General features: G+C 42.3%; 2 protein-coding genes and 1 non-coding gene across 4 annotated transcripts in view; 2 read left to right on the top strand and 1 right to left on the bottom strand.

The window, feature by feature from the left end:
* Positions 1-8,115, top strand: part of ARL13A (ARF like GTPase 13A) — a 9,792-nt gene extending 1,677 nt beyond the window's left edge. Inside the window, 8 exon segments of the mRNA XM_028096048.2 lie at positions 3,464-3,713; positions 4,424-4,529; positions 5,077-5,264; positions 5,900-5,921; positions 5,924-5,992; positions 6,092-6,266; positions 7,415-7,501; positions 7,700-8,115. Of these exon segments, the coding sequence (XP_027951849.2) occupies positions 3,464-3,713; positions 4,424-4,529; positions 5,077-5,264; positions 5,900-5,921; positions 5,924-5,992; positions 6,092-6,266; positions 7,415-7,501; positions 7,700-7,707 (905 nt within the window). The 3' untranslated portion in view covers positions 7,708-8,115.
* A 19,375-nt stretch (positions 8,116-27,490) lies between these two features.
* Positions 27,491-71,686, bottom strand: TRMT2B (tRNA methyltransferase 2B). Of its 2 annotated transcripts, XM_028095793.2 has the most exons (13): positions 71,462-71,686; positions 64,916-65,175; positions 64,164-64,218; positions 60,843-60,977; positions 59,905-60,004; positions 58,825-58,895; positions 40,912-41,058; positions 38,041-38,135; positions 37,297-37,511; positions 36,841-36,942; positions 35,928-36,047; positions 35,389-35,488; positions 27,491-28,854 (listed from the first exon to the last, which is right to left on the bottom strand). In XM_028095793.2, the coding sequence occupies exons 2-13, from the start codon at positions 65,134-65,136 to the stop codon at positions 28,728-28,730; spliced, it is 1,488 nt and encodes a 495-aa protein (XP_027951594.1). In that variant the 5' UTR covers positions 65,137-65,175; positions 71,462-71,686; the 3' UTR covers positions 27,491-28,727. The 2 variants fall into 2 exon arrangements, with proteins under 2 accessions (XP_027951594.1, XP_027951597.1); XM_028095796.2 differs by lacking the exons at positions 58,825-58,895; positions 59,905-60,004.
* LOC114202541 (U6 spliceosomal RNA) lies at positions 46,089-46,192 on the top strand. The gene has a single exon (XR_003607814.1). It is a non-coding gene; the product is annotated as a U6 spliceosomal RNA (small nuclear RNA).
* Positions 71,687-71,942: the final 256 nt, after the last annotated feature.

Raw genomic sequence — 71,942 nt, 5'->3', positions numbered from 1 at the left:
AAGCTTGACCCCAGCTCGACCTGGGCCATCCCTAACGCCCAGCGCCTCCTTCCTCAGCTCCCGCTCTATTTGGTGCCTCCCTCTATCTTGCACTTATCACAACATCACCGTACAATAGCAAGTACATCCCCTAGACTGTGAGCCCCTTGAGAAGTAATAGATCTTTTCAGCTCTGTATCTTCAGTCTCCATACTTTTAGTACCCTCAGGCAGGTACTCAACAAATATTTGTGGAATGACTATTCTCCTCCATTCTCCTCAGGCAACATACTGCCCCTTTACAACTTCTCCATCCCCCATCCTTTCCCCTTATAGGCAGCAAACTTGACTCCCTGCCTCTCCCAGTTCTCTGATAGGCAGAAATGGTAAAAAGGCAAGGAGTAGCAGGAAAATCAAGGAGCCAAGATAAATCACAGGATTACTGATGAAAGTGGGGATAATTTTCAGAGCCCCAACGCAGCCCCACCCCGAGATTCCCATCCACTCTGGGTGGGGCCTGAGAATCTTTTAAAAACTCTGCAGGTGTTTCTGATGGCCAGCCAGCTTTGGGAAGCCTTCATCTGCAATTTGCCATGTGCTATTTTGTCTATGAGAACAGTGCCTGGTTCTCATTCTAATCCCTAGAGGAGAGAGCCTCTCGTCTATTTAATGTGTTACTATATAACTTGCCTTGTGCTTGGTGACTAACCTGGGGCTGATTCATAAACCAATAGGTGTATGGTTGTGACTTCGTTCAGAGAATAATTTTGAATGGTCAAGAAGCAAAGTGCTGATGTCACAATCTGAAGGCTGTCTCATCTTTGGCCATGCAGGACAACCAGAGTCAATCTAGTAGGTGGCTTTGTACCCAAAATGCAATAGCTCGCCTCCCCTGCTCCTGCAGATGTTCATGATTGCCAAGAACAGACAATAACCTAGGAAGGAAATTCCCATCTACAAGTTCTAACTTGTGTGAACATTTGAAGATGCCATCTATAAAATAGTTTTGGGGACATTAGCCATTATTGTCAATGACACCATTCACTGTAATTGTTTTGCCTGTCATGGTCCCGTGGGGCAAACCCAAACATGAGCACGAGCAGCTGCCCTAAATGAGGGCATTTAGAGCAGTGCCTCTCAAATCCAGCTATACACTTCAGTTACCTAGGTAGGGAGCTTTAGAAGAAGAAGAAAAAAAAGATGCTTCAGCCCCACCCCAGATCTATGGCATCAAACCTTCAAAGAACGAGGCCTAGTGTCATAGGGTTTCAAAGCTCCACAGGTGATCCTCGAGCACAATGAGTACTGAGAGCCAAAACTCAGAATCACCTGGGGGGGATTTCACACCTACTGACCCAGGTGCCTGGAGGTTCAGATACTTTGGTCCGGGTGGGCCCACAGATTCAAAATCTTAAGTGCACCAGATGATGCTGAGGCGCAACAGGCATGAGTTTGATTGCTTTCTAAGGCAGTAAGTCTCAAGCTTAAAAGTGCAGAAAGATCACCTGGGGGTTTTCTTAACTAGGAGTTTGTTAAACATACGAATGCTTGGGTCCCAAACATAGAGGTTCTGATTCATTTGGTATAAAGTAGAACTTAACGATCACCTCCGTGTATCTCTGAGTCAGACAGTCCCCAGCCTGTGCTTTATGAAACACTCTGCTAGGCATGGAGAGATAAATTAGACTCAGTACCTGTCCTCAGGGAGTTTGTAAATTAATAACGGAGATAAGAGAAATGTAAATTATCAGGAAACAACTCATGGCTTCTAAGGTTCACCAACAATAGATTGCATTATTGAGGGGACTGGTAAGGTTTCAAGTACAAAGAAAAAAAAAAACAGGGAAAATGTTTTGCTCTGACAGGGAAAAAATAATATAAAGCTTACCTGGATGCAGGAAACAAGATTTAAAAAATTACCTATGGAGTTTCAACCTATTTACTCACTATTTTTAAGTTGTCCAATACAGACATAGCAAATATCACATCAAAGTTGTGACTGAAAATTATATGTTATCCGAAAACTACAATTAAAAAAGATCATTGACTAGCATGAAAACAGGAGTTATAAGATCACATTAAAATGTAATAATATATATACTGTACACACACATACATGTAAATGTGTGTATAATCATACATTTTCAAAGATTTGAAAGCATCTCACTAATTTCTCAACTAAATGACTCATTCTGGCAATCCCATGGAAAATGCCATAGGTAGATCTAAGGCTCTATATAAATAAGAAGCTATTGATTCTGGTGTTCAAACTCCCAGGTATGAGTGTAGAGAATCCATAAAATCATTTTGCTACTCTATTAATGGAGAGAGCCAGGCTAGGACTCTCAGTTCAAAAGACCGAAATGTGTATTAAGCTGCCATTTTGAACTGCATTTCTATGGGAGCTGAAAGAGGCATGGAATGCCCTATGGGATTCTACGCTCTGGCCATAGCCTTGAAATGGCAAACATATCTGAGTTTGGAATGGTTTCTTGGAGGAAATATGAGGAAGAGGACTTCATAATTTCATCCACAGTAACAGACACCATAAACATTTATTGAACACCTACTACACGTAAGGAGGTAATGCAGAGCCCCTCCCTGACAGAGCTTACAGTTTAGTTGGGAAGACAGGACATGCACAGAATGAGGTTAAGAACCAGTTCACTAGACCACGTGCTCAACGAGAGAGAGAACTGGACAGGTCAGAGAGGCTTCCTGAAAAAAAAAAAAAGTGGTACTTGAGCTGGGCCTTGAAGAAAGGGTGGGAGCGAAGGGCCTCTTGTTCATCATTCATTCATTCATTCCACAAATATTTGTTATGCCAGCTGTGTGCTCACAGATACAATGGTGACTAGAACTGAGAGGGTTCCTGTCCTGTTGTAGCTTATAACTCAGATAACAGAATCATAGAATTTATAACACTAATATGTGCTGTGAGTGGTAAGCCTGGAAAAAAGGCACCTTGTCCAGACCGGGGGATGGTGGTGTGAATTAGGGAAAACTTCCTAGAGGAAACAAGATCTAAACTGATACATTTTCCAGAAAGGCATTAAGCAAACAGAGTAGTGGCAGAGTGTTCTAAGCAGTGGGAAATAGCATCTTGTGAAGGCCCAGGGCAAGACAGAGCATGGCACTCCTGTGGCACGGGAGGAACACGAGCCAAGGAGCAGAGGGAGGAAGAAACTGGGTGTGTACCAGGAGCTCTGTGGACACCAGTCAGGTCTGGCAGGTTAGGAGGCAAAGGAGTCTGTATTTTATCCTGCAAGCAGTGGGCACTCACTGAGGGCTGCTGAGCCAGGAAAGGGTAGCATTGACAGAGCGCTGGTTGAGGAAGATGAATCCGTGAGTGTGAGCAGGATGGCAAGACGCCTCAGTTGGATTCCTCAGGGCAGGCTCTGGTCAAGGTTCAGACTGTTGTTCAACACATTCTTACGTCTAACCCCTGCTTTGTGGTTGCTTCTCCTCTCCTCCCCTATGCCCAGTACTTCCCAGTAGGATGGACAACTGTATGAAATCTGAACTGACTACGCTCTTGCTGGATGAGTATGAAGCTTCTATCTATGACCTGAATGGAGACATGAAGGGCCGAGAAATCTGGCCGAACTACTACGCACAGGCACACGGACTTGTTTTTGTCCTGGATTCCAGTGACTTAGGACGTATGCAGGAAGTGAAGATCATCTTGACACATCTGCTGTCTGATAAAAGAGTGGCAGGGAAACCTATCCTACTGTAAGCCTCTGCTTTTGTGCCCAATTGCCCCTTCCCATGTACCTTCAGAAGAGAAGTAGGCAGAGGAAGGGTGGCCCCTTTGTCACACCCAGCTTGACCTCCTCTTCCCTTCAGCTCAGGGAGGGGAAGTGGGCCAGTCCTCTGGGGGCGGTTTTCAAAAGCCACTTGCAGTCTCTGACTCTGAGTAGGTGGCAGGAAACAAGCCCTATTTTGTCTAACTGATGCCAGTGGACTCCTCCTTTGGCCAACCACCCAAGAGTCATGTAACTAGCGTTCATTCCAGGGTGAGAATTCCGGTGGCCCGCCAATCTTCATCCTTCCCCCACTCCCGATTTGCTTTTTTCATTCCTCATTAGTACCCCCAACTCAAGCCTGAACAGAGGTTGGGAGAGTGTGTAAAAATCTCCAAATCTGTTCATATCCTAGTTAGCAATTCTAATTCAAGTTTGATGGTACACAGTAGAGGAAGTGAGAAACGAGGCCTGGGGATTATCTTGAATTCAAAGTATCTGCCCTCTTCTTCCCTCCGCTGAGAGCTGGCTAGAAATATTTCTGCCTCATCCCATCGGTGATGTTTTCAAAGCTAGTTCCTGGGTATGGAGTAGTCATACTAGACTGGTCCTCTTTCCCTCCTCTGCCTGCCCTTGGCCTCTACTTCTGTTACACTCTTCCTCTTCCCTTCCCTCCCTCTCTCCTATGCCCTGCTCTAGCCTGGCAAACAAACAAGACAAGAAGGACGCCCTCCTACCTTGTGATATCATTGAATACCTACTCCTAGAAAGGCTAGTGAATGAGAACAAGTCCCTGTGCCGAGTGGTAAGTATCAAGCTCCCTTCCTCCCCTCCACCCTCACCCTCACCCTCTCGAGCCCAGCTGATGCAGCCCTTGGCCCATTCCATAATCAGCCCCATCTGCCGGGTCTCCGGCAAAGCCCCTCCCCCACAGGCAACATCTACAGTGATGATTTCTGACTCAACGCTGACAGTAAATAACACATTCTTATATAACACTTTCACATCGGTTTTCTCATTAGGCCTTCAAAATAGCTCTGTACAATTAGAAGTTTCAACATCCTCATTTTATGGATAAGAAAGCTAAGGCTCAGAGGCCACGAGTGACTTGCCCAAGGTCACACATCCGGGACACGACACCACAATCACTTTTTTAAAGGACCTTCACTTTTGTCTTTCCCCATCTTCCTTCTCAGGAGCGAGTGCTGGGTGTCTCCTGGGAAGTCTGAGAGCCTCTCTAGGCATAGCAGAGCTTCAGTGTACCTCTGCTCTTGGCCGAGAATAATTGGGACTTTGGGCTTCGGGGGTTCCAGTCCTGTGGGCTAGAGCCTTCTCTTCTCTTTTTGTCACAGGAACCCTGTTCAGCTATCAAGAACCTCCAAAGAAGGAACCATCAGCCCATAATCGAAGGGCTGCACTGGCTATTAGCTGCCACTGGGGATAAATACGAAGAGCTGTGTACTTGCCAACAGCCACTCACCTCGAGCGTCCCAACCTCCAAGGGCACCAGAGGCTCTAGGGAAAGATGCTCATCAGACAGGTACTGAGCTGCCTCTATTAGGTGTACTACAAAGAAGAGATGCAGGAGTCAATCTTCAACATATGCAGGGAGGTCTGGGTGGTGTTTGGATTCTGTGCAGTGCTGAGCAAGTGTCTCAAGATCAGCCGGCCCAAATGGGGCCAGGGCAACGACCATGAACATTCCAACATTGTTGGGTCTACCCTCCCCTCATGTTAGTGGGATGAGTTGTAGAAAGGTAAAGCCAAACCTATCCGTACTAGAGCTTCTCCAAAACAGGGTTTCTGTTGCCTGGTTTGCCACACAGAGGTAAACAGGAACATGAGCCCCTTAAGAAGCTGAGTGGAAATACGTTATGGCGAAAAGTCTTAAAAGCTACCCTACATTCTCTGCTTTCGGTTCTCTGTCCCTCCCATTAATTAGGAAAGATGAGAGAGAACAGGAGTATGGAAAAGAAGAAGAAAAAGGAAAGAAAAAAAAAGAAAACAGGAGTTGATTAAGGTTTTGAGGACTAAAAGACCTAAATGTCCTCATGCTCTGTCATCCCTTTCAAGGTCCAAAGGCATATGACAGGGATGGGGTAATAGCTACATTCAATTAAGGAGCCTGAAGTGTGTTCATTTTCACTACTGCTTTGTCTTTCCTCTCTTCCCCAGCTTTGCTACCAGGATGGGAATGTTCAAAAAAAAAAAAGACAGCATCTAGGAAAATGCACAGTGGAAGTTAGACCCCTAAAGCCAATCCTAAAGGTAAGTGGCTCTTTAAATGGTGCCGCCCCAGCGACCAATCCCTGAAATGTCGGAGCACCAACTGGCTTTTTTTTTCCCCTCCATCTTCTTGCTGTACAGAAAGAAGGTTTAAGGCCTAAAAAGAATTTATCAGTAACATTTGCCTTAGATGAACCTATGGAGGAGGGTGAATGTTCTGGCGGAAATAGAACTCAGAACACTACTGAGCTTTGCTACAATCAAAGGGATGACTTGCAGCCCCCAACTCCACTTGTCGATGATGATCTTTTTGAAGGTAATGCTGGACCAGTGGTCAGCCAGAAAAGAAAACATATATAGGCCTTCTCTCACAATTTACAAAAGAGTATTCCTATTTTGAGTCTGAAACTCTTTGCTCACACTAAGGCTGGTGGTTAGAAGAAGCAGGTGAAGTACAGGGAGAGTGCTTGGGGACTACCCTCTAGTAGCCCAGGATGATGCCCCAGCACCCCAGCACTGGCTGACACTGGGTGGGAGGGGCCGGGTGGCTGGGTGATGGACAATGGAGAGGGTATGTGCTATGGTGAGTGCTGTGAATTGTGTAAGGGTGATGAATCACAGACCTGTACCCCTGAAACAAATAATACATTATATGTTAATAAAAAATAGAAATTTAAAAAATCAAAAAAATTAAAATGTGGAAACCCAATGTTGTATACAACAGCTAAAAGTTGGAAACAAGCTAAAGGACTAATAGTGGGGAAGAGCTAAATAAATTTTGGTGCATTCATACAATGGAATACTACGCAGACATTAAAAGGGATAAGGGTGACTTATATTTACTGACATTGTAGTTTTCCACAGCCTGATATTTTGTTAGAGAAAATGGTAAATCAGAGTCTAGCATGTTCAGCGTGACGTGTATACATGCACAGAATATCTGAAGGGAAATCACCAAAACAGCAGTGGTTTTCTCCAGGGGTGAGACACTGGGTGATTTTGAGAAGTAAAAGGCCTACGTGACTTTCTTTGGATTTTTTGGAAATTCTAGTTTTTATAATAAGCATATACAATCTCTCCCAATACAATAAAGGCGTTTTATTTTTTAAAGCTATGAGACCTTGAGGGCCCATTGTTGTTAATGGCCACTCCTTCTCAGTGTTCCTTGGGACCCCAGTGTCCATGATGGTCAACTGTCAATATTATGTCACCTCTGCTCTCCAAGGGATCTAGCCCTTCAGGCCACCCCAGAGCCTTGGGGTGTTATACCTATACGGAGGGGCCTAGTCTTGACCAGGGCCACTGAGGAGGAGAGAGGCACTGCTCTGGGGACGAGGGGTGAGGATGAGAGCTGAGTGGAAGAAATCTGGTAGAAGAGCAGAGGAAGTGTTTTTCTAGATGTCAGGAACTACCCCTGAATCTCTGTCCAAAACTGAAATCCATTTTTCATTTCTATAACCTCAGAACCCAAGGCAAAAAAAAACCTGGAGACATGGGACACAGAAGAGATGTTACTGGAAAATCCCTGTGAAGAAGCCTTTGGCTCCTGTGGTTAGTATGCCTTATAGGAAGGGGAGAGGGAAGAGAGCAAGACTGAAAGTATGAGGACAGGTGTCTGAAGGGGTGCAGTCTATGCCCCCTTGGGTGTAGGGGCCAACACCCTCCCAACCGGGAGTGATCTGGAAAGGACAGGAAACCTGGTGCTTAGCTTCACTTTGTAGTGACTGGCGGTTTTCTTTCTCTTATTAGACTTTTAACAGAGTACTAAAGAGAAAAATGGAGGAAAGTCCAAAGAAACCATCTCCTATCCTTCCCTCAGTAAATGGGCTCATCTCTAGAACCATCAGGACTGCTCAGTTTTTTGTTTTTTGTTTTTTTTTCATTTCTATTTGCTAATACTTCTAAAGTCTCCCCTACCTACAAGTCCACCTACTCTAACATCACAACCCTGTGGACTCCCACTGTTTCTATATATCTGCACTCTAGCCATCAAATGAAGCTTATACCTGCCCCGAGGGGCTCGAGAAAAATTAGGTGGCACCCATTTGAGAATGAAGATGACCTTGGCAAAGAACAGAGACGTTATGTCTCTGCACCTGGGTGCTCCTCGTGGAGCCCGCGAACAATTTGTCATGGGTGACCAGCTGAAATCAAGTCTTAGAAGTAAAGGGTCAGGTTGGAATTACATTCCCCCCGTCCCCGAGGTTCTTGGGTGTAAGGGGACTGGCAGAAATAAACAGAACTTCGCTGCTGAGAACTGTGCCCTGCTGAATCGTTTTTAGTCATGACTCTGAAAAAAAAAAAAAAAAAAAAAAAACTCGGTTTTAAATTCCCAGCGATGGTCTGCGAAGCCTGGCTACAATTCCCTTGCTACCACTCCAAGAAATGGCAATTGCCACCTCTTCCAACACTTTGGTTAGGTCTGCAAAAACTGTAGGAGCGGGGCGCCTGGGTGGCTCAGTCGTTAAGCATGTGCCTTCGGCTCAGGTCATGATCCCAGGGTCCTGGGATCGAGCCCCATATCGGGCTCCCTGCTCAGTGAGAAGCCTGCTTCTCCCTCTCCCACTCCCTCTGCTTGTGTTGCCTCTCTCGCTGTGTCTCTCTGTCAAAGAAATAAATTAAATCTTAAAAACAAAAAACAAACAAAAAACTGTAGGAGCTTGAACACATTCAACCCTCCATCCCATGGAGGGGGAGGGTAGTATTTACTATTACTGCGACTATTACTTTCACCACATGTATCGGGTGCCGGGTGCCTTCTGGACGTCAGGCCTAGGTACAGGCTAAGTTCTTCACATTCATGATCTTATTCACAACAACCCTTAAGGGTGGGCGGTATCCCCTCCTGCATTTTCCCAAATGAGGGAGCCACGGAGCAGACAAGTTAAACAACTTGCCCAAGGTCCCGCACCCTGTTAAGAAGCAGAGCAGGGAGTTGAATCCAGATCGGACTCCAGAGCTGGCAGCGGGCCAGAAAGATCTTCCTATGCTTTTCTCAGACTCCATGCAGAAAGAGAAAGCTTACATCCAGGAAAAGTGCTCAAGTGTAGCCATGCCCGAGTCAGGAGAATTACACTGATAGGGACAAGCACACCAATAATTGTAGCAGACGCGGGTGACTGAGTCCTCTCTGGCCAGGTGCTGGGCTAAGTGCTGCACATACTATTTGCCTTTCTTCTTCACAAGCTATGAGGTCGGTACTATTGTTATCATTTACAGAAGCAGAAACTGACACTCAGAGAGGTCAAATCATTTGTCCCGGGGCACCCATGAGGAAGTCGCAGAACCGGTTTTCAAACTAAGGTCCAACTCCAGAACTCATGCTCTTAACTCCTACCTTATATTGCCTCACCAGTCAAAGATAAGCCAACTAGCCCCTAATTGTTTCTGAGGGATAGAAACCTCGCACTGAATGATCAGTCTTACAACCCCATCTAGAGGGTCTGACGCTAAGGCCGCATCATTTGCTATTACGCATTACACATGGCCTTATCTCCAAAAGAACCACCCGAGGCACCTTCTGGATCTTTTTTTAAAGATTTTATTTATTTATTTGAGAGAGAGAGCATGAGCGGGGAGGGGGGGCAGAGGGAGAGGGAAAAGCAGACTCCCCGCTGAGCAGGGAACCGCACGCGGGGCTCGATCCCAGGACCCCAAGGTCATGACCTGAGCACAAGGCAGACACCCAACTGACTGAGCCACCCAGGTGCCCCCCTCTCGTGGATGTTGGATAGAACTCTGACTGAGGCTCAGCCTATTAGTCATGGAGCTGGAAGTAAACTCACAGAGCCTCTAGTCCAACCTCAGTTGTCAAATAGATGAGAAGTTTGGGGTACAGAGAGGTTAAGTAACTTGCCCAAGATTGCACAGCCAATCACTGACAGAGCTGCTCTTAAAATCCACATCTCCTGTGTGCCCGAGCCCGTATGGTATCTTTCCCGTCCCAAAATACTGCTTCCTCCTTGGGTCTTCTCTGGCCACTCTTGACCCACCTACTTTCTTCCAATTTGCCTAATAAATGTGACTGGAGAATTCTGCTGACAATCATTCTCACCCAGGGATTCAGCAAATATCTCTACTGAAGAAGAGTTTTATCAAACAGGACATGTAATTCAACAAACTCGTCTTAAGAAAACTGGATCATCCACATTTGTCTCTACGGCATGTATGTTTATGAGGCAGGCATACTTTCCCAGCCAAGAGGGAAGTGTGGTTAAAAGGGGGTGGGAGTGCTACCTATAAATGTGGGCAAGTTGGGGAATTTAAGTTGAAACAACCTGATAAAACCGCATTTCAGTATATTGGCCCGATTCCCTTTGTACAATGTACGTGTTCCTGAGCGTCAACCAAATTTTTCCTACATAGAATCCATCAATCACACAGTTATTTAAAGAATACCCCCAAATACAGTCGGCATACCTCTCTTTATTTTTTGAGTGAATCTTAATTTCGTTGCTGCAGGCTGTTACTGTACTTTCCAAATCCCATATCAAGCTGGGTAACCCTGGCAATTTCCCCCAGTGAAGACAGAAATAAGAGTACCTACCTCACAGAGTTGTTGTCAGGATCAAAGGGGAAAATCCATATAAAAATTCTTAGCATAGTGCCTGGCACATATTAAGTAGCTCATTAAATGTTAGCTACTCTTATTATGATTAGGGGAGAAGCTTAGATCATTAGACAGCTACACCCCCCCCTTCTGGGAAAGGGATCCTCTTTTCTGCAAAGGACAACCCAAAGAGCCTTGGATTCTAATGTAAAAAGAGCATGGAGTGGTGGAGGGTGGGAGGCATGGGGCAGCTGGGTGATAGACATTGGGGAGGGTATGTGTATGGTGAGCGCTGTGAATTGTGCAAGACTGTTGAATCACAGATCTGTATGTCTGAAACAAATAATACATTATATGTTAAAAGAAGAAGAAGAAGAAGGAGGAGGAGGAGGAGGAGGAGGAGGAGGAGGAGGAGGAGAAGAAGAAAGCAGGAAGAGAATGAAGGGAGGGAAATTGGAGGGGGAGATGAACCATGAGAGACAATGGACTCTGAAAAACAAACTGAGGGTTCTAGAGCGGAGGGGGGTGAGGGGATGGGTTAGCCTGGTGATGGGTATTAAAGAGAGCATGTACTGAATGGTACACTGGGTGTTTATACGCAAACAATGAATCATGGAACACTACATCAAAAACTAATGATGTAATGTATGGTGATTAACATAACAATAAAAAAGAAAAAAGAGCATGGAGAATTTAGGGTGACTATATAACCACTGCTAACCACTGCCTCCCATATCCTTGTCTGAAAATTGTAAATCTGCCAAAGAGGTCTTATAAATCCACGTCTCAGCATGGCAGCCCAAGACCTAGATTAAGGATAGTTTCTTGACCCTCGGGGGCAAATTTTCTTTCGGGCAAGTGGTTGCCTTGGGAATTTCTCTCCTTTCATTGTCAAGGTCTTGGCCTCCCTCCTCTAGGACTTTTAGAGCTTAGCTCCTTGTCAGAGGCACTTTGTGAGCAAAAGACCCTGGTCCATCATTCCAACAAGCCCCATATGGCTCTGAGTACTTGTCCATTTTGTCTTGCAGGACAGGCCTGGGTTTTCTGACTAGAGAATTCAATATGCAGGGATAGAGGGGAGTCCCTCTGTTTGGAATGGTTTTCAACTCCTGGCATCTACTCACCACTCTTCATGTATATGTTGTTTCTACCTGCCTGGAGTACCCTGTCAGCAGTACTGGTATCCGGTGTGATCTGCAGAACACAGGTCATATAATGAGTACACAGTAAGAGTTAAGAAAGAACAGTGATCAGTTAGGATTAGGGCATGGAAACCAGTAGAAGCCATAGCTATAAATCCCTGACTGCTTGAGTGTTTGGTGCTTGGACCATACGAGTTGTGTTTTGAATATCACTCTTCCCTCCCAGGAACCAATTAGAATCACTCATTTTCAAGGCAGTTGCTACTAGTGAGACCTAACCAAGCGCACTGAATAGAACACTCTTCTCAGGAGAATCCTGCCAACTAGCATTCTTAACCATAGAGTGCCACTGGCCATGGGTGGGGTAGAGGTCACGCCTGGACTCACCTGCTTTGTTGTGCATCCCTTTTAACCCTTTACTGGATGCCCAAACCTGGGATTTCTGACAGGAAGGGGTGTAGAGAGTGAGGGCTATGGCCCAGCTTGCCAGGCCTGGAAACCATCCCCATATCCTACTTCATTTTTCACAGGGGTGCCTCGAAGAACTTTAGCCATGGCACCCCTAACTGGTGCCTTACTTCTTTAGCTATAATAATCCACCCTCCCACTCTCCTTGCCTGTTCTCTTGTATTTCTATGTGAAATGCAGGTGGAGGGAACCCAGGTGAGTGAGAAAGCAGCAAGGACTTCTTGCTGTTGGCACGGAGATAGTACAAGCTGGGGGTCGTGGGGGTCAGGGGCTTGTACTTCCATCCCTATGCCTCTGAAGTGCACGGCTCAGGGCCAGGGAGCCCAGGAGGCTCTGCTGTCAGGTGGTGGGCAGAGTGATGTTAACAAAGCACTCAAAATGTGCTGTGTGAGGATGATTCAAGGATCCCACGCCATCCCACGCTCATGCTAGTCTCCACTTCCAGGAACTAAAATAGACCTCTGGTGCTAAGAAACAGCAAGCCTTTTATATCTGCTTAGAGAAAGGAGCCCAGTCCTAAGAACTATCATGCAACGGAATGTTACCCGGCCATTAAAGATGACGATTACGTACGCTGCAGAAGTGGGAAGCAGAATGTAAAATAATGTTAAATGAAAGCAGCAAAACAGAAAACAGCCTGCACACATGCTGATCACAGCTATGAAAAACATACATAGAAGGGTTCATCCCTAAAGAACCTAAGAGAACAAAGAGTGCCACAGTCCTTTTAGACTCCACTCCCCCTCCACCAACCCCTTTTGAAATTGTCATCTGGTCACACTAAGGTTACAGAAACACCTGCCTTTTAGCTGATAACAGGAGTTCACGCCACAGTTCATTGGATCCAGGGAATAGAGAAGGAACTGATTGCTCAGGGGGCTGGTGCTTTAAAATGAGCTGGATCCTTACTCTTCCCATTCCTCTCATGTTCAGGGCACCATTTCAGGCTTAGCACTACAGTGAGAGATTCCTTCCGAACACCCAGCTGACCAAACTCTAAGATGGGAGCTGAAGACAACATATATATTTGGACCTCTTTTTTTTTTCTTCAGTTTTTGTTTATTCTTTCAGTTTTTATTTTAGGTCCAGTAAACATACAGTGTTAGTTTCAGGTGCACAATATAGTAATTTAACACTTCCACACATCGCCCAGTGCTCATGACAAATGCACTCCTTAATCCCCATCACCTATTTTACCCATCCCCCCACACCCACCCACCCTCTCTGGAAACCATCCATCAGTTTGTTCTCTATAGTTAAGAGTTTGTTTCTTGGGACACCTGGGTGGCTCAGTCAGTTTAGCACCTGCCTTCAGCTCAGATCACGATCTCCTAGTCATGAGATCGAGCCCCGTGTCAGGCTCCCTGCTCAGCGGGAAATCTGCTTCTCCCTGTCCCTCTGCCACTCCCCGCCCCGACTTGTGCTCTCTTTCTCTCAAATAAAATATTTTTGAGAAAGGAGTGTTTCTTGGTTTGCCTCTCTTTTTGTTCCCTTTGCTCGTTTGTTTTGTTTCTTAAATTCTACATATGAGGAAAATTATATGGTATTTGTCTTTCTCTGACTTACTTCACTTAGCATAATATTCTCTAATATTCTATTTGTCATTGCAAAGGCAAGATTTTATTCTTTTGGGGGCTGAGTAATATTCCATTGTATATGTATACCACCTCTTCTTTACCCATTCATCAGTTGATGGACACTGGCTGATCCCATCATTTGGCTATTGCAGACAACGCTGCTATAAACATTGGGGTGCGTGTATCCTTTTGAATTAGTGTTTTTATATTCTTTGGATAAATGCCTACTAGTATAATTGCTGGATGGTAGGGTAATTCTATTTTTACCTTTTTAAGGAACTGCCATACTGTTCTCCAGAGTGGCTGCACCAGTGTGCATTCCCACCAGTAGTGCAAGAGGGTTCCCCTTTCTCTGCATCCTCGCCAACACCTGTTGTTTCCTGCATTGTTGATTTTAGCCATTCTGACAGGTATGAGGTGATGTCTCATTGTAGTTTTGATTTGTATTTCCCTGGTAAGTGATGTTGAGCATCTTTTCATGTATCTGTTGGCCATCTGTAGGTCTTCTCTGCAAAAATGTCTATTCATGTTTTCTACCCATTTTTAATCAGATTATTTTTCCTTTTGGGTGTTGCCTTTTAGAAGTCATATTTTGGATACTGACCCATTATCAGATATGTCATTTGCAAATATCTTCTCCCATTCCATAGGTTGCCTTTTAGTTTTGTTGTTTCCTTCACTGTGCAGAAGCTTTTCATTTTGATGAAGTCCTAACAGTTTATTTTTGCTTTTGTTTCCCTTGCCTCAGGAGACATACCTAGAAAGAAGTTCCTATGGCCAATGTCCAAGAGGTGACTGCCTGTGTTCTCCTCTAGGATTTTGATGGTTTCCTGCCTCACATTGAGATCTTTCATCCATTTTGAGTTTATTTTTGTGTATGGTGTAAGAAAGTGGTCCAGTTTCATTCTTTTGCATGTAGCTGTCCAGTTTCCCAACACCATTTGTTGAAGAGACTGTCTTTTTCCCATTGGATATTCTTTCCTGCTGTGCCAAAGTTTAATTGACCATATCGTTGTGGGTTCATTTCCAGGTTTTCTATTCTGTTCCATTGCTCTATGTTGTCTATTTTTGTGCCAGTATCATACTGTTTTGATCACTACAGCTTTGTAATATAATCTGAAGCCCCATAATTGCGATGCCTCCTCCTGTGCTTTTCTTTTTCAAGGTTGCTCTGGCTATTCAGGGTCTTCTGTGGTTCCATACAAATTTTACGAGTGTTTGTTCTAGCTCTGTGAAAAAATGCTGTTGGTATTTTGATAGGGATTACATTCAATGTGTAGATTTCTTGGGGTAGTAGAGACATTTTAACAATATTTGTTCTTCTGATCCATGAGCATGGGATGTTTTTCCATTTCTTTGAGTCATTTTCAGTTTCTTTCATTGGTGTTTCATAGTTGTAAGATTACAGGTCTTTCACCTTAGTTATTAGTTTTATTTTTAGATATCTTATTGTTTCTGATACAATTGTAAATGGGATTGATTCCTTGATTTCTCTTTCTGCTGCTTCATTATTGGTATATAGAAATGCAACAGGGGCGCCTGGGTGGCTCAGTCGGTAGAGTGTCTGACTTTTGATCTCAGGTCTCGATCTCAGGGTTGTGAGTTCAAGCCCTGCATTGGGCATGGAGCCTACTTAAAAAAAAGGAATGCAACAGATTTCTGTACATTGATTTTGTATCCTGCAACTTTACTGAATGCATGTATCAGTTCTCGCAATGTTTTGGATGAGTCTTTTGGGTTTTCTATATAGAGTATCATGTCATCTGCAAATAGTGAAAGTTTTACTACTTCCTTGATGATTTTGAATACCTTTTATTTCTTTTTGTTGTCTGATTGCTGTGGCAAGGACATCCGGTACTAGGTTAAATAACAGTGGTGAGAGTGGGCATCCTGTCTTGTTCCTGACTGTAGGGGAAAACCTCTCAGTTTTTCCCCATTGAGGAGGATATTAGCTGTGGGTTTTTCATACATGACCTTTATTCAGTTGAGGTATGTTCCTTCTAAAGCTACTTTGTTGAGGGTTTTTATCATGAATGGAAGCTGTACTGTCAAATGCTTTTTCTGCATCTATTGAAATGATCACATGGTTCTTATCCTTTATGTGGAATATCACACTGATTGATTTGCAAATGCTGAACCATCCTTGCAACCCTGGAATAAATCCCACTTGATCATGGTGAATGATTCTTTTAATGTATTGGTGGATTCAGTTTGCTGATATTTATTGAGAACTTCTGCATCCATGTTCCTCAGGGATATTGGCCTGCAGTTCTTTTTTCAGTGGAGTCTTTATCTGGTTTTAGTATCAGGGTAATGCTGGCCTCATAGAATGAACTTGGAAGTTTTCCTTCCTTTTCTACTTTTTGGAATAGTTTTAAAGGAATAGGTATTACCTCTTCTTTAAATGTTTGGTAGAATTCACCTGTGAAGCCATTTGGCCCTGGACTTTTGTTTGTTGGGAACTTTTTGATTACTGATTCAATTTCTTTGCAGGTTATCAGTCTGGTCAAGTTTTCTATTTCTTCCTGTTTCAGTTTTGGTAGTTCATGTTTCTAGGAATTTATCCATTTTTCCCAGGTTGTCTAATTTGTTGGCATATAGTTTTTCATAATATTCTCTTATAATTGTATTTCTGTGGTGTTGGTTGTTATTTCTCTCTCATTTGTGATTTATTCAGGTCCTTTCCTTTTTCTTTTTTAAGAAAAAAGTGGCTAGTCATTAGCCAGCAAATGACTGGCTAGTGGTTTATCAATTTTATTAATTGTTTCAAAGAACCAGCTCCTGGTTTCATTGATCTGTTTTAATAGGTTTTTTTTTTTAGTTTTGTATCATTTATTTCTGCTCTAATCTTTATTATTTGCTTCCTTCTGCTAGCTTTATGCTTTATTTGTTGTTCTTTTTCTAGCTCCTTTAGATGTAAAGTTAGGTTGTTTACTTGAGATTTTTCTTGCTTCTTAAGGTAGGCCTATATTGCTATATACTTCCCTCTTACGTCCGCTTTTGCTATATCCCAAAAGTTTTGGATCATTATGTTTTCATTCTCTTTTGTTTCCATGTATTTTTTCATTTCTTCTTTGATTTCTTGGTTCATCCATTCATCCATTCATAGTTTAGTAGCATGTTGCTCAACCTTCATGTATTTGTAGTCTTTCAAAATGTTTTCTTGCAGTTGACTTCTAGTTTCATAGCACTACCATCAGAAAAGGGGCGTGGTATGACTTGTCTTTTTGTATTTGTTGAGGCCTGATTTGTGACCTAATATGTGATGTATTCTGGAGAATGTCCCATATGCACTTGAAAAGAATGTGTATTCTGCTGTTTTAGGATGGGATGTTCTGAATATATATGTTAAGTCCATCTGGTCCAGTGTGTCATTCAAAGCCATTGTTTCCTTGTTGATTTTCTGGTTCGATGATCTGTCCACTGATGTAAGTGGGGTGTTAAAGTCCCCTACTATTATTGTATTATAATCAATTAGTTCCTTTATATCTATTAATAACTGTTTCATATATTTAGGTGCTCCCATATTGGGTGCATAGCTACTTACAATTGTTAAGTCTTCTTTTTGGATTGTCTCCTTTATTATGATATAGTGTCCTCCTTTACCTCTTGTTACAGTCTTTGTTTTAAAGTCTAGTTTGCCCAGGGGCACCTGGGTGGCTCAGTTGGTTGAGCGTCCAACTCTTGGTTTTGGCTCAGGTTGTAATCTCAGGGTTGTGAGATCAAGCCCCGCGTTGGGTTCCACACTTAGCGGGGAGTCTGCTTGAGATTCTTTCCCTCTGCCCCTCCCCCCACTCATGCACTCAAGCTTGTGCGCACTCTCTCTCTCAAATAAATAAATCTTCAAAAAAGTCTAGGGTGCCTGGGGGGCTCAGTTGGTTAAGCAACTGCCTTCGGCTCAGGTCATAATCCTGGAGTCCCGGGATCGAGTCCCGCATCGGGCTTCCTGCTCAGCAGGGAGTCTGCTTCTCCCTCTGACCCTCTTCCCTCTCATGCTTTCTATCTCTCATTCTCTCTCTCTCTCAAATAAATAAAATCTTTAAAAAAAAAAAAGTCTAGTGTGTCCAATATACATATTGCTACTCCAGCTTTCTTTTGACACCCGTTTGCGTGATAAATACTTCTCCATCCCCTCATTTTCAACTGTGCATATTTTTAGGTGTAAAATGAGTCTCTTGTAGGCAGCATGTAGATGGGTCTTGTTTTTTTTATCCATTCTGACACCCTATGTCTTTTGACTGGAGCATGTATATTTGGACCTCTTTTAGGTCAGGCTGCTGTGTTTTGAACCAGGCTAACTTATACTGAAAGAAAGGAACTGCTTTTTGATAGGCTGCCAGAAATTCCTTATTGTAAAATAATAGCTACCTGCTACTCCTGCCCCCTTGTCACCTTGTCACAGGTAATGCTTATGCACATAACTGGGTATCTGGGTGAGCACTATTCTATCCCTGGAGCCCTGGCCTGAACACCTGCCTGAACACACTTGGTTTTACTAGAATTAGCTTTCAATCAATATGCTTAGTTTTTAAAAGACTGTTTTGGGTTTTTTTTTTTTTAATTTCGAAATAATTTTAGATGTGCAGAAGAGCTGTAAACATAGTACAGAGTTCCTGTATACACTTCACCCTGCTTCCCCTAACATGAACACCTCACATAACTCTGGTACGTTGATCAAAACTACGACACTAACAATATAGTACAATACTATTTACTAAACTACAGACTTCAGTCCAACTTCACCGATTTTTCCACTAATGTCCTTTTTCTGTTTAGGATCTAATCTAGAATCCTACTATGCAGCATTTATAGTATGTGTAGTTTAAAAAAAAAAAACTAGTTTCCTTTTAGGAGGTGGAAAAGGTAAGCCAGTAGAGGTTGTGTGCAATTTATGATCCTGAGCTATTCTACCCAGAAGGAAACTTTATCACTTCTGTACCAAAGCCCTTAATTCATGACACCTCATCACGGTTATTTTCAGAAAACATGTCTTACATTAGCACTTCTCACAGCAGTACAAAGGGATTTGACAAGTGGTTTATTTTAGTAACCAATATTTTGAGGGTGACAAAATGAGAGGGATGGCCTTATCTGTTTTCTATGCTTCATTTTTTTCTCCAAACTCTATTTAAACTTTTTACTAGAAGTTGCAATATTTGACTATAACGTAAATGCTGAGAAACACCAACACTAACAGGGAAGAGACTCTTTCCAGTGTGTCGTTGGTTTTATTTGCCTGAAATTAAGTATTGAAATCTTACAGAAACCAAATTGATTGGGTTATTTTGGCTTGTTAATCTCAAGAGAGGGAAGGGAAAGCAGGCTATGACATCCATTTATTCCTTTAACAAGTAATTAGATTATTAAGAATAACTCCCACCCTACTGCACGCAAACTAGGAGCCAGGCAATTTGCAAGGTGCTTTACAAATAATGTCTTGCTGAATGGGTCACGACAATCCCATGAGCTACATACTATTATTACCCTTCTTTTACAGGGAGAGGGGCAGGGAACAGAGGGCTGGAGAGGTTAAGTAACTCACCCAAGGTCACACAGCATGTAAGTGATGGAGCCGGGATTCAAGGCCAGGTCAGACTGATTCCAAAGCTGGTCCTCTTGGCCAGTATGCTATATTGCCTCTCTGAGCACCTGCACATTTCAGACACTGGACTGGGTGCTAAACAGAGATGCAACAGTGAACAGGAGATAGCCCTTATGCCTTCAAAGCTTACAGTCTAGTTGGAGGAGGAAAACTATTAAACAGCTAAGTATATATAATAAGGACCTCTCTTCTCAGGTATTCCTTGGATTGGTTACAAATCAGCAAGCAGTAAATGCCAACACTTTTAAATATTTAAATTCCTTTTTTTAGGTCCTCAGAGCAAAGGCCTCTCCCACTCTGTGTACTCTGAGGATCCCTAACAGTTAGGAATGGACTTGATATTGACATGTTCCTCCACTATATGAATCTGGGCTGGATGTCAGCATTGCCATCCCATTTAATCTTTGAGAAGAAACAATGGGAAATATAATGTGGAAATACATATAATGCTAGAACCAAAGCAGCTGATGGAAAATTTTTAAGTCTGGGACATAATTATATTCCATTTCGATTGTCCTTTTGCACTTGAATTAATTGGTAAGCTCTGAGGGAGCTTCATTTGGTTCATGACTGCATTTTATGGCCATGCCATTTTGAAATACAGCTCTTAGAAAAATGACAATGACGCCCCTGTAAATTATAAATTGGCAATGTGATTTTGAAGATGAAGGGTCAGAAGACTTACAGCTCAGCAAATGACAATCATTCTCTTCTCCCTTCCAAACCCCAAACCATCAAATACCCTAACCCCATGGTTCTCAACACTTGGCTGCACATTGGAATCACTGGGGAAACTTCAAAATTACCAATGCCTATGTCCCACCCCAGAGGCTGTGATTATTTAATTGGTGCTGGGTGTGGCCTGGGTTTTGGAAACTTTAAAAGATCCCTGTGGAATTTTATTATGCAGACAAGTTTGGGAACCACAGCCCTAATCAGAGGATAATAACCCCGACCGCACATTACAATCGCCTTGGGAGATCTTTTAAAACCCCAGATCCTTGAGCCATACCCTAGATCAATTAAATCAGAATATCTGGGGTTAGGGACCAAGCCCCAGGAACCAGGAGCTTTTTTTAAAAGCTCCCAGATGAGTCCATCATGAAGCTGAGACTAGGAACCACCGCCATAGGTAAAACTCCAAACCTGCACTCAGGGCAATGGCAAAATTGCACTCATAGGTTCAGCAACTCTAGGTTGAGCCTAATGAGAAGAAGCTACTTCTGAAGACAGGTCAGAAGCAGGCTGAGGAGAAATCCTTAAAACAACTGTCCTACATTAATGTTAAAATGAGCTCACTTTTAGGGGTGCCTGGGTGGCTCAGTGGTCAGGCGTCTGCCTTCAGCTCAGGTCATGATCCTGGGGTCCTGGGATCGAGCCCTGCATTGGGCTTCCTGCTCAGTGGGGAGCCTGCTTCTCACTCTCCTGCTCCCCCCCGGCTTGTGCTCTCTCAATCTCTCTCCCTGTCAAATAAATAAATAAAATCTCTTAAAAAAATGAGCTCACTTTTCTCTTGCCATGGGTGAGGGTTACTTTAAGGCTTGGCTAGAATTACTAGCAACTGATGGTATCTCAAGCCCACTCTCTACCACACCTACCAAAATAACTGCTGGAAGAATGGTAAAGGGAATGCTTTCAAGGGATGAAAATCTTTTTTTTTTAAGATTTTATTTATTTATTTGACAGAGAGAGAGAGAGAGCACAAGTAGGCAGAGAGGCAGGCAGAGGGAGAGGGAGAAGCAGGCATCCTGATGCGGGGCTCGATCCCAGGACTCTGGGATCATGACCTGAGCCGAAGGCAGCTGCTTAACCAACTGAGCCACCCAGGCGAAAATCTTTTCAAAGGAGTGCAAACCAGTGCTTAGAGACCCGGGGTGGGTCTAGACGAGGAGGAAGCAAAAAAGCAAGATATTTGGCCTATGCATTACACACCTAGTTTTTTTATCTGCAATCTGATGTGCACTGTCACTCATCAAGTCAAACACCAGGCTTGGAGACAAAAACCCCAGACCATGGTTTTCAGCCTTACTTGCACATTAGAGTCATCTAGAGAGTTTTTAAAATAACAATGTTAGGGCCACATCCAAAATGAAGGCAATCTGACTTTCTAAGGAGGTGACACCCAGGAACCTGTTTTGAAAGGTCCCCAGGTGATTCTAATGTGCAACCAAGGTTGAGGAACAGTTGCTCTGAACAAGTGGGTCTCAAACTTGAGTGAGCATCAGAATCCCCTGGGAGTATGTTACAACACAAATTGGTGGGCCCCATCCCCAGTTTCTCATCGAGTTGGGGTGAAGTCTGAAAGTTTGCATTTCTAACAAGCTCCTAGGTGATGATGCCACTCCTGCTGGTCCAGGGGCCACACTTTGAAAGGCAAAGCCCCACCCAGACCACTGGTTCTCAAACCTGGCAGCACATGAGAATCACTGGGGTGGGGGGCATTTTTTAAATACTGACACCTAAGACCCTTCTTAAACCAATTAAATTGGAATGTCCTGGGTCCAAGGCTCAGTACTTTAAATTGCTCTCCAGGCGATACTAATGTGCAGTGAAGTTCGTGATCCACTGCTCTAGACCTAGATATTTTACAGTTGGAAGAGATTTAGTACAAACCCTTAAATCTCCTGGTAATTTACAGCTACTTTAGCTACTACTGGTATACATATCACAACTCCAATTTCCATTGTTCTTTCTTTTTTTTTAAATATTTTATTTATTTATTTGCCAGAGGCGGGGGAGAGTATAAGCAGGGGGAGTGGCAGGCCAGGAGCCTGATGTGGGACTCGATCCCAGGACCCTGAGATCATGACCTGAGCCGAAGGCAGACGCTTAACCATCTGAGCCACCCAGGCGCCCCTCCACTGTTCTTTCTTAATCATTACTATTAACAATGTGACCAATTCCAGGTCACCAACTTGTTCTACCAGTTTGCATAGGATGCTCCTGGTTTTAACACTGAAAGTCCCAGGTTGAGTAAATCAAGACAGTTGGTCACTGTACTAATGTTTTACAACTCACAGACAGAAACACAGTACTATTAGATTTTGCTTTTAACATTCAGCATCCAGGTCTTGGTTTCTAAATACCATTCTCCATTAAAAGGAACCAGGGTTCCGTGGAAATGGCTGTTTCCAGGACTGGGGCAGGGAAATGTATGGTGAGCGTAGGAATCTTGTACCAGAATCTAAGGAAGTGCTTGAAGACTCATGCAGGAATGTCAAAAGGACATGGGAGTTTAGCCATTCTGACAGGTGTGAGGTGATATCTCATTGTAGTTTTAATTTGCATCTCCCTGATGATGAGTGATGTTGAGCATCTTTTCATGTATCTGTTGGCCATCTGTAGGTTTTCTTTGGAAAAATGTCTATTCATGTTTTCTGCCCATATTTTAATTGGATTATTCATTTCTTGTGTGACTATAATCAACAACACAAGAAAGAAAAGGTGTTGGCGAGGATGTGGAGAAAGGGGAACCCTCTTGCACTGTTGGTGGGAATGCAAACTGGTGCAGCCACTCTGGAAAACAGTATGGAGTTCCTCAAAAAGTTAACAATAGAACTACCCTTCCATCCAGCAATTGCACTACTAGGTATTTACCCGAAGAATAAAAAAATATTAATTCAAAAGGATACATACACCCCAATGTTTATAGCAGCGTTGTCTACAATAGCCAAACTATGGAAACAGCCCATCCACTGACTGATGAATGGATAAAGAAGATGTGGTATACACACACACACACACACACACACACACACACACACACACAAAATGGAATATTATTCAGCCATAAAAAAAAGAAATCTTGCCACTTGCAATGACATGGATGGAGCTACAGAGTATTATGCTAAGCAAAATAGGTCAGTCAGAGAAAGACTTCACTCCTGTGGAATTTAAGAAACAAAACAAATGAGCAAAGGGGAAAAAAAAAAGAGAGAGAGGTAAGCCAAGAAACAGACTCTGAACTATAGAGAACAAACTCGTGGTTACCAGAGGGGAGGAGGGGGATGGTGGGTTAAATAGGTGATGGGAATTAAGGAGGGCACTTGTGATGAGCACCAGGTGTTGTATGGAAGTGTTGAATCACTATATTGTACACCTGAAATTAATATTACACTGTAAACTAACTGGGATTAAAATAAAAACTTTAAAAAAATGTACAAAAAAAGGACATGGGAGCCAGCCTGAAAACTATCACTGGCCAAATGAGAAAATTTGAGCTAATATTACAAAGAAAGTGTCTGAACTGAGTGTAAAATACTGAATTTAAATAAGAAAAACACTGAGTCAATATAAAAATAAATCAATAAAACTGCTACTATTGGAAATAACTATTACATCAACTTCTGGCTCTGAAAATTCGTGTTCAAGGGGAATTAGGCTTTTACTTCCCCTTTTTGATTCATATTCCATAGATGAGGAAAAACTCATCAAAACACAAGAATGCCTTGGGGCGCCTGGGTGGCTCAGTCATTATGCATCTGCCTTTGGGATCGAGCCCTGCATCAGCTCCCTGCTCTGCGGGAGGCCTGTTTCTCCCTCTCCCACTCCCCCTGCTTGTGTTCCCTCTCTCACTGTGTCTCTCTCTGTCAAATAAATAAAATTAAAAAAACGAAACAAAACACAAGAATGCCAGCTAAGAAAAATAGACTGGATGACAGAATTAGGAAATCAACATTTTCCAACCCCAATTAAATCACCAAGCCAGGGAATACATTTTAAAACTCAGAAAACCAAATTACTGAGTCAGGAAACAATAATCAACGGATGCTAAAATCTTTAGGTGAGATGTTACTGGGGAACAGGACAATCATATGGTACCAAAGTAACACCCAACAGATTTCTTGTTAATTATAAAGAGAAAATCACATGGGGAGTTCTGAGGGCCACTACCTAAATCATCACCTTCACTAAGAGTGGACAACTTACATTACATGCCTCCTGCTAAGATGTGACATAAAGCACACGACATTGTTCATGAAGCATTCTTATAAAAAATGGTTTAATCGAATCAAATCAAGCCTCTGATCCCAAGCACTTCTCATTTACAGGAAATTCAGGGGCTGGAAGGAAGAGCTAAACACCACCATAAGGAAACAAAGCATCCTATTCTGGGATACAGGACCAGTTTTTAAAGCAGGACAGTCACAGGATGGCTGGTGACACTACAATTAGATTCCTAATGTGGGGCAGAGCCAGTCTCTTAAAGTCAGTGCCATTAAAAAAAAAAAAAGTGGAGAGACTGTTCTAAATTAAAAGAAACACCACACCCAAATGCAACATATGAACATATAGCCATATATATGGCTATCAAAGACATTTAGGAATTGTGCAAGACTGTTGAATCACAGATCTGTACTTCTGAAACAAATAATGCAATATATGTTAAGAAAAAAAAAAGAAGAAGATAGCAGGAGGGGAAGAATGAAGGGGAGTAAGTCGGAGGGGGAGACGAACCATGAGAGACTGTGGACTCTGAAAAACAAACTGAGGGTTCTAGAGGGGAGGGGGGTGGGGGGATGGGTTAGCCTGGTGATGGGTATTAAAGAGGGCACATTCTGCATGGAGCACTGGGTGTTAGGCACAAACAATGAATCATGGAACACTACATCAAAAACTAATGATGTAATGTATGGTGATTAACATAACAATAAAAAAATTTTAAAAAAAGACATTTAGCAGGGCGCCTGGGTGGCTCAGTTGGTTAACCACTTGCCTTCGGCTCAGGTCATGATCCCAGAGTCCTGGGATCAAGTCCCGCATCAGGCTCCCTGATCAGCAGGGAGTCTTCTTTCTCCTTCTCTAATAAATAAATAAAATCTTTAAATAAAAGACATTTAGGGGCACCTGGGTGGCTCAGTCGGTTAAGCATCTGCCTCTGGTTCAGGTAATGATCCGAGAGTCCTAGGATCGAGCCCCGCGTCAGGCTCCCTGCCCAGCAGACAGCCTGCTTCTTCCTCTCCTTCTGCTGTTCCCCCTGCTTGTGCTCTTTCTCTCTCTCAAATAAATAAATAAATAAATAATCTTAAAAAAAGACATTTAGGAGACAGCTGGGGAAATGTGAATACAGAGCAGTGCTACTCAGCCAGCCCATAGATGTAAATGAACTATGTCACTAAGCACATTGTTTTATTCAGTTTTTATGACATACTTTCTCAGTGAAGTATGTGGTTCACTGATATACTATGGTCCAAGCTCCTTATCTCCCTGTGTACCATCAAGCGGTCTGCAAACCATACTTCAGGAAGCACTGGATTCGATATTAGATAATATTTGTGAAGATCAGTGAGGTACTGTTAATTTCTTTTAGCTGTGCTTATGGTATCATGTACCATATAGTTACATAGAAAAAGGTCCTGCTTAGAAGATGTATGCTGAGGGATTAAAGGTGAAGTGGCATGTCTACAACTTACTTTCAAATAGTTTACCAAAGAGCAGATACACAGATAAAGTAAATATGGCAAAATATTAACATTTGCTGAATCTTGGTGAATATATTGGTGTTCGTTGTGCTATTCTTTCAACTTTCTTGTATATTTGAAAGTTTTCATGATAAAGATGACAGAAGCATGATTCTAAAATCATCTTACAAGATAATAACACTAACAAAATTAGCAGGAAGCTGATTATACAGCCAATTTTATATTCCTAGGGGAATATCTAAGTTAAAAACAGAAAGATAAGTAAAATTAGCCAGAAGAGGTAATGAAAAGTGCATTCCAAGCTGAGGAACAGAGTATGAAAAGGACCAGAATGGGAGAAATTTATCTTTTCCAGGGAAAGGAATTTAATGCATAGAAAAATAAGGCTGTCCAGATTATGAAGGGGTATAGAGGGTGCATCAAGAATTTTGGACTTAAAAAAAAAAGAATTTTGGACTTTTTGGGGCACCTGAGTGGCTCAGTCAGTTGGGTGTCTGCCTTTGGCTCAGGTTGTGGTCTCGGGGTCCTGGGGTCACAGCCCGAGTCAGGCTCCCTACTCAGTGAGGAGTCTGCTTCTCCCTTCTCCTCTACCCCTACCCCAAGCTCATGCTCTCTCTTACTCTCAAATAAATAAATAAATAAAATCATTTTTTTTTAAAGAATTTTGGACTTTTTAAAAGCAGTAAGAAGCCAATGACAGATTTTAAGCACTGGAGAAACATAATGACATTGGTATTTTAGAAAACTCACTATGGCTGTAGAGAATGGAATGGATGGGGCAAGAGTGGATACCACAGCATCAGTTAAGAAGATGGTTTTTTGAGGGGCACCTGGGTGGCACACTCAGTTAAGCATCTGCCTTCAGCTCAGGTCACGATTGAGCCCCACATCAGGCTCCCTGCTCAGCGGGGAGCCTGCTTCTCCCTCTGCCTCTGCCCCTCCCCCTGCCTGTGCTCTCTCTCTCAAATAAATAATAAAATAAATAAAATCTTTTAAAAAAGAAGATGGCCTTTTGAGCAATAATGCGGTAAGAAACGATGGTAACCTACAGGGATGGAGACTTGGTGATATGTTGGATGGGGGAAGGAGACAGAGAAGAAGGACTCAGATATAATTCCCAAGCTTTTGGCTTGAGTGACTGAATAGATTGGTATATTCATCAAGACTGGGAATATAGGAGGAAGAACAAGTTTGGGGGACAGATATGAAGCATGCAACATTAGATATGTTGAGTTTGGAGTACCCAGAAGATATCCAGGTGGAACCCCCTTTGTAGGCAGTTGGGTATGAGACTGAGAGACCTAACTCTGGTTTCTGGCTTAGGTAACTAATAGACAGTTTTGCCACTTACAGATATGAGGAACAAAAGAGAAGATAAAAGTTGCTTTCCCATTACATAAAATGAAAAATAGGGAAATGAAAATAAAACTTATCGGACTGCCATAAGTCAACACTTTTTTTAAATCACTTTACATTTCCTTCTAGCATTTTTTAAATGGATATGTATGTAGTAGCTTTAATGGCCACATTTTTTTCTGAGAAGGAGGCTTCTCCGTATTTAGGATTGAGAAAAATACTAGTTGACCCAATATAATTTTGTAAATCAGTTTTGTACATGTCTTTAGGCTGTTAAAAGATTTAAAATACAATCCAAATTGTTGGAGAAGTAACCAGGGACAACTCCAGAGTTGAAGAAATCATGGACTAGAGGATGTCAGTTTCCATATCCAGTTTATTATATACTAGATCATTAGAGGATTGTGGAGCTTTCTGCATCCATATACTACATGGCACAGTTACGGGTATTCAGTCTCTTCTTTGAAGATCTTCTTTCCCAGTGTCTCTACTATAACCAATTCTCCTTCCATATGTGAGAGCTGATTGGTGCTATTGTTCCTACCATTTTTGAAGGGTATTCTAGAAATTCAAATCCTAGAAAACCCAAAGGGATGAAGCTCTGAGATCACACAGTCACCCTGCAAGCACATTATAGCTTATGCTTTTTTTAAAAAAGCTAGATTTGTTTCTAGTTCTAATCCTTGGCCACTTAAGGAATGCAGAACATATCTACCAAAATCTCTCAGCAAATACAGAGACCGAAGTCAATGTGTTATTATTACCAGCTGCAGAGAAAAGCTTAGTTGTATTGTCTCCACACCACAAACAGAGTCAGACAGAGGAGATTAGACTGAACTAGGATCAAGGCAGCCATGACAGGCTGACAGCAATAGGAAAGAACAGTCTAGATCTAGGGCCGAGGAGTGGCCACAACGAAGCCAACATCTGTGAGAGCTAGGGAACCTGAAAACTAAGGTTATAAATCTGTATCAGATAGAAGGCCTGCTATAGTTGACCCTTGAACAACACAGGTTTGAACTGTGCAGACAGACTTATACACGGATTTTTTTTCAATAAATAAGATACAGCAAATGTATTTTCTCAATAACATTTTATTCTCTCTAGCTTCCTTTCTTGTAAGAATACAGTATATAATACATGTGACATACAAAATCTGTGTTAATTCACTGGTTCTATTATCAGTAAGGCTTCCAGTCAACAGCAGGCTAATAGCAGTTAAGTTTTTGAGGAGTCAAAAGTTATAGGTAGATTTTCGACTGTGTAGGGGGGTCAATGGCCCTAACCCGTGTTGTTCAAGGGGCACCTGTATATTCTTCCTGCTTGAGATCCAAAGGTTGGTTTCTCCAATAATGCTCTCAGGATCTGCAATGTAGCAAGATGCCAGACCTGGAAGGTACTAAAACTCCAGCCTTAATAAACAACCTGCAGGGGCACCTGGGTGGCTCAGTTGGTTAAGCGTCTGCCTTTGGCTCAGGTCATGATCTCAGGGTCCTGGGATCGAGCCCTGCAACAGGCTCCCTGCTCAGCGGGGAGTCTGCTTCTCCCTCTCCCTCTGCTGCTGACCCCACTTGTGCTCATTCGCTCTCTCTCAAGTAAATAAAATCTTTAAAAAATTAAAAAATAAAAAATAAACAACCTGCAGTCCCGTAGGAGGCTGCTTATCGAGCAAAGAGGAGCACCAGCTCACAGTGTAGGGTGTGGGGGAAGAGATCCACAGGCACAGCTTTTCTCAGGACAAAAGGCTCACCAACAAGCTTCTTAGCAGAGTCTGGAGGACAGCACAGCCTGGAGAAAAAGATCATAATATTAGTTCCTAGATACCAAGGAGAACCTATAGGAACACCACTTCTTAAAAATTAAGCCCTTCCAGGGCACCTGGGTGGCTCAGTTGCTTAGCCATCTGCCTTCAGCTCAGGTCATGATCTCAGGGTCCTGGGATCGAGTCCTGCATCGGGCTCCCTGCTCAGCGGACAGCCTGCTTCTCTCTCTCTCTCTGCTGCTCCCCCTGCTTATGTGCTCTCTCCCTCTTTCTCTCTCTCTGTCTCTGTCAAATAAATGAACAAAATCTTTAAAAAAAAAATTAAGCCCGGGGCACCTGGGTGGCTCAGTTGTTAAGCGTCTGCCTCCGGCTCAGGTCATGATCCCAGGGTCCTGGGATCGAGCCCCGCATCGGGTTCCCTGCTCAGCGGGAAGCCTGCTTCTCCCCCTCCCACTCCCCCTGCTCGTGTTCCTGCTCTTGCTATCTCTGCCTCTGTCAAATAAATAAATAAATAAATCTTTAAAAAAAAATTAAGCCCTTCCCTGTGTTCCAACAGTCCCCTATGTTTCTCTCTATAACACCATTTACCATATTTAATGTAACTACCTGGGTTTTTTTTTTTTTAACCATCTTCCTCAGTGGAGTATAATTTTTTTAAGGGTGGAAACGAGGCAAAAACTGTTTATTATTCATCTCTGTGTTCCCAGGTTGTGATACAGAGTTCAACAGTGAATAGAGCAAGCAGCCTAAGTCATATATGTTTCTGTATGATTTGTACATGAAAGGTAATTAACAAATATTAATGGATTATTCTATTGAAATTTTTCAAAGATTACTCATTTCGCTTACTTCAAAGGCAGTCCAGCAAAAATAGGCACAAAAATTCACCTATAAACTCACCAAGGAGAACCACTGCTGACTTCTCAGGATATATCTTTCTAAATATGTATATTTAAATTGGCTTCTTAAAATGGAGTCACACTACATATTGTACATACTGCTTTACAACTAGTTTCTTCAGTTCATCAGAGATCATATCCATCTCTCCACTATATGTCAGTCTACCTCACATTTATTGGTATTTCATTAAACGTGTGTACCATAGTTTATTTATCTAATCCCTTGCTATTGGAAATTTAGGCTGTTTCTAACACTTTACTATTTCAAAAAGTCCCTCCATGAATATCCTTAATAGTTTTATCTTTGCACACATTTTTAGTTGTTTAGTAGAATGGCTGAGTTGAAGGGCTTATATGTTTGTAAGGCCCTGAGACATGTACCACTAAACTGTTCTAAAAAAGGTTGTACCAATTTACTCTCAAACCAACAAAGCAGAAGAGTTCTTGTTTCCCTGGCTGACTCTCAACAGTTTAAATAGCACTGTCCCACTGAAATCAGAACAAGGCAAGATATTCACTATTGCTTCTACCATGGAACATTTTCTAAAAAAATTTTTTTTAAGATTTTATTTATTTGAGAGAGAGAGAGAGAGGAAGAGAGAGAGAGAGCATACACAGAGGGAAAGTGAGAGGGAGAAGCAGACTCCCTGCTGAGTAGAGAGCCCCATGTGGGGCTCCATCCCAGGACCCTGAGATCATGACCTGAGCTGAAGGCAGATGCTTAACTGACTGAGCCACTCAGGCGCCCCTACAAGGGAACATTTTCTTATCCAGTGTAATAAGAAAGAAAAAGTATTGGAAGGAGAGAGACAAAACTGGTTTTGATATGGTGGTCACATGGCCAGCTACCAAGAAAATGGCCAGCTACCAAGCAAGAGAATCAACTAGAAAACAAATAAAACTAATAAAAGAATGTGGAAGTTGGACACAAGGTTGGCAATAACCACTTAGAAAAAGTAATGAAAAAGATCCCATTCATAATAGCAATAAAAACTTTACAGTATCTTATATTAACCTTAAGAAGACCTATATTAGAAAAATTACACACACACACACACACACACATATATATGGCTTTAGAGAATTATGTAAGACTAGAGTAATTGAAGAGACATACCACATACTTATAGTGGAAGAGACTGAGCATCTTTTCACGGTTCATAAACACATTTATATTTTCTTCTGTTCATTTTTCTTTTGTACTTTTTTTCTTTTATTTTAAGCTTTTATTTAAATTCCAGTTACTTAACATATAGTGTAATATTAATTTCAGGAGTAGAATTTAGTAATGCATCACTTACATTCAACACTCAGTGCTCATCGTAAGTGCCCTCTTTAATACCCAGCACCCATTTAACCCATCTCCCTGCCCACCTCCCCTCCAGCAACCCTCAGTTTGTTCTTCATAGTTAAAAGTCTCTTTTATGGTTTGCCTCTTTTTTCCCTCCATGCTCATCTGTTTCATTGCTTAAATTCCACATATGAGTGCAATCATATGGTATTTGTCTTTTTCTGACTAGTTTCGCTTAACACTCTAGCTCCATCCCTATCATTGCAAATGGCAAGATTTCATTCTTTTTGATGGCTGAGTAATATTCCCATGTGTGTGTGTACACACACACATATATATACACGTATATACACATACACATATATACACATATATATAGACACACCACAACTTCTTTATCCATTCATTGGTCAATGGACATTTGGGCTCTTTCCATAGTTTGGCTATTGTTGATAATGCTACTATAAACATCAGGGTGCATTTGTCCCTTCAAATCACTACTTTTGTATCCTTTGGGTAAACACCTAGTAGTGCAGTTGCTGGATCACAGGATAGTTCTATTTTTCAGTTTTTGAGGAACCTCCATACTGTTTTCCAGAGTGGCTGCACCAGCTTGCGTTCCCACCAACAGTGTAAGAGGGTTCCCCTTTCTCTGCATCCTCATCAACATCTGTTGTTTCCTGTGTTGTTAATTTTAGCCATTCTGACAGGAGTGAGGTAATATCTCATTGCAGTTTTGATTTGCATTTCCTTGCTGATGAGTGATGTTAAGCATCTTTTCATGTGTCTGTTGGCCATCTGCATGTCTTCTTTGAAAAAATGTCTATTCATGTCTTCTGCCTATTTCTTAACTGGATTTTTGTTTTTTGGGAGTTTGATAAGTTCTTTTTTTTTAAATATTGTATTTATCCATTTGTCAGAGAGAGAGCGAGAGAGCACAAGCAGGGGAGGCAGAGGGAAAGGGAGGCAGGGAGAGGGAAAGGGAGAAGCAGGCTCCCCGCTGAGCAGGGAGCCCGATGTGGGGCTCGAACCCAGGACCCTGGGATCATGACCTGAGCCGAAGACAGACGCCCAACTGACTGAGCCACCCAGGCGTCCCAGATAAGTTGTTCATACATTTCGGATACTAACCTTTCATTAGATATGTCATTTTTTTAAATCAATCTCTAGGAGTTTGTTATAAATTAAGGAAAAAACTCTTTATGATATAAACTACAAATATTTTTCCAGTTTGTATATTGTCTCCTATCTTTGATTTTGGTGCTTTTTATCATGCAAGTTATTGACTTTTTTTAACGGTTTTACTGAGAGATAATTCACATACCATATAGCTCACCCATTTATACTGTTCAGTGGTTTTTAGTATACTCAGAGTTGTCCATCTATCAGAACAATCAATTCTGGAATATTTTCATTAACCCAAGAAGGTATCACACCCTCCTTAGCCCTCACTCCCCATTTCTCTGCTACCCTCCAATGCTCAGCCCTAGGAAACCATAAATCTACTCTGTCTTTTGAGATCTGCCTAGTCTGGACATTTCCTATAAAAGGAATCATACAAGATGTGGCCCTTTGTGCCTGGCTTCTGGATACCTGTCCCTTATTAGATAAATGATTTGCAAATATTTTCTCCCATTCTATTAGTTGTCTTTTCATTTTTTGATAGTATCATTTGCAGCACAAAAGTTTTTTTAACTGTGATGATGTCCAATTATACACACACACACACACACACACACACACATATTTGATACATATATTTTTTGTTGTTGTTGTTGGTTGGGTTTTTGATGTCATATCTAAGAAAGCTTTGCCTAACCCAAGGTCACAAAGATTTATTCCTGTTTCAACCCTTACATTTAGTTCTATGATCTGTTTTGAATTCATTTCTGTGTATGGTGTAACAAAGGGAGAAGTTATTTTTTATGTCGGCAGACTTAACTACCTTTTAGTATATGGCTTTTGAATTTTCATAGTTAGAAAGGGCTTCTGCACTCCAGGATTAAAAAGAAATTCTATGATTTCCTAGGCTACATTTATGGTTTCCCCTTTTTACATTTCAATCTCTGACTCCTTTGTAATTTATCCTGGTATATACAGGGTGAGATACAGATCCAACTTTTTTTTCACCCTGGCTACCCAGTTGTCCATCACCATTTATTGAACAGTCCATCTTTTTCCCATTGCTGTGAGGTGCCACCTTTATCATATACTCAAAAACATTTTTAAACAGTGTAACAAAAATTAAAATAAAGACAACTGGAAGAGGTAAACATGCAAGAACAGACAAGGAAATAAGACTGTGAAAACACATGGGCCTCATGCTTTTATTTTGGGTAGAAGCTCTTTGACGGGGCGCCTGGGTGGCTCAGTCGTTAGGTGTCTGCCTTCAGCTGAGGGTATGATCCCAGGGTCCTGGGATCAAGCCCCGCATCGGGCTCCCTGCTCAGCAGGGAGCCTGCTTCTCCCTCTCCCACTCCCCCTGCTTGTGTTCCCTCTCTCGCTGTGTCCCTCTCTGTCAAATAAATAAATAAAATCTTTTTTTTTTTTTAAAAGCAGCTCTTTGACAACTTTCTCCATTCTTTTCCGTGGTTACTGGTCTGTGTAGGCTTACCTATATCCTCTGCAATTAATATTACCCATTTCCATTTTCCCAGAAAATTGCCCATCTAGGTTTTTAAATGTATTGTGAGCAAGTTGTACAAAATACTTTCTTATAATTTTTAAAAACTTCCTCATAGGGGCGCCTGGGTGGCTCAGTCGTTCAGCATCTGCCTTCAGCTCAGGTCATGATCCTGGGGTCCTGGGATCGAGCCCCGCATCAGGCTCTCTGCTCGGCAGGAAGCCTGCTTCTCCCTCTCCCACTCCCCCCGCTTGTGTTCCCTCTCTCGCTGTGTCTCTGTCAAGTAAATAAATAAAATCTTTAAAAAAAAAAACTAAAAACTTCCTCATAGCTGTAGTTATGCTTTTTCTCATTTTTTTATATTTTTATGTTTTATTCCTTTATATTCTTGATTAGACTTATTTATCTATTTTCTTCTTCCAATAACATCTTCTTGCTTATTTGTCAAGTCTATAGGGTTTTTTTTTTGTTGGGTAGTTCATTCATTCATTTCTGGATTTGTCTAACATTATTAATTTCTCCCTTTAGTTTCCTCTAGGTTTATTGTTTTTTTCTAGATCACTGACTTGAGAGCTCAATTCATTTACTTTTAATTCTCACTTATTTCATCCAGGCACATCACCTGTACTTCATACCCACCTATGTTGTTCAAATATTGCAAATTGTATTGCTTATGTAAAAGGGAGAGGGAGGGAGGGAAGGAGGGAAAGAGGGAGGCGAGGAGGAAGAGAGAGACAGAGAGAAGGAAGAAAACTTTTCAAAATTCAAAAAGAATTGACCAGGGCCAGAACTACAGCAAAGAAAGAGGCATTCACCTTGGGTGCAAAATTTAAGAGGGTGCAAAAAACTCAGTAATCAAACAAATAATATTTTAATGCAATATTTTGGAAAATCAAATTGGAAATAACCTGCAGACTGGTTCCCTGCTTTTTTTAAATAAAGTTTTATTGGAACCAGGACCAGGATTAGAGTAAGGTGAGTGAGACAGGGTTTAGCAAGCACAGGAGTGGATTTTGGTTTTTTTTAAAAAGATCTTAATGTGGGGCGCCTGGGTGGCTCAGTTGGTTGGGTGGCTGCCTTCAGCTCAGGTCATGATCCCAGGGTCCTGGGATCAAGTCCTGCATCAGGCTCCTTGCTCAGCAGGGAGGCTGCTTCTCCCTCTGCCTGCCGCTTCTCCTGCTTGTGTGCGCTCTGGCTCTCTCTCTCTCTCTCACACAAATAAATAAACAAAATCTTTAAAAAAAAAGATCTTAATGTGTTTTTCATCATGGCTTTCTTGGGACTAATTTTGATTTTTGAAAATAATGCATTATAAATGTATCTTAATTACTGAGATTTTGTGCACCCTCTTACTAAATTTTGCACCCAAAGTGAGTTGCTTTACTTGCCTTACCTGAGACCTGGCCCTATAACTAACTGCTGATAGTAGTATAATGACTTTTTTCTGTCTCTTTATATTACTCTGTTTTCTAAATCTGTACAGTAAGTACAGATTACTTTGATATTCAGGAAAAAATAATTTAAAAAAGAAGTCAATTGGGGTGCCTGGGTGGCTCAGTTGGTTAAGTGGCTGCCTTCGGCTCAGGTCGTGATCCTGGGGTCCTGGGATCGAGTCCCGCATCAGGCTCCCTGCTCAGCAGGGAGTCTGCTTCTCCCCCTCCTCTCTTTCCATCTGTCCCCACTTCTCATGCTCTCTCTCTCAATAAATAAAATCTTTAAAAAAATAAAAAAAGAAGTCAAGACTCACTCAATGATGTTCCTTGTGGTTTCACCATGGGGCTTGCAGGAAACAAAAATCAGTGTGCGGATAGCCCTGCAGTTTCGAATGGCTTGAACCACCTGATAGTCTGAAGGAAGAAACACATTGCTATTAATATAATTACTTTTGTTTTAAAGATTTTATTTCAGACAGAAACAGTGAGAAAGAGAGAGAGAGAGCACGAGTTGGGGGAGGGACAGAGGGAGAAGCAGGCTCCCCACTGAACAGGGAGTCCCATGTGGGGCTCAATCCCAGGACCCTAGGATCATGACCTGAGCTGAAGGCAGACGTTCAACCAACTGAGTCACCCAGGTGCCCTGCGATTAATATAATTAAGTTATCATGGTCTGGGTTATCAGAAACTACCAACTGGCTAGCACCTAGGATTGGTTAGAAATAGAGAAGTAGGGTCAGAGCCAGCCCACTGGGAGCCCCCTTAGCACTATATGGGAGTAAAGGACTAAAGATGGTGGACATCATGAGAACACCCAACTAGTTCTGTTAACAGGAGAGCTATCCATTCTTACGCAGTCCTGCCCGGGCTGGGTTCACCACAGCAACAATGAAGTGCCCATCTTCCTTTGACTTTAGTAGCTGTGGTAAAATCTTCTCTGCTCGACCAGCGTGGAATTCACAGTTCGTGATGCCTGCAGAAGAGAGGCCCCCAGGACAGAAGTCAAAACTCAAGCCCAGTAGTGAGGAAAGGGGCAAGGGAGGGAGAGTTTCAGCTTCACAGAAATGTACAGGAGCCAGGGCTCTGCCATCTTGCCTTTGGGTCTGGCATACCTCCGAATAACAAGGAAAAAAACACTTTTGGACCTGCCTCATTGTTGCCAACACATTTTCCTTTGCAATATCTCAGTAGGCCTTTCAGCTTGAGATACTAGAACATGTTATTTTAAAACTTAGTGACACATAGCACATAAGTACCTATACCAAGAAGAAAACCTTGACTTTTACTCAAGTGCTCTTTCTGCTACATTAGAGATTTTCAGAGCCTCAAGAGTTGTCTGGAGGTAGGGTAGAGAGAACAAGGAGATCTGCTTTCTATATTGTAGTGTGGCATACGATTTTGTTCAAAGAAAAGGTTCTGTGGCTAACAATTGTTTGAAATCTACTGTATTATGTTATAATGCCTCATGAGTCTAATGTCAAGAAGGCTCCTCTTCTTTATTATCCAAAGTTTTGCCAAGTTCTCTTCCTATCATCTAGGCCTGTTCACTGCCTCGGGCTCGTCTTCTGGATAGAAAAAAAGGGGGGAAATTAGCTATTGGGACCTCTTTTAGAAAACCATCAGGACCCAACTCCAATCACTCCAGGACACCCTCCCTCCTTCTCCATAGGTCATGGGTATAGTCGATGCCCTTTCCCACACAATGCTTTACACAGCACAGAAGCAACTGGAGCTCTTAATTTCTCTCCAGAACACGAGCAGTGTACCATTGAAGGCTGCAGTCCACCTGGCATCTTCTACTGCCTGTTCCACCAACTCAATCCCAAGGACCTGCGAGGCATACTGAGCCAGAGAGAAACCAATCACACCTGAGGAAGGAGGAGGAGAAGAGGAGGATATTTTAGGATTTTATTTTATTTTATTTATTTATTTGAGAGAGAGAGAGAGAGAACAAGCAGAGGGAGCAGCAGAGGGAGAGGGAGAAGCAGGCTCTCCACTGAGCAGGGAGTCCGATGTGGGGCTGGACCCCAGGACCCTGGGATCATCACCTGAGCTGATGGCAGAGGCTTAACCGACTGAGCCACCCAGGTGTCCCTATTTTAAGATTTTAAACCAATGATGGTATGCCTGCACCACCCCCCATCACCTCCCCACTTGAGCCCTGGGTGCTGGGTAGATGGAAGCTAAGTAGCATGTAGATTCTGCCCTGGGCTGCCACTTGCCAGTTCCACAGCAGATATCAAGGAGGATGGTGTTAGAGTTCACTCCGCTCAGCTCCCGCACTGTCCGATATAGCACCTCTGCACCAGCAGTGTTAATCTGGAAAAAGGCATCTGGAGAGATGCGGATCTTCAAGCCCAGGAGATCTTCAAAGAGGTGGGGTTCCCCAAATAGGAGCTGATAGGGGGACTGCTGATGGCTGCAACGCGTCATAGTGCTGGAAAAGAATTTTTTTTAAAAGGTTTTATGTATTCATTTGAGAGACAGAGCACAAGCAGGGGGCAAAGGGAGAGGGAGAAGCAGACTCCCCGCTGAGCAGAGAGCCCAACGCGGGGCTCAATCCCAGGACCCTGGGAGCATGACCTGAGCTGAAGGCAGACACTTAACCAACTGAACCACCCAGGTGCCCCTGGAAAAGAATTTTTAAAAAAGCATTTTGGAATAGCAGACCATTCCATCTCTACTGGTTTGCAGGGGGTGGGGGGGGGAGTGGGCAGCATCTCAGCCAGGAGACACAGCCCCCATGGCATGGCCCTGAAAAATCCGGAAGAATTCCCTCTCGGGGGATGGAGGTATATGCAGACACCCTCTCATCTAAATTTGGCCTGGGTTCTGGGACCTGGCTGGTGTACAGGGGCCGGTATCACTTAGCCCAGTTCCCCCCCAGTCAGCAGCCCTGCCTCAGCAAGCCACAGCTCAGAATATGGCAAGCCACCCTGCTTGCTGTCTGGCTACCCCAGGTTTACCTTTCCTGGAAGTAAAGTGATGTCAAGTCACAGACTGCTCCTGGCCCAGTAGTGAAAAACTTCTTGACAGCCTCCTTCTGAACATTGAGCTCCTCCTGCCCAGATCACAAAATCAGGAGTCAAGCACAGACTCATCTCTGACAAATTTTCTCTCCAAACTCTACAATAATAATCAGCCTTGCAATAGTCAGACAAGAAGGCACCTTTCTCAAATCCTATTATAAATAACACTTAAGATAAAGCAATGTTCTACATGACAAAAAATACACTATTTACACATCTTGGCAGAAGCATCGCTTTGCTTATCAGCTTTTGACAAATCCTATACAATAGACATGGTGCTTTCTCCAATTTGAGCCTCCTTAATAGTCTTCTAAAGAAAGTGTGAGAGTTATTCCTACTGTAAACAAGGAACTAAACTAAGTTTTTGCCTCATTATGAAGAAGCAATAACTTTTCAACTCCCTTTATGTCTCTCCACTTCAAATATCCCAACCACCCACTCAAATACCACCTCAGATGTGAGTTCTCAAAAAAAAAGAAAGAGGGCATGGGAGGGAATGATCAGGGTAACTAAATTCTTTCTTTGAATTCAGAACATTTTAAAATTCTTACATCACTGCAGAGAACCTAAACATTAGCTTGACACAGGACAGATCACAATAAACTATGCTGGAGCTCTAGAGTTAAAAGGCCAAGAATTGTATTTTGGGGATAAATACCCAGTAGTGCGATTACTGGATCATAAGGTATTTCTATTTTTAACTTTTTGAGTACCCTCTATACTGTTTTCCACACTGGCCATACCAGTATATTCCTACCAACAGTGCAGAAGGGTTCCCTTTTCTCCACATCCTCGCCAACACTTGTTGTTTCTTTTATTTTTGATTTTAGCCATTCCGACAGGTGTGAGGTGGTATCGCACTGTGGTTTTCACTTGCATTTCCCTGATGATGAGTGATGTTGAGCATTTTTTCATGTGTCTGCTAGCCATCTGTATGTCTTCTTTAGAGATAGTCTGTTCATGTCTTCTGCCCATTTCTTTAAATTCAAGAACACTAATTCAAAGGGATACATGCACCCTAATGTTTATAGCAGCATTATTTACAATAGCCAAATTATGGAAGCAGCCCAAGTGTCCATCAACAGATGAATGGATAAAGAAGAGGTGGTATATATATACAATGGGATACTATTCAGCCATAAAAAAGAATGAAATCTTACCATTTGCAACAACATGGATGGAGCTAGGCAGTATAAATGCTAAGTGAAATAAATCAGTCAGAGAAAGACAAATACCATATGATTTCACTTATATGTGACATTTAAGAAACAAAGCAAATGAACAAGGGAAAAAGAGATACAAACCAAGAAACAGACTTTTTTTTTAAGATTTTATTTATTTATTTGACAGAGAGAGAGACAGCGAGAGAGGGAACACAAGCAGGGGGAGCAGGAGAGGGAGAAGCAGGCTTCCCACAGAGCGGGGAACCCGACATGGGGCTCTATCCCAGGACCCTAGGATCACGACCTGAGCCGAAGGCAGACGCTTAACGACTGAGCCACCCAGGTGCCCCCAAGAAACAGACTCTTAACTACAGAGAACAATCTGATGGTTACCAGAGGGGAGGTGGGTGGGGGGATGGGTATGAAGTAGGTGATGGGGATTAAGGAGTGCACTCGTCATGATGAGCACCGTGTGATGCATAGAACTGTTGAATCACTATATTGTATACCTGGCCTAATATAACTCTGTATGTTAACTACACTGGAATTTCAATAAATAAATAAATAGGGTTTTTTTTACATATGTAGATTAAACTTACTAATGTATTTTATCATTGTCTGTGCTCACCATTATTTACTGCATCTCCCATTAAAGTAGCATTGTGTATTTTCCTGTAGTTCTGTCAGTTATTAAGTGTACGTAATTTTAAATTGTTGTATTTTCCTTTTAAATGGAACCTTCTACCTTTATTAAGTCTTCTCTTTTATCTCTAGTAATACCTGCTGCCTTAGAATCTACTTTGAGGAGCGCCTGAGTGGCTCAGTCATTAAGCATCTGCCTTCAGCTCAGGTCATGATCCCAGGGTCCTGGGATGGAGCCCTTCATCAGGCTCCCTGCTCAGCGGGGAGCCTGCTTCTCCCTCTTCCACCCCCACTGCTTGTGTTCCCTCTCTCGCTGTGTCTCTCTCTGTCAAATAAATAAATAAAATCTTAAAAAAATACATAAAAATAAAACGCCACAGGAATTGTGTGTCAACTATACTCATTTTTTTTAAATTACAAAAAAAAAAGGTCAGGAATCAAAGACGTGGGTTCAAGCCCTAGCTTGGCTATTTACTGGCTCTTCACCTTGGGTACTTCTGTGCCTCTATTTGCTCATCTGAAATGAGGATGACAATACTTTTCCTTCTCTCACCTACTTTACAGGTGGGTTGAGATGATCACATTAAGTACAGGAATATTTTAACATGGGAATGTTTCAAAGCCCTAAGTGAATTACAAATGTAAAGTATTATTTGAGTTATGAAATTCTGACTATATTCTCCTCTCTATTGAATTGGCTTTTAGAATCAGTAGAGTACCTACCAACTTCCACCGGCCAAGTTCTTGTGAAAATACTTGGAAGTCCTCACATGGTAATTAACTTGGTAACCTCACCTCAGTCTCTGTGGTTTGATTATGCCAGCAGCATGGTTAGAGTACCTCGCTATCTCCTCCTCACCCCCGACCCCTCTTCCCAACCCACACAAATATTCTGTGGATGTGTAGTTTCTGCAATCTGCCCCGAAACTTCCAAAACCAACTGCAGGATAATGAAAACAAGGGCTGCTACAGAAGCCACCCTTTATCATTCTGTGAGTCTCACCTGTCTTAAATCCTGGGGATGGAAAGTGATGATGGCCATTGTGTGCCCTTGGCTATTGGTGCGGACTATGAGCTCACGCCAGTACCCACCTTCATGGAACAGAAGGCAGGGCTCCATTGGGGACTGTCGAAGGAATACTTCATAGTACTAGGAAGAAAACAGTATTGTTATGCAGACAAATCTAACAAGTTTCACAGGTGATTATTCATGCTGAGTGATTGTTATGGACTAAATTACATCCAGCCCCATGCATATGTTGAAGCCTTACCCCCAGTACCTCAGAATGTGACCATATGTGGAGATAAGGTCTTTAAAGAGGTGTTTAAATTAAAACGAGGCCCTACTACAACTGATTGGTGTCCTTTCAAGAAAGAGAAAATTGGGACACACACAGAGACACCAGGAATGCCCAAACAGAGGAAAGATCATGTGAAGACACAGAAGATGGCCACCTACAAGCCAAGGAGGCAGGCCTCGGAAGAAACCAAACTTGCCAACATCTATCTAGGATGTCTAGCCTTCAGAACTGTGAGAAAATACATTTCTGTTGTTTAAGCCACGCAGTCTGCAGTACTTTGTTATGTACCTAGTAGACGGATACAGATTTTGGTACCAAGAAGTGACATGCTGCTGTAACAAATACCTAAAAATATGGAAGTGGCTTTAAAACTGGGAATGGGTAAAGACTGGAAGCGTTTTGAGGCACATGCTAGAAAAAGTCTAGATTGCCTTGAAGAGACTATGGGCAGAAATATGGATATCAGAGGTGATTCTGGTGAGATCGCAGAAAGAAATGAGGAGCATGCTATTGGGAACTGGACAAAAGTTGATTGTTATAAAGCAAAAAAGAACTTGGCCGAATGGTGTCCTAGTGTTGGGTGGAAGGTAAAAATTCTAAGTGCTGAACCTGGATATTTAGCTAAGGAGATTTCTAAGCAGTGTTGAAGGTGTGGCCTGGTTTCTGCTTGCTGCTCATAGTAAAATGTATGGAGAGGAGAAAGATACATTGAAGAAGGAATTGTTAAGCAAAAAGGAACCGGAACTTGAAGGTTTGGAAAAATCTCAGACTATCCATATAATATGAAAGCATGTTCAGGAGGCAAAACCGAGGTCTGGCTGGACAATCCTTTGATAAAGTGATTACAGGTGTGACTCATGGATCCAATCAGCCATCTCTGCAGAAGCCAGGAATAGAGATGAAGTTTTATCAACAGAAACAAGGCCAGCTTTGACTAAAGGGGACAGAGACAAGATATAATAAAGGAAGGCTATCAGACTTCTGGGATTCCACAAGACAGGACAATAGACCTATCTGACTGCCAAAAGGTGTTATCCTTCAAGAAAAGAGAAGAATGACCCCAAGGCAATTCAGAGATCAGCAGGACTGCTGCTACCACTATAGGCCCAGAGGGGACAGGCCCCAGGGGGGCAAGGTTGTAGCCTCAGTTTCAGTGGGCCAGACTGCCAATGTCCAGGGCCTGAAGCATGAGCCTGCCACACCAATGGGCCAAAGGACACAATATCGAGCCAAAGAGGGTAATTCTTGAGCCTTAAAATCTAATGGAATTTGCCCTGCTAGGTTTCAAACTTGCTTGGAACCTATGATACCTCTCCTCTTTCCAACTGCTCCCTTTCGGAATGGGAATGTTCACCCTATTATCTGTCCCACCATTGTACTTTGGAAGCAGATAACTTGTAATGGTTTCACAGGTTCACAGCTGAAGATTTTTTTTTTAAAGATTTTATTTATTTCAGAGAGAGGGTGTGAGCATGAGCAGGGGGAGGGGCAGAGGGAGAAGGAGAAGCAGGCTCCCCATGGAGCAGGCAGCCCTACGCGCAGCTCGATCCCAGGACCCTGAGATCATGACCTGACCAAAGGCAGACACTTAACCCACCACTTAAGCCACCCAGGTGCCCTTGAAGATTTTTGCCTTAGGATGAATTATGCCTTGAATCTCATCCACATTTGATTTAGATGATATTCAGATAAGGCTTGGGATTTGGGGTCGATGCTGGAATGGGTTTAAAATTAGGGGCTGGGGATGCCTTGGTGGCTCAGTCGGTTGGGCATATGCCTTCAGCTTGGGTTGTGATCCTGGGGTCCTGGGATCAGTCCCGCATCAGGCTCCTTGCTCGGCAGGGAGCCTGCTTCTCCCTCTGCCTGTTGTTCCCCCTACTTGCGTGCTCGCTCACTCTCTCTCTCTCACTCCCGCTCTATCTTTGGCAAATGAGTGAAATCTTAAAAAAAAAAAAAAACTTAAAAAAAATTGGGGGCTGTTGGGGGTGCCTGGCTGGCATGTGACTCTCGATCTTGGAGTCATGAGTTCAAGCCCCATGTTGGGTGTAGAGCTTAAAAAACTGGGGGCTGTTATGAAGGGGTGAATGTACTTTGCATGTAAGGAGAATATGAATTCTGGGGGTCCAACGGGTAAAGGGTTATGGGCTAAACTGTGTCCCCCTAAAACTCCTATGTTGAAGTCCTAACCTCCAACACCTTAGAATGTGACTGTATTTGGAAATAGGGCCTTTAAAGAGGTGATTAAGTTAAAAATGAGGTAGTTAGGATGGACCCTAATCTAATCTGACTGTTATCCTTATAAGAAGGGGAAATTTGGACACACAAAAAGACACCAGGGATGCAGGTGTGCACAGAGAGAAGACTATGTAAATATATAGTGAGAAAGTGGCCATCTGCAAGGCAAGGTGAAAAGCCCAGAAGAAACCAAACCTGCTGACACCCTAATGTTAGACTTCCAGCCTCCAGACTTTGAGGAAATAAATTTCTGTTGTTTAAGCTGCCCAGTCTGTGGTATTTTATTATTATGGCAGCTCTAGCAAACTAATGTACTGATATAAGAAACAGGATCCCTGCCCTGCAACCTCACAGAGGAATATTATCCATTGTATTTTCCAAACACTAAGCTCCATGAAGGCTTAGAATTGTATCCTTAGTCTGGTACATAGTAGGTGCTCAATAATTATTATTGAAATAAAGTATGACTGAATGAACAGGAAAGGTGTTTCTATGTAGAGTCTCAATTTATTCTATGTACACTATGAAGTACAATAATCTTCTATTTCTATGAATTCCTCCTGGAAGCAACTCCTAATACAGCACTAGGTTGCTAGGATTCCACTCTTATTTTTAACTTCCTGATATACACCCATCATTTCTATATTCCTTCATATAACCAGGTACCAACTACACCATGGCTTAGCTGGATGCTTCATTTCCTCCTTGTGAGTACAAGTCAGATGCAATCCTGATTTAGTAGCTGGGATAGCAAAAATCCTTAAAGCTAAACTTTTCAAACACAAGCCAGTGGCTAGCACAACAGGACACACTGATTTACTAGCTCCTTTCATTTTTGTAATACGTGTGTTCTAGTTCCACTGTATTTTCAAACAAACCCCCAAACGATGCATGGAAGGAGAAGTTATACCAAAAAAAAGTGCTGTCTGAGAGGGTAAAGTCAATTAAGGCTGCACTTAATCACTTTTGCTATACTGTCATAAACATGCAATATAAGATATGCTTAACTACACTGAACATATTTTTCAAATTTTGAGGTTGGTGATTTTAATAAAAAAGACCGGTTCAACTGTTAGTTACTGGCTGGTTGGAAAGCAATGTTTTCTGGAAGCAAGATTCAAAGGTCACTGGGGTCCCGGAAGGATAGGAAATTGAAAAACTGAGTCCGACCTGAAAGATAATGGTAAATAGATATGAAATACAGCTCCCCCACTGTATGAACCGAGACCTTGGTTTCTTCATTTATAAAATGGAGACTGAAACTCTTATTCCTATATGGCAAGGCCTAACTATGAAGAGTAAAAGGGGCTTCTAGTTAAAATAACAGAATATTCCTTATAAAAATCCTACTAAAATGGGAGCCCCTGGGTGGCCCAGTTGGTTAAGCGTCCGATTTTTGATTTTGGCTCAGGTCATGATCTCAGGGTCATGAGATCGAGCACCGCATTGGGCTCCGTGCTGGGCCTGGAGCTTGCTTAAGATTCTTTCTCTCCCTCTCCCTTGGCCCCACCCCCACCCCTGCATGCACACATGCACTCACTCTCTAAAAGAAATCCTACTAAAATGAAATAAAGGAATAAAAAAGGCACAAGCTGATTTAAGCTCATTACTCCACCAATTCTCCCTTCTCTTTCTCCTGCACCATCATTTTCTTGCCTTACTACTAGAACATTCCCATAAACATATAAGCAAGCTCTTACTCTCCCACCTTTAACAAAGAAAGGGAACTTCCTGACCCCACTATCCCTACCAGCCACTGTTATATTTCACTGCTCCTCCTTGTAGAAAAACTTAAAAGAACCGTATTTATTCACTGCCTTCCACTCCTCTCCTTCTATTCACCCACTAGAATCAGGTCCCCACCACTCCACCAGAATGGTTCATGTGAAGGTCACCAATGATGTCCTCATTATGCAATTCAACATACATCCATCTCCACCAGTACTATCACTGCTCTATATCATCTCTCACTTGGATTACTGCAACAGCCTCCCAACTGGTCTCTCCTTGTTTCTATCCTGTCCTCCAATAATCCACACACAACACAACAGCCAGAGTGATTCTGTGAAACCCAAATCATATGACACATCCTGCCCATCAAAACCTCCAACGGCTCAGAATAAAAGCCAAAGTCCCTACAATGACCTCCAACGCACTACATAATCTTGCCCCCATTAACCATCCTACCCCATGTCCAACACTTCTGGGCCTACTTTCAGTTCCTCTAAAAAGCCTGTCACGTTCCCATCTTAGGATGGGCTTTCTCTTTTCCAAGAAAGCTCCACCCTCAGACCTCTACATAGCCGACCCCCTCGCAGCCTCTAAGTTTTATTTTTATTTTTTAATTTTTTTTATTAGCCGCTAAGTTTTAAATGCAAGGTTTCTCATCCTCAGCACTGCTGCCCTTTTGGGCTAATTCTTTGTTGTGGGGAGCTGTCCCATGTGCTGGGGGACGTTTGACAGCATCTCTGGCCTCTACCCACACTAGACGCCAGTAGCACTGCCCAATCATCCCTCAGTGATAACAACCAAAAATGTCTCCAGATATTGCCAAATGTCCTGTGCAAGGCAAAACTGCTCCCCAGTTATTTAAATACTGTCTTCTTCATGAAGCCTACCTTGAGCCCTTTTAAAATTATAACCCATGCTCACTTTGGAAGCACCTATACTAAAATTGAAATAATACTGAGATTAGCATGGCCCCTGTGCAAGAAGGACATGCAAATTCATGAAACATTCCATATTTTTATCATCTCAAAGGATAAACACTGACAAAATCTGTTACTTATAGAATCATGATTTAACTCCCTACCTCTTCTCTAAATAAGCTTACTTAATATTTTTAAGTTCTAGAACAACAACAAAATTACAACCTAGGCTTCCTCCAACCCTAGAATTTCTTATCCTCCTGATCCTGCTGTACTTTTCCTGTGGCACTTGTTTTAATCTGGCTGGGCCCCTATAACAAAAATACTGCAAACTGGGTGACTTATAAAAAGAGAAATGTATGTCTCACAGTTTTGGAGGCTGGGAAGTCCAAGATCAAGATGCTGGCAGATGCAGTGTCTTACAAGAATGTGTTTCCTCACATTCCCTGCATATTTTCAAACCACAATGCTCTGAAACGGGAACTCAATCACAAAACGAAATTTGGAAAGAACTCAAATACATGGAGGCTAAAGAGCATCCTACTAAAGAATGAATGGGTCAACCAGGAAATTAAAGAAGAATTTTTAAAAAATTCATGGAAACATGAAAATGAAAACACAACTGTTCAAAACCTTTGGAATGCAGCAAAGGCGGTCCTTCGAGGGAAGAAAATAGCAATATAAGCCTTTCTCAAGAAACAAGAAAGATCTCAAATACACAAGCTAACCTTACACCTAAAGGAGCTAGAAAAAGAAGAGCAAATAAAGCCTAAACCCAGCAGGAGAAGAGAAGTGATAAAGATCAGAGCAGAAATCAATGAACTAGAAACCAAAAAAAACCAGTAGAACAGATCAACGAAACTGTAAGCTAGTTCTTTGAAAGAACTGATAAGATCGATAAACCCCTGGCCAGACTTATCAAAAAGAAAAGAGAAAGGACCCAAATAAATAAAATCATGAATGAAAGAGGAGAGATCACAACCAACACCGAAGAAATACAATCTTAAGAACATATTATGAGCAACTATATGGCAACAAATTAGGCAATCTGGAAGAAATGAATGCATTCCTAGAAACATATAAACTACCAAAACTGAAACAGGAAGAAATAGAAAACCTGAAAAGGCACATAACCAGCAAGGAAATTGAAACAGCAATCAAAAAACTCCCAACAAACCAGAGTCCAGGGTCCAGTGGCTTCCCAGGGGAATTCGACCAAACATTTAAAGAAGAATTAATACCTATTCTTCTGAAGTGGTTTCAAAAAATAGAAAGGGAAGGAAAACTTCCAAAGTCTTTCTCTATGGGGCCAGCACTATCTTGATCCCAAAACCAAAGACCCCACCAAAAAGAATTGCAGACCAACATCCCTGATGAACATGGATGCCAAAATTATCACCAAGATACCAGCCAAGAGGATCCAACAGTACAGTAAAAGGATTATTCATCAGGACCAAGTGGGATTTATTCCTGGGATGCAAGGGTGATTCAACATCCGCAAATCAATCGAGGTGATACATCACATTAATAAAAGAAAGGACAAGAACCATATGATCCTCTCAAAGATGTAGAAAAAGCATTTGACAAAATACAGCATCTTTCTTAATTAAAACTCTCCAGCATGTAGGGATAGAGGGAACATACCTCGATATCATAAAAGCCATAAACAAAAAGCCCACAGCAAATATCATTCTCAATGGGGAAAACCTGAGAGCTTTTCCCCTAAGGTCCGGAACAAGACAGGGATGTCCACTCTCACCACTATTGCTCAACATAGTACTAGAAGTTCTAGCCTCAGACAACAAAAGAAATAAAAGGCATCCGAATCAGCAAAGAAGAAGTTAAACTCTCACTCTTGGCAGATGACATGATACTCTAGGTGAAAAACCCAAAAGACACCACCCCAAAACTGCTAGAACACATACAGGAATTCAGCATCATGGCAGGATATAAAATCAATGCACAGAAACCAGTTGCATTTCTATACACTGAGAAAGAAGAAAGAGAAATCAAGGAATCGATCCTATTTACAATTCAACAAATGAATAGATAAAGAAGACGTGGTGTATATATACAATGGAATATTACTCAGTCATCAAAAATAATGAAATCTTGCCACTTGCAACGATGTGGATGGAACTAGAGGGTATTATGCTAAGCGAAATAAGTCAATCAGAGAAAGACAATTACCATATGATTTCACTCATATATGGAATTTAAGAAACAAAACAGAGGAGCATAGGGAAAAGGAGAAAAAAATGAAACAAGATGAAACCAGAGAGGGAGACAAACCATAAGAGACTCTTAATCATAGGAAACAAACTGAGGGCTGCTAGAGGGGAGGGGGGTAGGGGGATGGGGTAACTGGGTGACGGACATTAAGGAGGGCACTTGATGTAATGAGCACTGGGTGTTATGTAAGACTGATGAATCACTGAACTCTACCTCTGAAACTAGTATTACACTATATGTTAATTAATTTAAATTTAAAAAAGTTAAAAAATTAACAAAAATCTGTTTCCTCCCTGGCAACCATCTCTTCCTTGTAACTTCCCATGGAGGAAAGGACAAGCTAGCTCTCTGGGGTCTCTTTCATAAGGGCACTAATCCCAATCATGAGGGCTCTGCCCTCATGACCTAATCACCTCCTAAAGGCCCCACCTCCTAATACTATCACCTTGGGTGTTAGGATTTCAACATATGATATCTGGGGTGACACAAACATTCAGACCATAGCCACACTTATCACCTTCAAACATACCATATAATTTACTTTATTATGGTTTTTTTCCTGCTTTTTAAAAATTTTTTATTGTTATGTTAATCACCATACATTACATCATTAGTTTTTAATATAGTGTTCCATGATTCATTGTTTGTGCATAATACCCAGTGCTCCACGCAGAACGTGCCCTCTTTAATACCCATCACCAGGCTAACCCATCCCCCCACCCCCCTCCCCTCTAGAACCCTCAGTTTGTTTTTCAGAGTCCATCATCTCTCATGGTTCGTCTCCCCCTCCGATTTCTCCCCCTTCATTCTTCCCCTCCTGCTATCTTCTTCTTTTTTTTTCTTAACATATATTGCATTATTTGTTTCAGAGTACTTTATTATGTTTTTTAAAAAATCTATCTCCCTGACTAAAATGTAAGTTCTACAAGGGAAGGGATATTTCCTTCATTATTGCATCCTAAGCACCAAGAAGAGTAGTGCCTGGCACTTGTAGGTACTCAATAGCACTTGTTGAATTAATAAATGAAAGGGAGAACAAAGATAATGATAGACAAGAGCAAAACTAAAATCACAGAAGATGGAAAGCAGACTGAAGTGATAACTGAAGCAAGATGAAGGAAACTACATCCAGATTGCCTATAAAGGGGGACCTGATGAGATATAAGTTTTTTTTAAAGATTTTATTTGAGAGAGAGAGAATGAGAGAGAGAGAGCACATGAGAGGGGGGAGGGTCAGAGGGAGAAGCAGACTCCCCCCTGAGCAGGGAGCCCGATGTGGGACTCGATCCTGGGACTCCAGGATCATGACCTGAGCCGAAGGCAGTCACTTAACCAACTGAGCCACCCAGGTGCCCCACTCCATACAACCCTGGGAAGGCTCAAACCTGAAGGTGCCAGTAAGGCACAAGGGGGAGCCTGTGTGGCTCAATCGGTTGAGCCTCAGACTCCTGATCTCGGCTCAGGTCATGACCTCAGGGTCTGAGATGGAGCCCTGTATGGGGCTTCGTGCTCAGCATGGAGTCTGCTTGTCCCTCTCCCTCTTCTCCTCCCTCTGTGCACTCTCAATTTCTCTCAAATAAATAAACAAAATCTTTTTTTAATTATTTATTTATTTAATTGACAGAGAGAGAGAGACACACACACAGCGAGAGCAGGAACACAAGCAGTGGGAGCAGGAGAGGGGGAAGCAGGCCTCCTGCTGAGCAGGGAGCCCGATGTGGGGCTCAATCCCAGGACCCCGGGATCATGACCTGAGCCGAAGGCAGATGCCTAACGACTGAGCCACCCAGGCGCCCCAACAAAATCTTTTTTAAAAAGAGGGTGTAATTGAAAGTCTAGACACAAAACTGGTAAATATCCTCATCCTACCAAGAACATCCATCTTCCTGTAGCAAGAGACTGGAGATCTTTTTCTCAGGAGAAAATGAACCCACAAAAGCACTGAATTTGGAGATACCAGGCACTGTTAAGAGTGACAGAGGGGTGGAAACAGGAAGATTCCATGTAAGCCTGCATTCTAAACGGTAGGAATCCCACCACTTTCCCACTCTTCAATTCTAAAAGGCCAGCAGCCAGGCAGGAAACTTGGAGATAATTCTCTCAAGAAACCGAATAGCTCCAGGGTAAAGATCACCTGAGACAAACATATTACATAACCACCAGGAGTAAAGCCAAGAATCAACAAACCCACTCAAGCTGAACTGCCAATCAGGTTTTTAAGGCCTCACTCTTAAATATGAATAGTCAGTCAAGTATCAACAGCTGTTTGGTTAAAGTCTCCAGTGTGGGGGCGCCTGGGTGGCTCAGTCGTTAAGCGTCTGCCTTCGGCTCAGGTCATGAGCCCAGGATCCTGGGATCGAGCCCCGCATTGAGCTCCCTGCTCGGCGGGAAGCCTGCTTCTCCCTCACCCACTCCCCCTGTTTGTGTCCCCTCTCTCGCTGTGTCTCTGTCAAATAAATAAATAAAATCTTCAAAAAAAAATTTAAAAAAATAAATAAAGTCTCCAGTGTGAAAGACAATGACCAAAACAGGAAAAAAATTCCTGAAGGAACAGACGATTCAAAGAACAGAAAAAAATACATACGCACACAAACACATACACACACTACATTACTTTTATATTACTAAAAAAAAGAACAAGATGTTATACAAAAGGATCAGAGAACAAGAAAAATCTTTTGAAATTTAAAGGTAGGATAGCAAAAAATTTCAATAAAGATGTTGGCTTTTTTAAGATTTTATTTATTTGACAGAGAGAGAGAGCACACAAGCAGGGGGAGCAACAGAGGGAGAGAGAGAAGCAGGCTCCCTGCTGAGCAAGGAGCCCAATGTGGGGTTCAATCCCAGGACCCTAGGATCATGACCTGAGCCGAAGGCAGGCGCTTAACCGACTGAGCTACCCAGGCGCCCCTAAGATGTTGGCTTTTATATCAAAAAAATTTCACGGAAAGGAAAACAAAAGGGCAGAGATAGAAAATAGAAGAGGAATGAGCAGCAGATTACAGACTCAATCCATGAGGTCCTAAATTCAAATAATAGGAGATATTAGGAAAATATTGAAAATGAGGGAAAGGAGGTAAGAAATAATACAGGAAATTTTCCCACATCTGAAAGTATTAGCTTCCAGATTGGCAAGTCCTAATTTGTACCCACCACAATGAATGAAAAAAAAAAAGGCCCACTGGGTCATGAAGTTTCAGAGATAAAGAGATAAAGCTTCTAGAGAAAAAGAGGAAATTACCTACAAAGGATCAGGACTTAAAGTAGCATTTAGACTCACACAACACTGGTGGCCAGATGACAAAACCATATCTTCAAATTTATAAAGGCAAATTATTCAAACCCAAATCTAGAAATCTAGAAGAAGTTTCAGTCATATGTCAGGAAAGAAAAGACATTTATAGACATGAAAAGACTCTAAAACTTTACCTCCTAGGCACACTTCCTCAGGAATCTAATGGAGGTTGTACTCCAGCCAAATGGGAAAGGAAAGACAGGAAAAAGGAAGACAGGAGAGTAGCAAAAGGAGTCCTGGGATAATAGCCATGCAAAAGACCCTGAGAGCCTAGGATGGAAGATTCCAAGAAAAAGGTCTTCAGGGAAAAAAACTGAACTCAAGTTGTTGAGCATATGGAGAAGGCAGATAAATGTTTGACAGAGCTCTTAGAGCACTTGAGAAAAAAAATTAGCAATAGGTTCACAGAAAACTAAACCAATGGAAAAATGAGGTAATTATCCATGCCAATAAAAAGTTATAAATATCCATCACACCGAATAGGACTATGCAGCTATAAAAAAAAAAAAAAACAATTAAGTGCAGGGGCACCTGGGTGGCTCAGTCGGTTAAGCATCTGCCTTTGGCTCAGGTCATGATCCCAGAGTCCTGGAATTGAGCCCTGCATTGGGCTCCCTGCTCAGCAGTGGAGAGTCTGCTTCTCTCTCTCCCTCTGCCCCTCCCCCCGCTCGTGCTCTCACGCTCTCTCTCTCCCTCACTCTCTCTCAAATGAAAAAAATAAAATCTTTTTAAAAAATGAAGTGCAATATTATGTGAAAAAAGTCAGGTGCAGGGGCGCCTGGCTGGCTCAGTCAATAGAATATACAACTCTTGATCTCAGGGTTGTGAGTTCAAGCCCCACATCGGATATTGAGATTACTTAAAAATAAAACCTTAAAGGAACACCTGGGTCGCTCAGTCGGTTAAGTGTCTGCCTTCGGCTCAGGTCACAATCCCAGGGTCCTGGGATCGAATCCCGCATTGGGCTCCCTGCTCAGCGGGGAGCCTGCTTCTCCCTCTCCCTCTGCTGCTCCTCCTGCTTGTGCTTTCTCTCTGACATATAAATAAAATCTTTAAAATAAATAAATAAACAAAACCTTTAAAAATTGTTTAAAAAAATGGGTGCAGAACAGGGTCCATATTAAGCTACCTTTTAGCTAAGAAAAGCTTATTTTTTTAAAAAAATATGCAAAAACAAAACTTGTTACTTATAGAAGGAGGGAGGGAACTGGGTAGAAGGGACAGAGATAAAAGCTAGACCTCTATAAAGGTACCTTTATTATGTAGATTTGACTTTGGAACCATGTAAATACTTCACAAAATTGTAAAATAAAATTTAATAAAAATGAAAAAACTCAATCCCTAAAATTTGAAAGGAAGCAAAATAAAAAAAGTAAAAAAGAACCTGTGCATCAAGTATCAAGTTAGTCTTAAAAAATTTTTTTTTATTTATTTAAAGAAAGAAAGAGAGAGAGAGTGCAAGTAGGGGGAAGGGGCAGAGGGAGAGGGAGAGAATCTCAAGCAGACTCTGCGCTGAGTGCAGAGCCCAACATGGGGCTTGATCTCAGGACTGTGAGATCATGACCTGAGCCAAAATCAAGAGTGGGATATTTAACCTACTAAGCCACCCAGGCACTCCAAGTTAGTGGCTTAACCACAAAGAGAGGTAGTATTTAAGTGGCACAATGATGTGACAAAAAGGAATTGGATATAAATCTTAAGCTCTTTTCAGTTATCAGTTGTTGGTAATAATATTGGTACTTATGTTCTGAAATTATAATACATACAGTAGGATATATATATAGTAGAATAGAATAAATAATTATGTTAATGTCAGGACTCAAATTTTCATTGTAAGACAAAAGATAAAAATATAAAAATTAAAGGATTTCAGTAAAAGTTCTGTCATTCCAAATTTAATTTTAATATATCACTCTGAACTAATATTTTCTCTTTAAGAAAATATTCCCTGGCTCTGTCCACTAGAAAGGCCTTGAAGCATTACCAACCCACTATAAGTAAGCACCCCTAGCACCCATACCGTGCCTCCAAATGCCATTTCACGCTAAAAGAGACAAGGATTCCTTGAAGAAATGGTTGATTCCCAGTCTCAGGCAGAAAAGACTAGATGTGCTAGAAATACCTTATCATTCCAGAACTACTAGGGCCATCCTAGGGCTGAGACAACTTAAAGCAGTTCCAACTGGCTACAAACAAAACAATTTGAGTACCAAAAAATAATAGTAAATTCAGGGGACTAAAACATATCAAGGATGTTAAAAATCCATGATTTCGGGGCACCTGGGTGGCTCAGTGAATTAAGCGTCTGCCTTCGGCTCAGGTCATGATCCCAGAGTCCTGGGATCGAGACCCATGTCAGGCTCCCTGCTCAGTGGGGAGTCTGCTTCTCCCTCTCCCTCTGTTCTTCTCCCCCCCCAGCTTGTGCTCTCTTGCTCTCTCTCTCAAATAAATAAAATCTTTAAAAAAATCCATGATTTCATGATACTGAAACAAACAAATTTAACTGATCATCTTTTGAAGAAGGTGAAAGAACCAAGGATTTACCCTGTCTTGATTGTATCAGTACATCAGGGTAACCAAATAGCTGATAAGAAAAAGTTATTTTTAGAAGAATTCTAACTAATAAATGAAGACATGATAGACTAGGTAATGATCACCAATGACTGCGAAAACCATTAGGTGAAAACCTGACAGGAAATTTTTTAATGAGTGGATCAGGCTGATGACACTGAATTCACAATTCAATCTTAACATCACCAAAAAAGAGCCCATCAGACATATACACATTAAAAATATTCTCACCTCAAGTTAAATCTGAATCTAGTCATCTAGATCTACCAGTTTATAGGAAATACAGGGGACAGAGGAAGAACATTAAATGACATCATGAGAATTCAATCAGCAAAATCCAGAATAAGAATTTCCACAGGAAAACCAACCAGTTTCTTCAAAAAATAAATTGCAAGGACAAAAAAATTAAGAGGGAAGGATACTTACAAATTAAAAGAGAATGAAGAGACATGTTAATCAAATGCAATGTGCATACCTTGTTTGAATCCTGATTTAAACAAACCACCTACAAAACTCGAACCATTTATGTGATACGTCAGTGTCAAACCTGAATATTTACTGGATATTTGATATTATGGGACAAATGTTTATTTCTGGATGTAATAATGGTATGAAGTTATGTTTAAAAAATTAGGTTCTTTCTTTTAGAACTCACACTGAAGTTTCACATTTTATATGATATAATGTCTGGAATTTGCCTCAAACTAATCCAAATGGGTTGGTGGAATGTGGGGTGGGTAAGAGTATAGATAAAATAAGATTGGACACATACTGATAGTTTTTGAAGCTGGGGAATGGGTATATGGGGTTCATCACACCATTCTTTACTTTTATATGTTTGCAATTTTTCACAATGTAAAATGAAAGGAAAATTTGTACAATAAAGAAAAATAAAATCTTAGTACATGTACTTGGCTCAGGAATGAATATCTACGTAGTCATAACAATAGAAACACTAAATACTAATTTAACCAAGAATTGTGCTATAAAAATAGAAGAAGGGTAGTTTGGGAAGAGAGACAAAGTAAGGGAGAGAAATTCTTATATGCCATAACTGGAAGTCAACAAATAATATGTAACTTGGATAGAGCAAAATACATCAGAATAATGTACTATTTAGAAATACAGAACACCAGAAGAAATAGCTAAAATAAATGCTGTGGTTTCTGGAAAGCAAGACTCAAGAGCAAGGAAGGGTAGGACAGAGAAACATCACTTTTCCTTACTAACCTATTACTACTATTTGACTTTTAAAACTATGTACTTGTATTGTTTGATAGTATTTTATTTATAGACTGCTTCTTAGGTCTTGGTGCTCTGGCTGTCAGCTCCCATAAAATTCATATTTTGACTCAAGACTCAAGAGTAGATATTTAAACCTCAAATCAGGGCAAACTAGGGTTATCCTATCATCATAATGGAATGGACTGTCACTACCAGGAACAGGGAGAGAGATGAAGGTATTAAAGAAGTGAAAACAACCTAGGGCTATACATAAAGTATTATTTTTATTACAGTTGGCATCTGGCCTGTATTTGAGTACCTACTGGATTGAATCTTAGGTCCCAGTACAAATTTTGCAGGGAAAAGGAATTCGTCTGGGTAGATGTGGAGGGTAAACAATTTGCCCAACAGAAGCTGGAAGGGCTAGAAACTTGGTTAAATATTGCAAAGAGGTATCCATTCACCAAACATCTGCTGAGCACCACTATGTGTATGAATCTATGCTAAGTGCTGGGCTACAAAATTAAATAATATCCAGCTGCTACCTCCCAGTCTCATGTGGGAAGCACCAATCAATGCACAACAATGCAATATGGTGTAACAAATGCAACAACAGGAGATAAGCAATGGGAGATTAGACTAGAGTACAGAAATGCAGACTCCCTAATCAGACAGAGGCATCAGATAAGGTTTTCTACAGGATCTAATGTTTGAAATGAATCTTTGAACATAAGTAGAAGCCAGGGGCAGAAGAGTGAGGGCACTGTGGAGAAAGGACAGCCTCAGGCAGGAGCGAGATAGCTCGGTAGGATAACTTGAGTTCCATACCAACAGAAAGAGGAAAGCAGGTGAGGATGTGGCAGAAGATGAGGCTAGGGACCTTCTCATGAAGATCTGTCAGTGCAAAGATAACAAATTTAAGCTTTATTCTAAAAGCTATTGGGTAACTACTGAAGAATTTTAAGCAAGATTGTGGTATGATTTTATTTGCACTTTAAGGACGCCTCTGGCTGCAGTGTAGAGAATAAACCAAGGTAAGGGGTTGGAACTAGTGAAACCAGTTTGGAGGTTATTGTAGTAGTTTAGGCAAAAGAAGATGGTAGCTTGGAATTGAGTGATGGTGGTGGTGGTAATGGTGGTGGAAATAGAAGAGGGGGAGTCAAGGTATTTTTAGGAAGGAAAACTGACAAGACTTGGAGACTGATTAGATGTGGCTGAGGAGGAAGGTGGGGATTAAGATAGAGGAGTCTAGGATGACATGTCTCTAGTACATGGTACTACCATTTACTAAGGTGAGAAAAAAGAAGCATATTCTGAACGGAAAGAGGATAAATTTGGTTTAGGGCAGTGTTTCTCAACTGGAGGCAACTGTGCCGCCCCCCCCCCCAAGAGACATCTGGAGACAGTTCTGGTTGTCATGACTAATGGCACGTAGTGGGTAGAGGCCAGGGATGCTGCTCAAGTCCTATAATGCACCTAACAGCTCCACACAACAAAAAATGATCCAACCCAAAATGTCGATAGTGCAGAAGCTGAGAAACCCTGATCTAGGGCAGTGCTGATTTGAATCTGTAGGCCAGTTAAGTAAGGAAGTTCAATAGCCCTTTAGAAATGTACCTCCTAAACCTCAAGAGGGAACCAGAATACAAATATAAGTTTAGGAGTTATCAATTTGTAGGTGGTCATTCCAGTCACCAACTATACTTGGGTGCAATCTCCCATGAATGTATTTGAAAAGAAGGCCAAGGACAGAGTCCTGGGGGATACCAACACTTTAATAATAGGAAAGGAGAGGAGAAAGAGATCCAATGGGAAAGACTTAGAAGTGGCCAGCAAGATAGGAGGAAAACCATCAGAGAAAGGAATCACAGAAAGCAAACAAAGAAAATGTTTCAAGGAAGGAAATAAGAAAAATAAGTGGTGTCAAAGGCAGAGAAAAGTTGAGTAAGTTAGGGAAAGTTTCCATTGGATTTGGCAAAATAGAGTCACTGATGACTTTGACAAGATCAATTTCTATGGGGTATTAAGGGCAGAAGAACCATGAGATTTTTTTTTAATGGGAGATATTTAATATGTTTATGAACTTAAAGAAAAGAGCCAATAGGGGTCACAGGGAAGGAGGTACAGAAACAGGAGAAAGGGCGCCTGGGTGGCTCAGATGGTTAAGCATCTGCCTTCAGCTCAGGTCATGATCCCAGGGTCCTGGGATCAAGTCCCGCATCGGGCTCCCTGCTCGGAAGGGGGCCTGCTTCTTCCTCTCCCTCTGCTGCTCCCCCTGCTTGTGCTCTTTCGCTCTGTCAAATAAATAAATAAAATCTTTAAAAAGAAACAGGAGAAAGAGGGTATGTAATGAAGAAGCAAGGATCTAAAGGAGGGAGGAGATGAGTCCAACATGGTGTTTCAAGGAAGGATAGGAAGGTTGGAAGACCAACCGCCTCTTTCACTGAAATAGGAGGAAAGGAGGGATAAGATTTCAGTGGAATTGGTAGATGTTAGGAGAAGAAGCTAAGAAAGTTCTCATGTGATACCCTTAACTTTTCAGGGAAGAATGAGGTACAATCATCTGCTAAGGGCAAGAGAAGTGATGGGGTAGGGAATTGAGGAGAGGTAGGGTTTAGAGAAGTTACTGAAGAGAATGGGAGAAGAAACTGATGAGGCCCATGTAGGAAGACTTCTGGAGCACAATTCTACAAAGGAAGCTGCATCCTAGAAGCGAAATCCTAGAGGTCAGGATGTGTCCTATTAGAAGGCACCACCCAAGTGTCAGGAACTTAAATCATTAGGAGGGTGGGTGCTCATAAGAACTAACAGGGAACAAGACGGTCATTTGCGAGTGCTGTTCAGTCCTCATGAGCAAGGCTTTTGACTTGTTTTCTTAAGTTCCACAAGGGCAGGTACCATGCCTATTTGAGTCATCATTGGATCCCCAGCACCTGGCACAGTGCCCAAACACATAGCAGGCACTCAATAAATAGTAGGTACATGAAGAAAGAAGGATATAAAAATGTCTTACAGGCCAACCTCATGATGTAGATGCCTTACCACTTACATCTCCCATGATATTTCTCAGTTCTGTTCTGCCGAAAACACTAGCCTTCCAAATATTTCAGACACTTGTCACCTGTTAGACTGCCCTCACCAGTACCTCTTTTTCCTAATACTTCCTTCCTGTTAAATTCCTTGGATGCCTGACATGAGCAATAATGGATGAAGTTCTCTCTCCTGCTCTCCACTGTCCCTGAAATGAAACACCATCAATGTTCTCTCTGTGTTACAAGGTATGCTTTCAGAACAGAGTCCCTCCTCCCCTATAGCACCAGGGGCCGCTCCATAATTAAAATGTCAGGGACACTACTGTTACAAACTGCAATGTCTAGGGTTATCTTCAACCAGCCCTTGTTTCTCATTACCTGTGCCACTTGATTGTGTTTCTCAGGGATGTTTTTCAGATGGTTAGACTGTACACAGACTATGCTTCTGTCTAAAGAAAGAAAACGAATTTGCTTTATATGGTTTTCTTGATGAAAGGTTATTTAGAAATGTCTGGCCATTCAAATCCCCTCCTTCAGAGAGGCATACTCAGATTTGAAGAAGTACCTAATTCAAGCTCAAGGCCATTTTTCAGAGAAAACCTGTTTCCTGGTCTAGCCATTTCAAAGCTGATTCTTAATAGAGCATAGAGCTAGTCTGCAATATTTTCTCTCATGCCTCAAATGCACCAATATGACAAGATCTGCTTTCTGTTCAGATTTTAAGAGGAAATAAAATGTAATGGGCTTTGTTTTTGTTACTGAATAATAGAACACTGACGTCATATACTCATTTAATTCAGCACACAGGGGGGAAAAAGCCAAGTGCCTGCCCTAATGAACTGCAGTTTAAGGCATATGGGTATTAAACAGTGTGACTAATATAAAATGATGGTGTTTCAAGTGGATTTATTGAAAATGGGCAAATGGAAAGTTCAGGAATGGAATCTGGGAATGGGTACTGGGATTAAGTCTCAGAAATACACCACTGTGAACTCCCTTACCACCACTCACCTCCTCTACCAATTACTTTAAGGCAGATTTATCACAGAAAGTCTAGTTTTCAGGGATATGGAGATATGAAATAGAAAAGGTGACTCTCTAATAAAGAGACTCCTCCCAGTACAGAAAAGGAGCATAAAATGATGATGATGATGACAATGGTGAGTGGGCAGTGGCAACAACATTAACATTTACTAAGTGCTAACTGGGGCTCAGGCATATGACTTTTCGAGGAAGAAAGGGTGAAAGTTGTGATTCCTAGTGCTATGTGACAATGACTACCCACCAAAAAGCACCCAAAATTAACTTTGTGATCACATTCTGCATCAAAGACTTCTCCTTCAAGGCTGCCATATTTTCCACTCCTCTCTATCCCTCCCCCCCGACACTGTTCCTATACCTTCCCTCTCCTCTCAGCCCTTGGTTTGCTATTTCTACTAGTCATGGCCTTCAACTGACCTCTCCAAGTTCCCAGGTAGTACCCCACAGTCTTCGGATTGCCATCTGGACCTCGGTTCACAGAGAAGGTGGACTTATTTCGGTAGCCATTGATGACAGGCTAGAGAAGGCGGGGCAGGAGAAGCACAGTAGGACAAATGAAACCAAAGAGAACAGCAATAAAAGGAACGTAAGAATGTTCTCTGGATGAGGACAAATAAATGGCACTTTCTTGGAAGGTATGACGTTTGTGAAAGTCCATAGCTGAGATCAAGACACTCCACAGGCACTTCATAGTGGAAAGGAGTTTCAATCTTGCCATGAAGCAGGGGTCAGCGAACTTTCTCAGTAAAGAGCCAGATAACAAGTTATTTTAGGCTTTGCAAGTCATATGGTCCTTGTCACAACTACTTAACTCTGCCATGCAGTGCAAAAGCAGCTAGGGACAATCCATAAACAAGCAAGCTCAGCTGTGTTCCAATAAAACTTTACAAAAAAGCAGGGGTGGGTGACAGATACGGCCTAAGGGCCATAGCTTGCCAACCTCTGCCATAAATTAAATTCTGTCTCTCTGAGGCCTCATTCAGCTTCCAAAGTCTGAAATCTTTCTACAGAGGTAATACTGTAGTGGTTGAGAAAGTGAGCTTTGCATCAAATAGACCTGAGTGTGAACCTCAGCTCTGGCACTTTCTAAATGTGTGTCCTTGGGCAAATTACCTAATCTCTCTGAACCTCAACATCTTCATCTGTAAAACGATAGTACCTACCCCTCAGGGTGACTATAAACAGTCAATGATGATGCATGCTAATCACTTAGCACAGACAATGTGCTAGACAATGATGCATGCTAATCACTTAGCATAGGGCCTGGTCTCCAGAAAGTGCCCAGTAGGTACTGGCTGATATTATTAGCTATTAAGGGGACTTAGTAGATAAAGGATAGGGAAGTAGTGGCTTACAGAGGGTATAATAGGATGGAGAAGACAAGAAAGCCCCTCAGCTCTGGGTGCAGATGTTGTCACATTGACTCCATTGAGTTTTTGGAGGTAAGACTCTAGTCTCCGTAAAATTCTCTTCTGAGCTTCAAATTTTACCTACAAAAGAATATACGTAATTAAACAAAGAGACTTATGCAGTATCACCTCAAAAAATGGAAAACAAAGAGGAAAAGAGAAGGTTGTCCCACAGAATCTTGGGTCATGGTCTTAGCAGATAAGGAACCCATAATGATGGGACAGCAATAGACCTAAGAAGGTATTGGGAGAAAGGTTAAAAGTGAGCTCTTGTGTAAGCTCTTCATTTTAACCGGTCTTTCAGATTGAACACCCAAGCTATAGGTCAGTGCTGTGATAATGGAAATGTTTTATGTTGGTACTATATGCCATATAATATGGTAACCACTAGTCACATGTGGCTAATGAGCACTTGAAATGAGGCTCATGTGACAGAAGAATGGAATTTTTTTTTAAAGACTTTATTTATTTATTTGACAGAGACAGACACAGCGAGAGAGGGAACACAAGCAGGGGGAGTGGGAGAGGGAGAAGCAGGCTTCCCGCCAAGCAGGGAGTCCAACTCGGGGCTCGATCATCATGACCTGAGCCGAAGGCAGACACTTAACGACTGAGCCACCCAGGTGCCCCAGGAACTGAATTTTTAATCTCATTTAATTTTAGTTAATGTATATAGTTAGTTGCCTCTGCTATATCAGAACATACGCATTTCTACGCAATGCTACGCAAAATCACATGAAAGAAATCACAGGGCATTAAGAGTTCACTTACCTTGATGAGCACTAACAACTAGAATTGTTGACTCACTATAATGTACACTGGAAACTAATTTAATATTGTATGTTAACTATACTGGAATTAAAATTTATTTTATTTTTTTTGTTAAGGATTTTATTTATTTGACAGAGAGAGACACAGCGAGAGAGAACACAAGCAGGGGGAGTGGGAGAAGGAAAAGCAGGCTTCCCGCGGAGCAGGGAGCTCGATGTGGGGCTCAATCCCAGGACCCAGGGATCATGACCTGAGCCGAAGGCAGACGCTTAACCGACTGAGCCACCCAGGTGCCCCATGGAATTAAAATTAAAAAAAAAAAAATCACAGGGCTCATGGGAAAAATGGGGTTAGGCACACAACATTTCAAAACTTTATAGTATCACACATAGAAAGGATAGGAACCTAACAAAAAGAGTAATAGTTTTCCACACTCAATGGCTAAGAAATGGGGCGCCTGGGTGGCTCAGCTGGTTAAGCGGCTTGGGTCATGGTCTCAGGGTCCTGGAATTGAGCCCTGCATCAGGGCCCTGGGATCGAGTCCTGCATCAGGTTGCCTGCCCAGTGGGGAGCCTGCTTCCCCCTCCCTGCCCCTCCTGCTGCTTGTGCACTCTCTCTCAAATGACTAAATCTTAAAAAAATAATAAAAAATTAAAAATTAAAAAAAATAAAAGGTTAAGAAATTTATAGATAGATACTACAATAAGAATGGCACTTTACCCTGACAAAGACCTGAAGTTTGCTTGTGGAAGTGGCTGTCCACTTGGGAATGATCCTGAAGTGGTGAAAGGAGGGTTATGTGTCACACACAGAAAGATCTAGCAGCAGACGTGGATGAGAGTGGCTCATACCACACTCAGTGAACTGCGGGAACCTGTAGATGCTTGAAGCATGTGTGCGTGTTCATTTTATGCATTCTTATGCAGCACGGTTCTGCTGGGTACAGTTTGCTTCTTTCATCTGGTGTTTCTCGTGGACAAAAAAAAAGAAATCACTGCTAAGCCAACGTGAAATTTGCATTATGTTCAAATTGTTCCTTAATCTATCAATCCCTTGGGGCGCCTGGGTGGCTCAGTTGGTTAAGCGACTGCCTTCGGCTCAGGTCATGATCCTGGAGTCCCGGGATCGAGTTCCACATCGGGCTCCTCGCTCGACAGGGAGTCAGCTTCTCCCTCTGACCCTCTTCCCTCTCGTGCTCTCTATCTCTCTCATTCTCTCTCTCTCAAATAAATAAATAAATCTTTAAAAAAAAAAATCTATCGGGTGCCTGGGTGGCTCAGATGGTTAAGCGTCTGCCTTCGGCTCAGGTCATGATCCCAGGGTCCTGGGATCGAGTCCCGCATCAGGCTCCCTGCTCCTTGGGAGCCTGCTTCTCCCTCTGCTTCTCTCTCTCTCTCTCTCCCTCTCTCTCTCTGTCTCTCATGAATAAATAAATAAAATCTTTAAAAAAAAATAAATAAATAAAAATAAAAAAAAATCTATCAATCCCTTGGAACAAATTTGTGTTTTTAAAACAAGCATTACAGCAGAATTGACTGTATTTAAAATCAAATAGCCACATGTAGCTATAGTGGCTACTGGGTTGTAAAGTGCAGCTATGTATAAAGCAGCAAGAGTACTTGCTACTCACACATACGGAGAATAACAAAAAAGCAAGGGAGAAAGGAAACAGGCATTTCCCAGTATGTCTCCAGAGTTTGGAAGACGTAACAGGTGTAAAGTTAAAATTTCAGATTCATATTACTCAGCCACCAAAAAGAATGAAATCTTGCCATTTGCACTGATGTGGATGAAACTGGAGGGTATTATGCGAAGCGAAATAAGTCAGGCGGAGAAAGACAAATACCATATGATTTCACTCATATGTGGGATTTAAGAAACAAAACAGATGAACAGAGGGGAAGGGAAGGAAAAATAAAATTAGAACAAAACCAGAGAGGGAGACAAACCATAAGAGACTCTTAACTCTAGGAAACAAACTGAGGGTTGCTGGAGGGGAGGTGGGGCGGGGGATGGGGTAACTGGATGATGGGCATTAAGGAGGGCATGTGATGTAATGAGCACTGGGTGTTATATGCAACTATCGAACCACTAAATTCTACCTTTGAAACTAATAATACAGTATATGTTAATATAAAAAACTAAATACATTTGAAAAAAACTTTTCAGGGCACCTGGGTGGCTCAGTTGGTAAGCGACTGCCTTTGGCTCAGGTCATAATTCTGGAGTCCCAGGATTGAGTCCCGCATCAGGCTCCCTGCTGAGCAGGGAGTCTGCTTCTCCTTCTGACCCTCCCCTTCTCATGCTCTCTCTCTCTCAAATAAATAAGTAAAATCTTTAAAAAAAAAAAACAAAAGAAAAAAGCTTTTCATTAGCATATTGATTTTAAGCACCTGTTGGGGGATCTGGGTAGAGCTGTCCAGTCAAGCTCCCTACAAGTCTGGCACCATTCCCCCTGATGGAACTGCGGAGTGAAAACATAAGCTGGGTACCAACCTTGAGTTGTTCCTCATAGCTCAGCCTCCAGAGTGGCGTCACAACATCAGCCAGCCTTAAAAAAAATAGTTCAGGCACTTCATTCATTATATAAATATGTACTGAGCACCTACTATGCATAAGTACTTCCTGCCACCATTTTCTCTGGCATTTTACTTATTCAGAAAACCTAACTCTCATGCCTCTGGGGAGATACAGTCTGGGAGAAGAGCCCATTTTGGTGCTGTCTACTTAACAAAGCAGAACAGATGGGCAAACTTAATATAAGAAAAATCCAGATTTATCAGGAGGTAATTAATCATATTACAAAAGGCTTCACTGTTGGGTTCCTTTAAATAGCTCACCTCCCTAATGCTTTTAAAATATAATTTGATTTAGAAAATACATTTGTTGCATAAAATGAGGTATATTTGTGTTTGCATGGCTGCAACGGGACTATTCATTTGTAAGCCATCTGATCGCTCTCTGGATTCCTGGTTTTCAGCATACCTGCCCTGGACCTTTATAGAGACAAGGTCCCAGTTTAATATCTCATTTCTGTGAAAAACATACTTAGAGGCAAGGAGAATATGCCATCACAAAGCATCTCCACCAACATTCTTCAGGTGTCTTCAAATTTGCCCTGGGTATCCTACCTCAGGCACCCCCTTGACCCCTTGCAATGCCACATTAGTTACATCAGGAATACAGAATTTTAGGAGACCCAGAGATTCAGACTTGCTAATGGGAAACAATATCCGCCTGGGTCTTACCTTTCCTGCCAGGAACCATCAAGTGGTCCAACATGGCTTGGTTTCTTCTGACTTTTCTGTCTTCTTTGACACTTCTTGGGTATCACATCGGTGAAGTTTCCCTCACATGCTGAGCCCAAAAAGAGCTGTGACCAACCTGGAGGCTTTGTGGCACACCAGGGGAGCGATCCTGGTTTGGGGAGGAGACCCACCCTGGAGAGGAAACATCTCGGGCTATGCATTGGGACTCTTCTCTTAATCCCTGCAAACCACAGAAACACCTGCATGAAAAGTGAACAAACAGAAGTTGGGAAACAGAAGCACAACTCCCAAACCCCTGCATTCATTTACAAACCCTTACAAAAGCTCAGCACCGAGCACAGTGCCTGGCACAGAGTCAACACTTGGTAAAAGCAGGCCTGCTGAATGGAACTGAATTACTGCATGTCAGGTCCTGGCTTAGGTTCCCAAAATAAAAAGATGAGGAAAATATACTCTTTGTTCTCCAGGGAAGAGTTCAACACTCTAGATACACTTCTATAGCTAGTCCCTCTCTATATTCTACCCTCCCACCCAAAACCAACCAGTCAACTACTATTTAGTACGTGCTAGACTATGTGCAAGACACCGTGCCACACAAGATTACAATCTAATTGAGAACATCAAGTGCAGATGCAGAAAAAGATGACAATAAATAACACAATGTGCTTAGTTCCTGACAAATGCTCAGGAAAAGCTTCCCAGAGCAGGTAAGCCTTGCACCAGAACTTAAAGGATGGCAGGGAGCTGAAACAGATGGCTAGACCAGTCTGGCTAAAACAGTAATTCATTTTGGGGAACAGAGGAAATGAGGTTGAAAAGTTACATCAAAGTGAGATCTGGAAGAACTTTAATGCCTGAATAAAATATGGACTTTATTATGAAAGCAACAGTGAGCTGATGGAGGCTTTATGTAGAGAAATAAAGATGAAATAGGGAGGTTAATGAAAAGCAAGTTCAACCACAGGGATGTCCACTCTCACGACTGCTGTTCAACATAGTACTAGAAGTCCTAGCCTCGGCAATCAGACAACAAAAAGAAATAAAAGGCATCCAAAGCAGCAAAGAAGTAGTCAAACTGTCACTCTTACCAGACAACATGATACTCTATGTAGAAAACCCAAAAGACTCTACCAAAAAATTGCTAGAACTGATACAGCAAGAGGGGCCTGGGTGGCTCAGTTGGTTAAGCATCTGCCTTCGGCTCAGGTCATGATCCCAGGGTCCTGGGATAGAGCCCCGCATCAGGCTCCCTGCTCAGCAGGGAATCTGCTTCTCCCTCTCCCTCTGACCCTCCCTCTTGTTCATGCTCTTGCTCTCTCTCTCTCTCTCTCAAATGAATAAATAAAATAAAATAAAATAAAATAAGACAGTCTCTTCAACAGATGATGGGAAAATTGGGCAGCCACATGCAAAAGAATGAAACTGGACCACTTTCTTACACCATACACAAAAATAAACTCAAAATGGATGAAAGACCTAAATGTGAGACAGGAATCCATCAGAATCCTAGAGGAGAACACAGGCAGCAACCTCTTTGACCTTGGCCGCAGCAACTTCTTGCTAGACACGTCTCCAAAGGCAAGACAAACAAAAGCGAAAATGAACTATTGGGACATCACCAAGATAAAAAGCTTTTGCATAGCTAAGGAAACAGTAAACAAAACTAAAAGAAACCTACACAGTGGGAAAAGATATTTGCAAACGTCCTATCAGATAAAGGGCTAGCATCCAAAATCTATAAAGAACTTATCAAACTCAACACCCCAAAAATCCAGTAAAGAAATGGGCAGAAGACATGAACAGACATTTCTCCAAAGAAGACATACTAATGGCCAACAGACACATGAAAAAACACTCAACAGCACTCCACATCAGAGAAATACAAATCAAAACCACAAGATACCACCTCACACCAGTCCAAATGGCTAAAATTAACAACACAGGAAACAACCGATGTTGGCGAGGATGCAGAGAAAGGGGAACTCTCTTACACCATTGGTGGAAATGCAAAGTGATGCAGCCATACTGGAAAACAGTATGGAGATTCATCAAAAATTTGAAAATAGAGCTACCCTATGACCCAGCAATTGCACTACTAGGTATTTAGCCAAAGGATACAAACATAGTGATTCAAAGGGGTACATGCACCCCAATGTTTAGAGCAGCAATGTTCCACAATAGCCAAACTATGGAAAGAGCCCAGATGTCCATCAACAGATGAATGGATAAAGAAGAGTGGTGTATATATACAACAGAATACTACTCAGCCATCAAAAAGAATGAAATGTTAACATTTGCAATGACGTGGATGGAATTGGAGGGTATTATGCTAAGCGAAATAAGTCAGTCTGAGAAAGACAAATACCATATGATTTCACTCATATGTGGGATTTAAGAAACAAAACAGATGAACAGAAGGGAAGGAAAAACAAAATAAGATGAAAATAGAGAGCAAGGCAAACCATAAGAGATGCTTAACTCTAGGAAACAAACTGAGGGTTGCTCGAGGGGAGGTGGGTAGGGGGAAGAGGTAATTGGGTGATGGGCATTAAGGAGGGCACTTGAAGTAATCAGCCTGGGTTTTAATATGCAACTGATGAATCACTAAATTCTATCCCTGAAACTAATTAAATTGAACATATAAAGAATTTAAATCAAGAATTTAATAAAATTCTATTATTCTGATCTAATTCTAAATCAGTTCTAAATCAAGAATTTAATTAAAAAATAAAAACTAAAAAGAGGGAAAAAAAGCAAGTTCAGGGGCGCCTGGGTGGCTCACTGTGTTGGGCATCCAACTCTTGGTTTTGGTTCAGGTCATGGTCTCATGGGTCATGGGATCAGGCCCTGCATTGGCCTCTGTACTCAGCGGGGAGACTGCTTGAAGATTCTGTCCCTCTGCCCCTCCCCTTGCTCACACATGCTCTCTCTCTCTCTCTCTCTCTCTCTCAAACAGATAAATCTTAAAAAAAAAAGCAAATTCATGTTTGAGACATGTGTTTGCAATGGTAAGGAAAATATCCAAATGGAAACATCTAACAAGTAGAGAAGCAGTACTATGAGTCATGAGAGAGGTCCGGGTTAGAGATTTGGTTGAGTGTCTATAAGTACAAGCGGTAAGATTTTTTTTTTTTAAAAAAAGGAGCTTTCAGTAAAGAGAAGAGCAAAAGACCAATGACTACACCTGGGAAAAAGACAGTATCTGGAGAACAAGAAGAGATGCTGGTGACCCAGGAGAACATGGAGCTTAGAGGCCAAGGAAGATGCTTTTAGGTAAGACACCGACATATCCAGTAAGTCAGAGTCCAAAGAAAGAAGTGAAATAAGGAAGGAGTAAGTGGCAGATAGGAGGGACAAATGAAGGTTTGAGATCTTAGGCATGGAGACCCTAGAGTTAGGCAGACCTGAGTGGTCCCCTGACTCCACCACTTACTACTTAGGTGGCCTTTGGCAAGTCAATCATTCCCCATGACTTTCCTTTTTTTTCATCTGTAAAGTGGAGATAATAATAGTACCTACCTCATATAGTGGTTATAAGAGTTAAATAAAGGATAATTAATAAAAAGTACCCAGCAGGGCGCCTGGGTGGCTCAGTTGGTTAAGCAACTGCCTTCAGCTCGGGTCATGATCCTGGAGTCCCGGGATCGGGTCCCGCATCAGGCTCCCTGCTCGGCAGGGAGTCTGCTTCTCCCTCTGACCCTCTTCCCTCTCGTGCTCTCTATCTCTCATTCTCTCTCTCTCAAATAAATAAATAAAATCTTAAAAAAAATGTTTTTAAAAAAAAAGTACCCAGCAGAAGATTAAATAGAGCTGATGTTTGTAAAGCTCTGAGCACAGTGCCCAGAACCTGGTGAAAACTTAGTTAACTGTCATGATGCTTAAAGACAATACAGGACTGGGTGGGGGTGGCAATATTGACAAAGGGGAGCATGGGGCGGGGGAGGGGAGGACAATTAGGAGTAACTATAAGGCAAAAGCTGAAAGAGTCAGAACAGGTGAGGGCCTCACTTTGGAAAGAGGAAGGAATCCCTTTGCCTCCAACACAGGACTCAGTGTTGGTGCCTATTTACTTTATGATGTCTGATCACTGCTGTGTAACCTGTTTGGGTACCAAGGACACGTGAATGGACTTGGCTGGACACCTTAATGATGAGCTGTGAAATTACCTTTTTGCCCTTGTCCTCTACCTTGGATTACATCCCAATGTTAAGTCATACCTTAATTCAGAACACACACACGCACACATACATACACACACACATACACACACACACACACTTCCAATGTATGTAACCGATTTATTAACAGAGATTCTTCCATGGCTTCCTCTTATTACTGAGAAATTAGTATGCTGTGACCACTGGGTAACTTAAAGGATGCTGGTATGGGTGCTATAGTATTTAGCCCATATACCACTTTGTGTGTTTACAAAATACTAAAGAACATAACTGTCACAACATGGAAGCATTTGCAGGGGATCTTCAGAAATTTCTAACAAAACATACTTAAGCTGTCTCAAAATTGAGGTGTTAATAGATAGCACCCTCTACACAACTCCCAGGAAAAGGCAAGTTATTAAGAACATGGGCTTTGGAGCCATATTCTAATCTCAGCTCTGCTGCTCACTAGCTATGTGACTTTGGGCAAGTTACTTAAAGCACTATGAATGTCAGCGTCATCATCTATAAAAATAGGACTAGTACCTTTCAAGGTTATGCTAAGAATTAAACAAGCTCGGATGCCTGGGTGGCTCAGTCGGTTAAGTGTCTGCCTTCGGCTCAGGTCATGATCCCAGTGTCCTGGGATCGAGGCCGGCATCAGGCTCCCTGCTCAGCGGGGAACCTGCTTCTCCCTCTGCCTGCCACTCCCCCTGCTTGTGCTCACTCTCTCTCTCTCTCTCTCTCTCTGATAAAGAAAAATCTTAAAAAAAAAAAAAGAATTAAAGGAGCTCAAATATATGAAGTGCTCAGGATGGCACCTAACACAGTAGGCATTTGACATGTGTCACTGCCCCTCCTTAGGCTCTGATTCGAAGCGCATCACTTGATTTCTTCATGCCTCGACGTGTCTGACCTGCAAAACTGGCGAAATGTAATAAAGCCTGTGAGTGCCGTTAGGATAAGTAAAATTATGTGGGAAACTTATAAAACAAAACACAAACCAAAGAACTTTCATAACATTCTGCATTAGTGCCTGCTGGAGTGTGGTGAGCTTAAGGCCTGCCCCGGACCACCTATGAATACTATCAAAAGTGTGTGATCTGTGATAAACATTTTTCTAAAGTGAGACAGAAGTACGTATATGATATGAAGAAAAGCAAAAGCCAGAGAGAGGAAATGAGTGAAGAGGTAGGAGACAAAAAATAAGGAATGGGCAGAATGGGGGCAGACTGCAGGGGGAGGGTGTGCTGCAGGCCCATTTAGGCGTTGGCAGAGGAGGGACAGGGGAGCTGAGGGCTGAAGACAACTATCTGTACCCCACAACATTCAGACTTTTTTTGAGTGTGTGGGTCCTCTCACTGGTGAATGCCACCAGGACTGTGTTCTACTTGCCCTGTATCCCAGCAGTAGGCTCTTGTGCATCTAGGTTTCTTCCTCCAAATTATCAGGTTTGGTCTAAAATAGGACCCCACTATTGCCAACCGGTCACCGCTCCTGGTAAAGACCCTTTCATCATATTTAGTAATTTCTGAAGTGAAATATATTTTTCAAGGCAGCATAATAATACCAAAGTGAATTATGTTTCTTTGTTTCTTGATGTCAGAGGGGGCAACTGCCCACAGAAAAGACTAGTTTCTTTTCAGAGGTTTTCCTGTTTTAAAATAAATGCTTGGGTTAAAAAAAAAAAGTGTGTGACATCTGCTCAGTTTCTCCTATAGGAATTAATCGGAAAGGGACTCAGGGTCCAGAGCTGCTAGATAGGAAGGAAGGCTAAATCTCTAGGGCTGGAATAACTAACCTGCCTGAAATGCTCAGAGATTCCAATCTGAGACTATGTGGTAGGTCTGATCCATGTGGGGCCAAAGAGCTTCTTGGAGCAAAATGTTAACCCCCAGACAAGGGTCCTGCTTACACTCTCTGTTCATCCTTCCTTCAGCTGGCCTGGCCCCACACACGGTTCTTGGCTAGAGAAGATGGACATAAAGGTGTATTGCTGAGTCCTCGCTGCAATGCACGCTCCATCAGGTCCTTCCCCCACCAGAGCCCCTCACCAGCCCCTCCATCCCCCTCTTCTCCGGGCAAGTTCTATCCACCGTGTCTGTGGGAAAGACTATCACTGAACTTGGGCCAAGGGAGGGCTGAGGTCACAGCACGGGCGGACGCAGGGCTGGCCGCAACCTTGCACAGCCAACATAGGTCAGGTCCGCGCGTCCCCCACCTCCGCCGGCCTCCTCAATTCCCCGCCACGCAGGCGGACTGGCTCGCTAAGCAGTTTTCTCTTCAGTACGGGTTCAGTCGGGCTTTCCGAGCTCTCCACGTACCCCCCCCCCCCATACCTTTGCAACCAATAAACCCTCTTACAAACCTGAGGCGGCCAACGAAAAAGCCAGCGGCCGGCCTGGATCTCTGCCGCTGGGGCGAGTCACTTCCTGGTGCGCACGGCGGCTCGACTCCCGACGCACACGCAGCCAGGCCGGGGCAGGCGCGACGGGACGCGGGGCTCCTCCCAGGCGCGGGTCAGCCGGGCCTGCCCCGGACAGCCAGTTTCGGGGAGCTCTCCTCTCTACCCTAACCGGGCGCTTCTCTAGACAGCTTCCTCCAAATCACTCAACGCCCTATTGCCCCCTCCCCTCCCCGCCCCAAGGCTTCTCCCCAAGGTCCCCACTCCTTCCCTCCTAGCGACCCCGCCCACCGCCTGCTCTTCTCCCGGTCCCATTGGCGGACCTGGATAAACCTCAAAAATCACGAAGAAATTGGAACTACAGCGTGAATAGCGCTACCCATCGCAGGGGTGCTTGCGATTTAACTCAACCAAAATTATAGGCTCAGATCCATGATGGCTTGGA

This window comes from Eumetopias jubatus, unplaced genomic scaffold, assembly GCF_037043125.1.
Source record: "Eumetopias jubatus isolate StellerSeaLion01/CBP00866 unplaced genomic scaffold, mEumJub1_p1.0 scaffold_11, whole genome shotgun sequence".
NCBI classification, from domain to species: Eukaryota; Metazoa; Chordata; class Mammalia; order Carnivora; family Otariidae; genus Eumetopias; species Eumetopias jubatus.
This window is presented reverse-complemented; position numbering and strand designations above follow the sequence as displayed.

Coding starts and splice junctions, on each gene's coding strand:
- TRMT2B (XM_028095793.2), bottom strand. CDS start 65,136: ATGCATAGCCCGAGATGTTTCCTCTCCAGGGTGGGTCTCCTCCCCAAA. Junction 36,943..37,296: donor TGATATCTGCTGTGGAACTG/GCAAGTGGCAGC, acceptor CTCCTTCCTCAG/GTGTGATTGGTTTCTCTCTG. Junction 36,048..36,840: donor GTGGACTGCAGCCTTCAATG/GTACACTGCTCG, acceptor TCTCTTCTGCAG/GCATCACGAACTGTGAATTC.